We start from the raw sequence: 60948 nt of genomic DNA on the forward strand, positions 1-60948 counted from the left end.
ACCACGTGAGGGTGCTGGTTTGATCCTCTCCATAGCTGCTGAAATTCTCCATGGTTGACGCTGTGGTTGTCAGGACTGGGGCAATGATTGACATTATTTTAGTTGAAGTTTTTGTGGCTAAGACACAAACAGCACATGGTTCACTCCTGTGGACAGTCCAGCTCTGGGCATGGCCTAATCTTTCCCCACTAGGAACTAAGGGATTTGCTCTCCAGTCACCATCCAAACCTTCACATTAATTCTTTTCTAAAGGAAGATGATGTGGGGAGCAAAGCAGCCCCCCTTTAAAACCCGCTTCCTTCCTGGCTCACTCATTACTGCCTGGTGTGCAATGTGCAGAAAACTTCAGTTTTGCAGTTTCTCTCTATTTTTAAAAAATATTTATTTATGTGTCTATGAGTATTTGCTTGCACATATCTATGGGCACCATGTGTATGTGGGGCTTGTGGAGGCCAGGAGAGATCAGATGCCCTGGAACTGCAGTTGAAGATGGTTGTGAGCTGCTGTGTGGACCGGGATCCAAACCCAGTCCTCAGGAAAAGCAGCCAGTGCTCTTAATCACTGCGCCCTCTCTCCAGCCCCAATTTTCTCTACTGTCTTTATTGTAGTTTCAACAGACACAAATCTGATCCTTCTTACTCTATCTTATGTAGAATAGAGCTTCTGTGGCTTCATCTATTTTATGTAAAAGGGTGGTGTTGGGGGTGTCAGGATGGGAGTTTAGGTCAGTGGTAAGTGCGTGGCTAGCACACCTGAGGGTCTGAGTTCAGTCCTCAGATGTGCACAAGTGAAAATGTGCAAGACTCACATGTGGGGGCGGGAGGACAAGGCCTCCCCAGCTCACCTTTATCTCAGTAGAAAACAGGGCCAGCAGAGTCTACTGTGCTTTCTTTTTCCAGTAATTACTTTTTATAGTAATCAGTCCAGGGTCCCTGATTCCTCACCCCAGCCAGGATCTTCTGGAATTTTTCTTACCTGGGTCAATATTCACATTAACTTCAAAATGGGGATCATAGCCAGTTCTCTCAATTGCACACCAGTAAATGTCAGCATCACTTGTACTCAGCTCCTCCATGGTCACTGTGACGATGAAGTCTGTCTGGTCATCCCTGATGGACACACCGTCCTTCTTCACCAACTGCTCTGATGCATCGGTTTGAATGAGGATCTTACATGTACTCCAATCAGCTCCTTGGCACCAGTACTTCTTGTAATCCTTCCAGGATGAGTCATAAGGACACAGCACAGTCAAGGAGCCCTGCTCCTGACCGCTCACCGTGTCTGGACCTGTGATTGGATCCTGAGCAGTGGAGCAGCCTGGAAAATACAAACCCATGGACCACTGATCTCTCACTCTAAAATCAGGACGCACTACCCTGTGCCAAAAAGAGTTCACAACTGAGTAACAATCAGGGAAGAGCTAACCCTTTTCAAGACAGCTAATCATCATTATTTGGTTAAAGACTAAAAAAATGGCTGAAGGGCCCAGTTATAGGTCTCATAAGTTAAAATGGTGACACTGAGCAATCATGACTTCCCATCACCTACCCCTCTTCATACCACAATGGCCAATAAAAGTACATTTCAAAGAATCCCTTTGCACCATCTTTGCATTACCCTGGAGCAGAGGACATGTCAGAAGACCTTGTCCACACAACATGATCCTGCCTTCATTTCTGTGCCCATGACCCTCAGGAATCCATCTGAAGAAGCCACAGCCTATGGCCATGAAGCAGCCACTTCAGGCAGTTCCAACAGTTTCTAGGGGTTCTTTAGGGAACCACCCTGGATGAATGACTTGGAAGCTGACCAAAATGACGCCATCAATCTAGTCTCCCTGTGGTACAGAGTCCACAGTACACAGATCCTGTGCTGTCCTTCAGATGCTTGTAAATCTGACCCAAAGCTCCCAGTGAGGGCTGAGGGTGCAGCTCAGTAAGTGGGGTGCTTACATAGCAGGGACGAAACCAAATAATAATAAATATCTGCCTAGAAATGATAAAGAAGAGCAACAGGGTATTGACTTCAACAACAATAACACCAAAGTATGTTCCTAATGGCACGGGTAAGAAAACAAAAATTGCTAATTGTAATTATTTCTATCTAAAAGGATTCAACCAACCCAGCAAAGAGACAGCTTGCAGCATGGGAGAGCATCTTTTCAAACTATGCATCTGATAGGTGATCTGGAAGGTCACCTTCCAGACTATATGAGCAAGAATTCAACTCAAGAGTCCACCAGCAATCATAATCCATTAGAAAATGATCTACTGAGGCACTGTGGTGAAGGTTTAGTCAGCGAGACACCTGCTGTGTTAGCCTAAGCATGAAGACCTGAGTGTGTGTTCCCAGCAACCATGTAAATGTCAGGAGTGCTGGTGTGTCCCTGGAGCCCAGCACAGAGGTGGACAGTAGAGACAGGAGATGCTGAGAGCCTTGGCCATCCAAGCCAGCCTCAGTGTCAGTGTGGAACCCTGTCTCAAAACATAAGGGTGGGAGTAGGGCATGGTGGTGCATGCTTTAATGCCAGCACTCAGGAGGCAGAGGCAGTCAGATCTCTGTGAGTTCAAGGCCAGCCTGGTTTACAAAAAGATTGGAAGGCCATCTGGAGCTACATAGTAAGATTCTGGGTCAAAAATAAAATAAAATAAAGTGTGCATGCACACTTGCTCTCTCTCTCTCTCTCTCTCTCTCTCTCTCTCTCTCTCACACACACACACACACACACACACACACACACACACGAGCAGATGAACTGAGCACACAGTTTTTAAGGGAGATACAAATTTTCAATAAATATATGGAGAAATGCTCTATTTCACTAATTGTCAGGGAGATAGATGCAAATCAGAATCACAGAGAGCCGTCATCATCTCCCAGTCAGAATGGATATTACCAAAAAGACAAAATATAACAACTGTAGATGTGCATGTGGGACAGTGGAAGTCTCACACACTGTGGGTTGGAATGTAAATTAGACATTGTGGGAAACAGTATGGACGTTCCTCAGAAAAGCGTAGAACTGCCACATAATTCAGCAGCTACACTTGGGGATAAAGCCTGTGTTGGTGAGCTTTTTGTGAACTTGACACCACCTAGGGGCATGCAGAAAGAAAGAACATCAATCAAGAAGAAGCCTCCATCAGGATGGCCTGATGCAAGTCTGGGGGACATTTTCTTGATGCAGGAAGGTCTAGTGTATGGTGGGTGGCATCACTCCTGGGTAGTGAAAGAGAGCAGACTGAACAAGCCATGGGGAGCAAGCCAGTAAGCAGCACTCCTCCAGGATCTCTGTCTCAGTTCCTGCCTCCAGATTCCTGCCCTCCTTGAGCTCCAGCTCTGGTTTCTCTCCATGATGGACTGTGATCCAGACATGTAAGTAAACAAGCCTTCTCCTCCCCCAGCTGTTCTTGGCCATGGTCTGTATCATAGTGATAGAAAGCAAGCCCAGAGCCCAGAGAATGAAGAGTGTACTGCAGTGATCCTTCCCTGCGTTTCCTCCAGCTGATTCACAACAGCCATGGCACAGGATCAGCCTCGATGTGGATGGATGGATAAGAAAGTGTGATATATTCAGGCCCAGCTGCGGCCAACAGAGGTAGACAGGCCCGGCGGCAGAGACAAGCAGACGCAGGTAGGCCTGCGGCGGGGGCCCGTGGAGGTAGATGGGCCCAGCGGCGGCAGCCAACAGGGATATTCAGACCCGGCGGCAGCCAACAGGGACATTGAGGCCCGGCGGAAGCCGGCAGAGACATTCAGGCCCAGCGGCGATCCACAGAGGTAGACAGGCCCGGTGGTGGAGACAAGCAGACGCAGGTAGGCCTGTGGCGGCAGCCTGTAGAGGTAGACGGGCCCAGCGGCAGCCCGCTGAGGTAGACGTGCCCGGCGGCAGCGGCCGACAGGGACATTCAGGCCCGGTGGCGGCCCCCAGAGGCAGACAGACCCAGCGGCAGCTGACAGGGACATACAGGCCCGGCGGTGGACCGCAGAGGTAAACAGGCCCAGGGACGGAGACAAGCAGACGCAGCTTGGAACAGGGACGCCCCTAACCCCAACATCTGGGGAAGAAGCTATCTCCGTGGGTCAGAACCAGAACAAATCTGAACACTCCGTCTGAGGACAACCCAGGGCCCAGCTGCTGATCCTGTGAAACCCAACAACTTGGAGGTGTTGGTGAGACTACCCTGCTTAGCTGAAACCCATCTGGGAGAGGATTCAGATGCCTACAGTTTAAAGTCTGAAGAAACAAGATCAGCTGAGGAGTTGACAAATGAACAAAACGTGACCTGGGAACACAGAAGAAGGCGCTACCCAGACACCAAACCAGATCACCAGAATCATAAGTATATAATTCACCGATCGAAATCAGCTGCCCCTGAAGAAATAGCCCAATAGCACCAATTTAACCAAGAACCACTACTAAACCAAGACTAAAAATTAGAACAAGAGAGGCGCTCTCAGACACAGACACCACCTGCACCTCACAGAGGAAGAGATGAGTAGACGCCAGTGCAAAAATACAGGCAACAACATAAAGACCTATATGGCAACATCAGAACCTAGTGATTCTACACCTGCAAGACCTAAACATACCATGACAGAAGAAGCAGAAGAAATCAACCCTAAAAATGACATTAAGAAGATGATAGAGGCCCTTAAAGAAGAAATAAAACATTCCCTCAATGAGGAAATAAAAACTTTCCTTAAAGAGGAATTGAAAAACTACCTTAAAGAGGAAATAAAAACTTTCCTTAAAGAGGAAATAAAAAACTCCCTTAAAGAGGAAATAAAAACTTCCCTTAAAGAGGAAATGAAAAACTCCATTAAAGAGGAAATAAGAAACTCCCTTAAAGAAATGGAAGAAAAAACGAACAAAAAATGGGAAGAAATCAAAGAAAGCCAAGAAAAACCAATAAACAGATGAAAGAAACATTCCAAGATCTGAAAAATGAATTTGAGACAATAAAGAAAACACATGCTGAGGGAATGCTGGAAATAGAAATCCTGACAAAACGAACAGGAACTACAGAAACAAGCATAACCAACCGATTGCAAGAGATGGAACAGAGAATCTCTGACACTGAAGACACGATAGAGAAAATAGATTCTTCAGTCAAAGAAAACAATAAAGACAAAAAAGTCCTAACACAAAACGTCCAGGAAATTTGGGACACCATGAAAAGACCAAACCTAAGAATAATAGGGATAGAAGAAGGAGAAGAATACCAACTCAAAGGCACAGAAAATATATTCAACAAAATCATAGAAGAAAACTTTCCTAACCTAAAGAAAGAAATACCTATGAAGATACAAGAAGCTTACAGAACACCGAATAGGCTGGATCCAAAAAAAAAAGTCCCCTCGCCACATAATAATCAAAACACTAAACACACAGAATAAAGAAAAAATATTAAGAGCTGCAAAGGAAAAGGACCAAGTAACATATAAAGGCAAACCCATCAAAATAACACCAGACTACTCAATAGAGACTATGAAAGATAGAAGATCATGGACAAACCTCATGCAGACACTAAGAGACCATGGATGCCAACCCAGACTATTATACCCAGCAAAACTCTTAATCACCATAGGTGGAGTAAACAAAATATTCCAGGATAAAACCAGATTTAATCAATACCTGTCCACAAACCCAGCCCTACAGAAAGCACTAGAAGGGAAAATTCAACCCAAAGAAGCTAAACACATCCATGAAAAATCAAGCAATAGATAATCCTACACCAACATACACCACAGAAGGACAACACAACACAACCAAAAAAATAACAGGAATTAACAATCACTGGTCATTAATATCCATCAATATCAATGGTCTCAACTTACCTATAAAAAGACACAGGCTAACAGAATGGATTAGAAAACAGGACCCATCCATATGCTGCATACAAGAAACACACCTTAACTCCAAAGACAGACACTACCTCCGAGTAAAGGGCTGGGAAAAGGTTTTCCAAGCAAATGGACCTAAGAAACAAGCTGGTGTAGCTATCCTAATATCTAATAAAATAGACTTCAAACTAAAATCAATCAAAAGAGACCAGGATGGACATTACATATTCATCACAGGGAAAATCCACCAAGATGAAGTCTCGATTCTAAACATTTATGCTCCAAATACAAAAGCACCCACATTCATAAAAGAAACACTACTAAAGTTTAAAACGCACATCAAACCCCACACATTAGTAGTGGGAGACTTTAACACACCACTCTCACCAAAAGATAGATCTACCAGACTGAAACTTAACAAAGAAATAAAGGACCTAACAGATGTTATGACTCAAATGGACCTAACAGATATCTACAGAATATTCCATCCTAACACAAAAGAATATACCTTCTTCTCAGCACCCCATGGAACCTTCTCAAAAATTGACCACATGCTTGGACACAAAACAAATCTCAACAGATACAAAAAAATTGGAATAACCTCCTGTATTTTATCAGACCACCATGCCTTAAAGTTAGAACTCAATAACAACAAAAATTATAGAAAACCCACAAACTCATGGAAACTGAATAATACCCACCTGAAACATCAATGGGTCAAGGAAGAAATAAAGACAGAAATTAAAGAGTTCCTAGAATTCAATGAAAATGAAAGTACAACATACCCAAACTTATGGGACACTATGAAAGCAGTGCTAAGAGGAAAATTCATAGCTCTAAATGCACACATAAAGAAGATGGAGCAATCCCATACCAATGAATTAACAGCACAACTGAAAGCTCTAGAACAAAAAGAAACAAACTCACCCAGGAGAAATAGACGCCAGGAAATAATCAAATTGAGGGCTGAAATCAACGAAATAGAAAACAAGAGAACAATACAAAAAATCAATGAAACAAAGAGTTGGTTCTTTGAAAAAAATCAACAAGATAGACAAACCACTAGCCAAATTAACCAAAAAGCAAAGAGAGAACACCCAAATTCACAAAATCAGAAATGAAAAGGGAGACATAACAACAGACAATGAGGAAATCCAGAGAATCATCAGATCATACTTCAAAAACCTGTACTCCACAAAAATGGAAAACCAGGAAGAAATGGACAATTTTCTGGATAAATACCAAATACCAAAATTAAATCAAGACCAGATAAACCATTTAAATAGACCAATAACCCCTAAAGAAATAGAAACAGTCATCAAAAGTCTCCCAACTAAAAAAAGCCCAGGACCAGATGGTTTCAGTGCAGAATTCTACCAGACTTTCAAAGAAGAACTAATACCAATCCTCTTCAAAGTGTTCCACACAATAGAAACAGAAGGAACACTACCAAACTCTTTTTATGAGGCTACAATTACCCTGATACCCAAACCACACAAAGATGCAACAAAGAAAGAGAACTACAGACCAATCTCCCTCATGAACATTGATGCAAAAATACTCAACAAAATATTGGCAAACCGAATCCAAGAATACATCAAAACAATCATCCATCACGACCAAGTAGGATTCATCCCAGGGATGCAAGGATGGTTCAACATACGGAAATCAGTCAATGTAATACACCATATAAACAAACTGAAAGAAAAAAACCACATGATCATCTCCCTAGATGCTGAAAAAGCCTTTGACAAAATCCAACACCCCTTCATGATAAAGGTCTTAGAAAGAATAGGAATACAAGGAACATTTCTAAACATAATAAAAGCAATTTATAGCAAGCCAACAGCAAACATCAAATTAAATGGAGAGAAACTCAAAGCGATACCACTAAATTCAGGAACAAGACAAGGCTGTCCACTCTCCCCATATTTATTCAATATAGTACTAGAAGTTCTAGCTAGAGCAATAAGACAACAAAAGGAGATCAAAGGGATACAAATTGGCAAGGAAGAAGTCAAACTTTCACTATTTGCAGATGATATGATAGTATACATAAGTGACCCCAAAAACTCTACCAGGGAACTTCTACAGCTGATAAACTCCTTCAGTAAAGTGGCAGGATACAAGATCAACTCAAAAAAATCAGTAGCCCTCCTATACACAAATGATAAAAGGGCTGAGAAAGAAGTCAGAGAAACATCACCCTTTACAATAGCCACAAATAATATAAAATACCTTGGGATAACACTAACTAAACAAGTGAAAGACCTTTTTGATAAGAACTTTAAATCTCTAAAGAAAGAAATTGAAGAAGATATCAGAAAATGGAAGGATCTCCCATGCTCATGGATAGGTAGGATTAACATAGTAAAAATGGCAATCTTACCAAAAGCAATCTACAGATTCAATGCAATCCCCATCAAAATCCCAACACAATTCTTCACAGACTTGGAAAGAAAAATACTCAACTTTATATGGAAAAACAAAAGACCCAGGATAGCTAAAAGAATCCTATACGATAAAGCAATCCTTGGAGGCATCACCATCCCTGACCTCAAACTCTACTATAGAGCTATAGTAATAAAAACAGCTTGGTACTGGTATAAAAACCGACATACGGACCAATGGAATCGAATTGAAGACCCTGACATTAATCCATGCACATATGAACACCTGGTTTTTGACAAAGGAGCCAAAACTATACAATGGAACAAAGAAAGTATCTTCAACAAATGGTGCTGGCATAACTGGATGTCAATATGTAAAAGATTACAAATAGATCCATATCTGTCACCATGCACAAAACTCAAGTCCAAGTGGATCAAAGACCTAAACATAAATCCAGTTACACTAAACTTAATAGAAAAGAAGATAGGAAGCACTCTTGAACGCATTGGCACTGGAGACCATTTCCTAAATAAAACACCGACAGCACAGACCCTGAGCACAACCATTAATAAATGGGACCTCTCAAAACTGAGAAGCTTTTGCAGGGCAAAAGACACAGTCAATTGTTGCGGGCCGCAGGAATATATCATAAGAACTCAGCTGGTTATGGCAAAGTCACTACCTGGAGGGATCATGGAATTCCTCCAGAGGAAGCCAAATCCCAAGGAGTTTTTGGTGTTACTTGGCTTGTTATATATCAGCTGTATTCTGTTATGAAAATCATGTGTGCCTTCATAGCTTTCCCAATTGACTTTTCCCTAAGAAGGACTAACAGTGTAGACTGAGCACTCTCTGGACATACACATTCCAGGTAATTTGGAGAACAGCCTCAGAGAAAGGCTTTCTCTGGAATCAGATATCTCCCTTGGCCACTTTCAAGGACTACAGGATACACCACCCAGGTGGACGCCCAACTTCCAAGGACTAACAAGTGATAGCAGCCCACGTACAAGTCTCCTGACTTACAGTAAATTCACAAGAGGACGCCGCCTAGGCCAGGTGGACACTAAGTAATAGTTTTACACAATTTAGCTTAGGCCCTTCTTTCTTATAGCCTTACTAACTTTATAGACCTCTAACTACTTACCTAACTACTTCTAGGAATATTTAGATAAACTTCTGTGCTAACAGCTATGCTCAGCCAGAACTCCCAGTTCAAACCTCCCTGTATCACCAGAGGCATCTAGCTGTACACAGGTTGCCTAGAGACTGAGCACACTTTCCCCCACCCTGCAGAAAAACGGCAGACAGCTTGGACAGATAGGAGCCACAGGAAAAAAGAAGACAGTTTTATTTTCTCCCATTGACCTAGCAACTTATAGATTTTTAACATCCTTTACCAAACACACTTAAGGTTATAGTTGTGCACGTAAGACCCTTCTTAGATATTACCCATATTTAGCCTTTAGTTGATTCATTAGTCACTTCCCCTTTGGGTCACAAATGGTAATTAACAACTAGTGCCCTTCTTTGTAATTCTTATCAACCCTCCATTTGATCCTGATAGTGGACAATCACTGCCTGAGGAAGTTCAGGCTGAGTGTCCTGGGTGGAGGGGAGGATTGTGATTTTGGGGAGATATATAACTGTAAAGTAGAGGACAGAGGGAGAAAGAGAGAAGAGAATGGAAGAACGAGATGGGTAAGAACTTGAGAGGAACAAGCTGAGATGGGGAAGAAGTAGATTGAAGGGCTACAGGAGAGTACTAGAGGAACGAGATGGAAGATGAGGAAGAGCCAGATGAGAGAGAAGGAGACAGGAGAGGAGCTGATAGGGGAAAGAACTAGATAGATGAGAACCTAGAAGGGACAGAACTAGATGAAGGAATTAAGATAGAACATAGAGGGGACAGTAGATAAATATAGAGAGAAATCAGGCAAGAAAGGAGCTAGACATGAGAACAGAACTGAAGCTGTGTATAAAGGATGTTATGCCAGAGGAATTAAAGCGAATGGATCAAAGAACTCTGAGTGCGTAGACTGATTTACCGACCCTAAAGATTCTCTGCTGGTTGATAGAGCCTTCCGCGGACCCTGGGAGGGGACTATCGTGGGGCTGGACCCCCATAGTCCTCGTTAGTCAATAAGACAAAAAGACACCCAACAGATTGGGAAAAGATCTTCACCAACCCCACATCTGACAGAGGATTGATCTCCACAATATATAAAGAACTCAAGAAACTAGACATCAAAGCACTGAACAGTCCAATTAAAAAATGGGCTAAAGAGCTAAACAGAGAATTCACAAAACAAGAACTACAAATGGCTGAAAGACATTTAAAGAAATGCTCAACATCCTTAATCATCAGAGAAATGCAAATCAAAACGACTCTGAGATACCACCTTACACCTGTTAGAATGGCTAAGATCAAAAACACCAATGACAACCAATGTTGGAGAGGATGTGGAGCAAAGGGAACACTCCTCCACTGTTGGTGGGAATGTAAACTTGTACAACCACTGTGGAAATCAGTATGGCGGTTTCTCAGAAAATTAGGAATCGAACTACCTCAAGACCCAGCCATCCCACTCTTGGGCATATACCCAAAGAATGCTGATACATACCATAAAGATACATGCTCAGCTATGTTCATAGCAGCACTATTTGTAATAGCCAGAACCTGGAAACAACCTAGATGCCCATCAACGGAAGAATGGATGAAAAAAATGTGGTACATATACACAATGGAGTACTACTCAGCAGAGAAAAACAATGAAAGCATGAAATTTGCAGGCAAATGGATGGAACTAGAAAAAATCATCCTGAGTGAGGTAACCCAAACCCAGAAAGACAGTTATGGTATGTACTCACTCATTGGTGGATTCTAGATATAAAATGAACAATCAGACCACAACCCATAGAACCATAGAGGCTATATATATAGCATGGAGGTCCCTAGGACGACTGTGGCATATAATAAATTTCAGTTTTACTCAATTATTGAAAAAAAATAGCCAAATGAATGGAAACACATGAACTATGAACCAAAGGCTGAGGGGCTCCCAGCTGGATGAGGCCCTCTGAATAGGTGAGACAGTTGATTGGCTTGATCAGTTTGGGAGGCATCTAGGCAGTGGGACCAAGTCCTGTGCTCATTCCATGAGTTGGCTGTTTGAAACCAGGAACTTATGCAGGGACACTTGGCTTAGTCTGGGAGGAAGGGACTGGACCTCCCTGGACTGAGTCTACCAAGTTGATCACAGTCCTCGGGGGAGGACTTGTCCTGGAGGAGGTGGGAATGGAGGGTGGGCTGGGGGTAAGGGGAGGGCGTGGGAGGGGGGAGAATAGGGGAACCCATGGCTGATATGTAGAACTGAATGGTATTGTAAAATAAAAAATATATATCACAAAAAAAAAACAAGAAAGTAATAAAAAAAAAGAAAAAAAAAGTGTGATATAAAAATGCAGTGGAACAGCATTATAGAAGGATTGAATTCCATCATTTGCAGCCCAGGGATGGGATTGGAGAAAGTCAAATAAATCAGATGCAGAAAGACACTATTACATGTTTCTATTTATATGTGGAAGCTAAAAAGTTATCCCCTGGGGCTAGGGAGATGGGGAGATGGACAGGTCAGTAAAGTGTTGGCTGCAGAAGCAGGAGGACTTGAGTTCGGATCCCCATGGAAAAATTCAGATGAGGTGGGGTGTGTCTGTAGCCTAAGAGCTGGGGAGTCAGGGACAGGAGGATCCCTGGGGATCCATCACTGGCCACCTAGGCTGAGTCAGTGAGCTCCAGGTTCAGTGGGAGAGCCTGTCTCAACAAACAAGGTGGAGAGGGATAAAGGTACCCAGTGGTAATCTCTGGCTTCCACATATGTGTGCACACACATGTGTACCTGAGCACACACATACCAAACATTTACATGTGAATACACTTCGTGACACATTTTTTTTCAAATTAATAAAAGTTCACTTGAAAAAAGTAGTGAACAGAATAGCAGTTATCAGCCTAGGCAGGGTGCCAGGGAAGAGGTGGACAGAGAGAGTGCTGAGGATGTAGGGGTCATTTGGTGAGTTGACAACGTCTAGTGTTGTACAACACAGCTGAGAAATATGGTTGACGATTCAGTATTTCAAAATAGCTCATAGAGAAGATTTCCGATGCCTCTAGTACACAGAAATGACAGACTCCTGTGGTGGAATGTCAGCTCCCCGGATCTGACTGTCACATCCTATATACACACATGCAGATATGACATTGTACCTATCAGTTTCTTTTTTCTTTTTGAGATAGGTCTCCCAGTGTAGACCAGACTGGCCTTGAACTCACAGAGGTCCACCTACCTCTGCCTTCTCAGTGCTGGCATTAAAGGCGTGCACTACCACACCCCTAGAATTATGTTTAAATACTGTGTCAATTAAAAATCAGAATGTAACTCGAAATGGAGGTTCATTTCTAGAAATCCCAACACTCAGAGGGTGGAGGCCAGAGGATCACAAGTCAGAGTCACAAGTTCAGGATCATCCTCGGCTGCCAAATATCAAATTATAAACATATTTTTAAAAGAATAGTTTATCCATTCACTCATCTGCTTTTGTGGAGCACCCATGACTGAGAAACACACTCTGGATTTATTTATTTTATTTTTTTAAGTTTTGATTTTGTTTTTCCTGCAGCACCCACAGGATCCATCAGATGCCAAAGACTTTCCTTTTATTTAGGGAGTAAGCAGCTGGTGAATGAATTAGCCTTTCCTGTTTTCCCTAACCCAGGCAGACTCTGTGTCCTGTGCCACCACTGACTCTGTGATGTCTTAAAGCCCCAGCTACTTACCTGGGAGGAAGAGGAGCAGAGCAGGGAACAGCCACATGGTCCTGTCTCCTCTCCTGGCCGTGGAGGTGACTGATGCCAGCACCCGGCAAGAACTCAAAGCTCAGCCTGAATTTCCTTTAGGTCTCTCTTGTTTACGTCCTAGACAACTTCTCCCTTTTGCACATTTCCCGAAAGAGGATGCCAGTCTTTGAGAAGACCAAGTCATTCATGTGTGGTACAGGTGATAGATGCAATGCTAGTTCTGAACTTGAAAGATGGGTGGGACTCCCAAGGAGAGACACAGATAGACAGGACAGTAGAGACAGATGCAATACAGCCAATCCCTCTGCTCACCCGCGACATGAGTTATTTGCAGAGGATCATGGGAGAGGAGAGCATGTAACAGGCCTTCTGTGGACTGCCGGCTCCTGAATAATGACACAGAGAATTTTTATTAATTATGAAAACTTGGCCTTAGCTTAGGCTTGTTCCCACTTACTTCTTAATACTTAAATTAACTTGTTTATATTAATCTACATTCTGCACATGTCTTGTTCCCTCTCCTCAGTACCCTAGGCCGACTTCCTCCATGGCTGACTGGGGAATCTCCTGCACCTCTATTCTTTCCCAGAGTTCCTATCTCTGCCCGGAAGTCCCACCAATCCTCTCCTGTCTAGTTTGGTCATTCAGCTCTTTATTAAACTAAGCAGTGAGGATGGAGAGTGATAACTCCATGTATCGTACAAAAAGATTATCCCAACATTTCCCCCTTTTACAAATCCAGTAAAGTGCTCTTTCTCTAACATCAATAAACTATATACAATAAAAACAATTATCAGGTAAGAATTACATTCCCAATGTCCAGCCCATTTGTATTTAACAACTTTGGAGAAAGTACTCCATTATCTATCCTATCTTGATGAATCCAAAGTTTTGTACCTAAATCACTTTCTGTCATAACTTGTATTACTATGGAAAAATATGCTTTTAGACCTAGAAACACCTACGCACATTTTCAAGCATACTGTACCTGTTCACAGCTTTTCTCTGCCTGGACTTGGCTTTCTGCAGCCGGCAGCCTTTCTCTAACAGTGTAAGCCAAGCCTTAAAGGGCCAGGCCACCCACATGACACCCCAACAGGAAGGGGTGGTTGAAAGCAGCAAGCAGCCACAAGCCTGCCAGGGAGACTGTGGTTTTGAAACTTCTTTTCAGCTTTCTCAGGAGGGTGACTGCAGTGACAAGGGAGCAAAAGGCAGCCCAGGCTAGCCCAGTGGTGAGGGGCACTGCTAAAGGCTCAGCCTGGGGCAGCACTGCTATGAACTCAGAGCAGAGATTTCTCTGGCCAAAGACAACTGTCACAATGGCTACTGGGGTCACAGGTGTTTGCAGAGAAAGGGAGAGTTTGGGTTTGAGGCAAGGTCTCATGTCGCCCAATCTGCCTTGATCCTCCTTCCTGCAGCACCAAAGTGCTGGGATTCCAGGCGTTCATCAACACCATCAGTGTTATGAGAGACTGAAGACTGAACCCAAGGTTTCACGAATGCCAGCAAGCACTCTACCCACTGAACTGAATCCACAACCCCTTATTTTGTTTTTATAAGACAGAGTTTTGCTGTGTACCCCAAGTTGTCTTCAAACTCTCTGCAGTGTGAGCCTCCCAAGTGTTGGGAATCTGCAGTTGGTTTAAGTCCAGAGGACAAGTTGTAAGTGTCAATAGATACAGGTACAGGGGAAGACTGGTATCAAACTTTTGGGAGGAAAATTTAAGCACATATGCTTAAGATAGTTAATCTTCATTGCCACTTGCCTGGCTTTGAAATCACCTAGGAGAATACCCTGTAGGTGCATCGCTAGGGTGTGTACAGGGAAGTTTGAATGAGGATGTTGGCAGTTCTAAAAACTCTAGGCTGAGGTCTATATTCTGTCATACTCATAGACTGGCACTACCCCAGTTGTCATCAGAGAGCCGTTATCCAGTAACTGGTGGAAACAGATGCAGAGACCCACAGCCAAGCATTGGTCCCAGCTTGGAGAATCTTAAAGAAGAGAGGGAGGAAGGATTGTCCCAGGCAGGAGGGACAGGGACATCACAAGGGAATCCCCAGAAACAGCTAACCTGGGCCCATAAGAGCTCACAGAGTCTGAACCAACAGCAGGGAGCCTGCATGGGACCGACCTAGGCTTTCTACATATATGTAACAGTCATGTAGCTTGGTCTACTTGTGCGATTCATAGCAGTGGAAGTAGGAGCTATTTGCTGACTTTTGCAAAACTATTCCTCATACTTGGTTATCTTGCCCATCCTTAATACAAGGAGAGGCTTTGTTGCTATCTACAGGAGGCCTGCCCCTTTCTGAACAGAAACAGAGGAGGAGTGGATTGGGGGGTGGAAATAGAACCGAGATGGGGGAAGAGAATGGGAGGAGAGGAGGGAGGGGGAACTGTGGTCAGGATGTAAAATAAATAAATAATTTTTTTGAAAAAGATGCTGATTGAAGGTAAGACTAAGAACACACTGCCATCTATCGGCTGAAGCCACCTCAGAACATCCACCTCAAGATTTGAGCCTGACAGGTAATAGGAGTTTTAAAGAATCTGCAGCCAGGACATTAAACTGCTACAGAAAAGGGTCTTGATCTAGGACGGTCTCACTGCTTATTAGAAGGACAACAAGATCTGAAGGTGTGACACCACACACGCCCAGTCACAAGGCAGGCAGAAGAGCTGACCCCGCCCTGCTGACTGGTCCCCACCTCATCCCCACACGCCCATCTGTGCACCTTAGGTCAGTCCCCATGCCTGCTGGGAGCACCATATGGCCCCAGGCATACATCCACAGCTCTCAAGTCTCCATCCTCTGGTCAGTGGTCACAGACTAGCATCTGAGGTTCTGCACGGACTAACAGGCACGTTCTGGTTTGCCCACAATAATTCAAGGGAAATTTGTTGTCTGTGTAAGTTCCACTGTGGATGCTCTGTCCTTGGTCCAGAACCCATCCCTTGGTGGCTCCATCTCTCCCTGAGCTCTAGGAAATGTCACACATCTTCCACTGAAATGTGTTAGACTGGCTTTTGACAAAAACAAAAACAATGCTGAGAAGATGGAGAGTTTAACAAACACTGTTGAAACATTTGGATATCCACACCCTAGAAAACTAACTGCTCTCCCCAATGCAGAACAAGAAATCCCAAGTAAATCATGATGGGGGAGATTAAATGTTAAATAAAAAGCTACAAAACTCAGGCCTTTTGGCTACCAGCCTAGCCAAAAAGCAGTGAGCTCTGGTGTAGGGAGAGCCCCTGCCTCAGGGGAATAAGGTGGAGAGTGATAGAGTGAGACAGCTCACATCCTCCTATGACCTCTGCACGCTCATGTGAGTACACACACACACACACACACACACACACACACACACACACACACACGAGTTGGGGAGGAGTAAATAAATATAGTAAATAGATGCTTTTAAACTTTATAAAAGTTGGAACAAATAAAAGGCAATTATTGATTTTTTTATAGACAATACAAAACATAATCTTTAAAAGAAAATTTGAAGAATTGTGTGTCATCAAAGCTTTAAATGTGTAGTCAGGGAGATGGATAAAGTGCTTGTCATGTAGTCATGGGGAACTGAACTCATAAAATCTACATAAAAGCTGGGCACAGTGGCACACATCTGTAACTTCAGCACTAAAAGTGGGGGAAACAGAGCCAGGGGACTCCCAACGTGGACTTTTCAGCAACATTTCTTTCCTTTTTAAAGTTTTATTTTTTATACATGTATGAGTTTTCTGCCTGCCGGTATGTATGTGCAAATGCAGTGCCCACAGAGGCCAGAAGGAGGCGATGGATCCTTTGAGCTGGGTTCTGAGACAACCAGGATGGCTACTAAGAGCTGAACTTAGCTCCTCTGCAAGAGCAGCCACTTCTCCTAACCATTGAGCCATTTCTCTAGCTCAGATGGGGTTTTCTTTTTAGAAACTGTCCAAAGGTGTGCACAGAAGAGGACCCGACCATTGTATACAGACCTCCTGACATCCGCAAGAGTGACATCAAGACTTGAGACTAAAGCTCTAGCAATGAAACAGCAGTGGACCTGTTCAGAGCTGAGAAATTAGACAAACCACACAAACCACAGAAGCCAGGAAAAAAACCCAAACATATTCAGAATCAGTGTCTTCCTCAAAGTGGCCGGCATTGCAGGGCACTGGGAAGATGTGAGCGGACTTAAATTAATTGAAAGGACAAAAATTGATTATTAGTCCAGCCTTCATGGAAAAAATCAATAAATAGCAGAAATGGTGGTTCACACCTTTAATCTCAGCACTTAGGAGGCAAAGGCAGTAGAGTATCTGTGAGTTCCAGGCTAGGCTAGCCTGGTCTACATAGAGGATTCCAGGCCATCTTGAGTTACATAGCTAGGTCTTGTCTGTAAAACATCAGTTAAAAATTGGTCAAGACCCGGGCAGCAGTGGAGGCATCCACCTTTAATCCCAGCACTCAGGAGGCAGAGCCAGGTGGATCTCTGTGAGTTCGAGGCCAGCCTCGAACAGAGCAAGATCCAGGACAGGTACCAAAAACTACACAGAGAAACCCTGTCTGGAAAAACAAACAAACAAAAATTGGTCGAGGACTTACTTATTCATAAAAGGAAAAAAAAATAAATCCTTCAAAAGGACGGGGAGGATAGCTTAGTAGTTGAAGATGCCTTGTGAGCCTGGGGCCCTAAATCCAGTTCTTAGAATCCTGTGGAAGTGGAAGGAGAGACCTGATTCCACAAACATGTTCACTGACTGCCAAATGTGTGCAGTGACATGCACATGTGTGATACACATACCACAAACATACTAAATAGTAATAAATAAAAATGTAAGGTATAAAAATAAAAATGTTTACAAGAAATAGGAAAAAAATTAATTTTCAGGATATCTCTGTTCTTTAGTTCTGTTGTTGTTTCTATTCGTCCCTCTTACCTCCTCTTCTTGTTATTCAAATTCTCTGAGGTTTTTGTTTGTTTAAAAATTCCCTTATTTGTTTTTATGTGCATGGATGTCTGTGCATCTGTGCATGTCTTTGCACCATGACAGTGCTCACAGAGGCCAGGGAAGGGTGTTGGATCCTCTGGAGTTGTAGACAGTTGTGAGCTGCCATATGGGTGCTGGGTATCAAACCTGGGTCCTCTGGAAGTGCAGCCAGTGCTCCTAACTGCTGAGCCTTCTCGCCAGGCCCTGCTTGTTTTTGGAGACAGTGCCTTATGGAGCTCAAGCTGAACTGGAACTGACAATGTAGCTGAGGATGACTAAACTCCAGAACTCAAGCCTCTACCTCCCAAGTGCTGGGATTACAAACATGTGCTTGGCTTGGTATTAATAATTTCTTAAATGAGAGGGAAAAAGTATAATTAGTAGACTAATTTGGTTCATTATAATTAAAAGCCATTTATCAAAAGATATATAAAAAAAAAAAAGGTGACTGGGGCGGTAGGTCAGTCAATGAAATGTTTGCCGTGTGAACATAAGGACTTGAATTGAATCTATGGAACCCACATAGAAAGCAGGCCTTCAGGACACATGCTTATGACCAAGTCGTCCATCTGTGTTCTGTTTCATAACAAACACAGGATGGGGGAGGGTGGGAAGAGGAGGAGGAGGGAAGGAGGCAGAAGAAAAGGAAAAGGATGCTCTAAAGTGTTTAACCGCAGAGGAAAACGATGTAATAGTGTGCTAACCCAGCCAGCCAGAGCAACACAAACAAGATGCACGTCACAGTGTCAACATATCAGTGTGCATGGACCTCCAAGACACAACGATGTCGAATGATAAAACCAAAGACTTAGAAATGAGGCCTGTGAACTGGGCATGGTAGCACATGCCTGTAATCCCAGAACTCAGGAGGCTGAGGCAGGAGGATGAGGAGCTGGAAACTAGCCTGGGCTACACAGTGAGACCCTGCTAATGAAAGAAAGGGAAGAGGGAAGGAAAGAAAGAAGGAGAAAGGGAGAGAGAGATATACAGACAGAAACACAGACAGACACACAGACACACAGAGAGATAAATAGTTAGACAGAGGAAGAGGGCTGGGGTGCAGCTCTGTGACAAAGTGCTTGTTTTGCATGTCAGGTTTGGATTTACTCATGAACACTGAGGGAAAGAGTAGACACTGGTACAGGCAGCTGGTTCGGGTGGGTGAATCTCTGTGAGTTGAAGGCCAGCTTGGTCTACATAGCGAGTTTTAGACCAGGGCTCCATAGTGAGACCCTGTCTCTAGAAAAGAAAGTATAACTCTGTCTATATAAAAACCCCAAGCAGAGACACTACACAATACACCCTGGGCAAACCCATGTGCATGTATGTGACAAAACCTTAAGGCCTGGAGAAAAAAACATGTTGAGGTTGTCACCGAGGAGGGTAGAAAGCAGGAATGTGACATCAGAGAGAAGGATCGTCAGTATGGACCACATTCTATTACTGCACCTGGAGGAGGGCACATTGCCAAGTGTCTTTCCGTGTGAGGTGTATCTATTTATTGGACATATTGTCAAACTGCCCTCTAGATATCTATGTCCATAAACTCTGATTAGCGCTGTGCTCAGCCTGGGTAGGAGAAGCTTCCCTCTGCTGTGGTCTCAGTGCTGAGAAAATGTGACAATTGAGTGCTCAGCCATAAACGGGACATCTATATCAAACCCTACCCTACGCCACCCCAAGGCATATCGTCGGTACCAGAAGGTGCCTTCATCATACCCCATGCAACCCCATTCTAATCCAAGGCTCAGGAACATTATGGAAGGAAGAAGGAGAGGAATGCATTCGACAGCCAGAGGTAAGGAGGAGAGTGCTGTGAGATGCTGGGATCTGGCTGAGGCATGGTCACTGCACTCATGACACTGTGGCTGTGGTCACCTGTCCACACCAAGACAGTAAGATCGGTTAACATTCTGATGGGCGGCACTATGGACTCAGTGGGTTAGGAAAAGAAAGAAGAATGGAAGGAGGGAAGACCATGAAGGGGAGGAGGGAACACATGAGGGAGTGGGAGGGTGGGGTTGGAGGTGGATATGAGAGAGAGATGTTGTACATGTGTGAAGTTATCAAGGCATAAGTAAAGATATTCTATTAAAATTTGTATGTGTATGTATTTATTGGGCACATTCTTTTATGTGTTTGACACAGCAAAAAGAGTCTTCTAAAACTTTGAGAGTATTCTCAGAATCACAGTTTTATTTGTTGTCCTCTGCCACCAGAAGAGCTGTGTCCAGGGACATGAACAGAGCTTTGATGTCAACAGACCTCACTGATTCTCATAATCAGGACAATGCTGCTTCTTCCCAGAGCGCCTCTGAGGCCTGTTCACCCAGAGGACCGCACTGAGCATGCTCAGGAGCAGGGGCACCTCCAGAAAGACCAGGAGCTGGAAGTAGATGCTGCTCAGCACTGGCCTGTGGGGACAAGGTCACAATAAGCTCCATGTCCAGAAGGTGATCTTGGTGTCCTACACTGTGGGCCTGTCTCTTTATCCAGGTGTGTGTCCAAGGTGTTCTTTTCAGGGACAAGGACAAGGAACCCTGCCTGATTGAACAGTGTGACTGATAGCCCAAGAATTAGCCTGGAACTGTGAATCTGGCTCAGGCTCTCCATGGACCTCCACTCCTAAGGCCTCTATCCAGGCAGGTGCTGCTCCTGCACCCAGACCCCAACTTTCTTCTAAACTCAGTTCTCCTATTTCCTCCTGGTGGCTCTTATTTGTTATTGATTTATTTGTTTGTTTGTTTGTTTGTTTGTTTAGTAGTTGGTTTTTTTTGTGGTGCAGGCAGGGTCTCTCTTTTATGTAGCCCAGGTTGTCCTAGAACTCACTATGTAGACCAGGATGGCCTTCAACTCACAGAGATCCACCTGCCTTTATCTCCCCAGTACTGGTGTTAAAGGCTTGTGCAACCACAATCCAGTGACTGTATTTATTTTCATTAGTTAATTAATTAATTTACTGTTGTGAGTGTGTGTGTGTGTGTCTGTGTGTCTGTGTGTCTGTGTGTGTTCATGTGAGTGTATCCAGGTGCACATATGTGTGTATGAATGTGCAACCCAGATGATAACCTTGGATGTCATTCCTCAAGAATCATCACCTTGTTGTGTTTATTGTGAGACAGGTTCCACTTTGCAGCTCTGGCTAGAATGAAATTTGTTGTGTACTCTAGACTGGCCTTAAACTCACAGATACTGGCCTGCCTTTGCTTCCCAAGTGCTGGATTAAAGGCATGAGTCACCACAACTGATCCATCTATCTTCTTATATGACAGGATCTCACATTGGCCTGGAGTTTGCCAAGTAGTCTAGGCTGGCTGCCCAGTGAGTCTCCATCTCTATAGCTCAGGTAATTCAATTGTATGCCACCATGCCCAACATGTGGGTGCCGAGGCTCGAACTCAGATCCTTTACCAGCAAAGCCATCTCTTCAGGCTCTGGGTCTATTTGTGTAGTAACCTCTTGACAGGAAACTAACTCCATCTCAGCAGGTCTGGGTGTCATTGCTGTGTCCCAATCTGTAGATGAGCAACTGTTGCTCACAGGACGCTCCCCCAGGTCAGTGTGGGACTGGAAGATGCAGGAGACGCCCAAGGAGGGAGATCTAAACCCTTCTACCTCCACCCTCTCAGCATTACCCCCACCCACAGTCCAGAGCCCTCAGGTTCCTCACCAGAATTGTAGGCCGGGACCAGGAGTTGTGTCCTCTGTGGTCACGCTGGGCTGAGTGTGCACTGGTGAGGATGTGGGGGACCCCAGGGTATGTGCTCTGTTCTCGGGGCTAGTGCCTGTGACAGGAGCAAAGGATGGAAACACAGACTGTCCCAGTGACCTCCACTCCATGTCCTCCCCACAGAAACCTCTGCAGGTCTGCTGCACACAGGTCCCTAGGGACACGGAGGACTGCTGTGTGACAACCTACAAGCCCCATGGCCCCACCAAGTCCTGGTCAGGGCTTCCCTCCCCAGGCCTTCCCATGGTGCATTGGGGCTGGTTGGCACTTTCAAACTTGAGACCAGTCTTCCTGCAGAGGAGAGTTTAAGGGTCAGTGACAAGACACTTGGTGCCAGGTCCCTTCCGGCCTCAGTGACACCTTTTGCCTCCTTGTCTTCCATCCTTCTGGGGACAGACACAGAGTGGTGGGACTCTGTCTGCCTGGCCCCTCATTCCCACACTGTCACCTAGACAGGCCACTGGACAGTCTTCTCTGAGGAATGGCCAGGTGGAAAGTTCTAGAAAGAGAGATGCTTGAAGGACCCTGCAGAAAGTGGCCTCTGCTGAGGGGAACTAGAGACACCAGTGGGATTTGGTTCCACACTCCTCACTATGAACCAACAGAGGATGTTGGAGAGAAGCTTTTATGAGGGGGCAACAAAATTGAGAACCAGAACAGGAAGCTGGGTGTGGGGATGGGAGCCTGTAATCCCAGTGCTGGAGAGGCAGAGTCAGGCAGATCAGTCATTCAAGATGAATCTCAACTACACACTACAGTTTTTGGCTACACAAAAACTGGGCTACACAAGACCCTCTCTCAGAATAGAAAAATACCGGGAACAACAGAGCAGTTCATCGCCTTCAGTCCCCACCACCACCCGGCCCTTAAAGGGAGGCACTAATTCGGTTCTGTAAACAATGGAGGCTCCATTAGGGGAGAATGACTGCAGACATGGAGAACATTGGGACCAGAGGAGCTGAGAGGCTGTCTTCATCCAGCTTCACCCTCTGCCTGCGAAGGGGCACTTTTGGGGGATTCTCTGAGTTTCTTCCTGCAGTAAATGGTTCCTGGAAAAGGGGAATGTAGGGTAACTTGGAGTTTTTGAATGGATTCCTCAGGGATCAAGTACCCCAAAATACAATCTACCCTGCTTCTTGTGTCCCTAGTTCCACTCAGAAGCCCCAGAACCACTGTGATGAGGCTGGCACCTCGGGACCTCCATGGAAGGGAAGTGTCCACTTGGGCCCAGGCCAGAGCAGCATTTGAGAGAGGGAAGCAGATGCGCTGGGTACTGTTCCCACATGGAGTTGGGGACAGGACCAAGTGAGACCTGGGAGAGAGGACTTGTCTGCTATCAGGGCAGGAAGTCACAAAGAGCTAGTGGTTCAGGGCTTGTCTCTAGGTCTGAGACTGTCACATGGGACACACAGAGAGTCTCCTACAGGGGCTGGTGATAGAGGTCAGTGGGAAAAGTCTCTGCTTGCCAAGCCTGAAGACCTGAGTTTGAGCCCCAGGACCACACTGTGGAGGGAGAACTAAGTGCCAGTTCTCTGATTGACAAACACCAGGTCTAGTCCAAGTAACTAACTAGATAGATAGATAGATAGATAGATAGATAGATAGATAGATAGATAGATAAATGTGATAGAAAGTGAGTTTCTAAAGAAGTCAGGTTTCACATTGGGACTGTGTGTACATGCACACACATGTATTGGTGTACATACACTATCACACATACCAAACATGCTCTCACAAAGGCACATGTGGACTCACACTCCCTGTGGCCTGAGTCACTGATTCACCAAGCTCACCATGCTATTGTATCTGCTTCCTTCTTTCATGAGGGAATGACTGGCCTGGACTCAGGATGCCCTGACATGAAGAGGGCTTATCTGGGACCACGGACACCACAACCTTGAAGAAGTCATCCATCCCCAAGGAAGGATGGATCTCCCTCAAGGAGTCATCAAAAAGCAGTATATCCACTCCACATATGCAGGTGCCTGCATCCTCCAGGGTGAGGTTCTCCAAGGTCACTGTGAAGGTGAGGGTGGATGGATGGTCCCTGATGGACACTCGGCCTTTCCCAGCTTCTTTTGAGGCTCTGGTCCTGACAATCTCTTTACATGCTGGTAGCAGCGACACTCTGCACCAGTATTTCTTATTCTTGTGTTCCTCCTTGACTGTGCCTGTCACCTTGCTGGGGTCATGCAGAGGGACACAGCCTGGAAAACACAGCCCCCATTCTGCACCCTCACAGCTGGATGGGGATCAGGCCCCCTTGGTCAGCTCTTAGAGAACTTTTGGTCTGGAGGAAGCATTGAGAAAGAAGACAGGCCTTGTTAGACCCAGGAGTCAGGACTGAGGTGAGCGACTGTGTTGTCCTGAAGAGGGGGCGGGCAGGGGGCTTATCCCTGGAGAAAGAAAGGGCCCAGGAGGAAACAACACGTGTGTGTGTGTGTGTGTGTGTGTGTGTGTGTGTGTGTGTGAGAGAGAGAGAGAGAGAGAGAGAGAGAGAGAGAGAGAGAGAGAGAGAGAGAGAGAGAGAGAGAGAAAACAAAGAGAGGGAATGAGGGAGTCTTTACCTATGTACATATCATGTGTATGTCTCTGTGGGTGTGACATGTTTATATGCAGGAGTCAGTGCTTGTGTGTGTGTGGTATGCACACACATATGCATGCAAATACATGCGTCTACACAATAGAGATTGTGTGGTGTTATGACAATGCCTGTCTCAGCTAACCCTCTCGGCAGGTCCTGACTGTCTCAGGTGTGGTAGTCATGACTGTACTGTGCACTGCATCCTGACAGCACCTGTGAGGTGATGCTGGCCACTCCTGCCTACCCCCACTCCTTGTCTTCACTCTGGGCCCATCTTCCTCTGCTGGCTGCTCTCTCCCACCTCCCATCCCCCATCCTGCCCTCTCACTTACTCCAGGAGATCCCCTTTCAGAGTTGTAACCCCACCCCACCCCCATCCCCTTGCTCACCTGGGACCTGCAAGAGGAGCAGAGCTGAAGGCAGCCACACTCCCGTCACTCCTGGGGTCATTTCTTCAGCTCTGATGTCTCCTGCCCACACCAAGACAAAGAGGAGGAGGGGCAGTGTTCTTCTAGAAAGCCCAGTGTTCATATGTCAAGTTCTCCTTTCTGTCCTCTGCTTCCTGCTCCCCTGGGAGGCTCCAGATGAACTGGTACAGGAAGTGCCCTGAAGAAGGTCCAGGACTCAGGGGCACAGGTTCCCATCACTCCCAGTGAGAGACACATCCCTGGCCATGGATTGAGGATGTCACCTGTCCCCCAGCCTTCAGCTAAGGGCTTCACAACCTTGCCACCTATGGCCAGCCTTTGAGAGCATTTCCTTTTTTGTTCATGCTGTCCCTCCTCTGTGATAAGCCACTTCCTGAGCTGACTTGAGATCTGTCCATCTTATCTTGCTCCATCTCCATGAGGAGAGGAACCACCTCCTTCACTCTTGTGAATCCCACACCATATGTGCCTGTGTTGCTCCAGTGAAACCCTCTTGAGTTCATTGGGAGTGGGAGGTTCATGGGACAACCGTGATGGATGCTTGGCAGGTCTCCTCTTTGCATCTTGGGACTTGTTAACCCCCCAGGTGGTGAACATGGATGGTAAACACATTGTCATGTCCTGTATTCCTCTTCTCATTTATTCCCCATGGGGACTTGTGCAGTGCTGGGACCAAGCAGAATGAAGGTATTGGGGGCCTTCTGGAGAGCCTACTCCAAGGCCACCTCCAGGGTAATGCAAGAGAATCCACTAAGGCAGCAACGGCCAGACTGTTTCTATCTGAGTGTATTTAGAAATAAGTTTTAATCATCTCTTACTGGTGAAATAAGGAAACACACATGCTCTCTGATGTTAACTTTCTCTTTTACTTAATCTTAATAACCAATTAATGGCCTCTGACTCTTCCTGTCTCCACACAGCTACATATCTCCACACTGCTGCATACAGCTGCAGATCTTTACAGACACACATCTTTTCACATGGCTACACCATTTCTTAGACATACATTTCTCTTCTCCATCTCTTTTCTAGGCAGCTTCATCTTCCTGTCTGCACACAGCCACAGCTAAACATCATTTAAACAGCCCTCTCTCCACACAGCACCGTACACAGCTCCTAGGCACAGCTCCTCCAAGTAGCAGCAGCTCTTGCACACAGCTCTCTCTCTCTCTCTCTCTCTCTCTCTCTCTCTCTCTCTCTCTCTCTCTCTCTCTCTCTCTCTCTCTCTCACACACACACACACACACACACTCACACTCACACACATTTCTACATGATTTCCTCGCTCTTTATTTACTCTTTCACATGTTCAGGTCCTCACACTTCTCTCATACTTCTTTTTCTCCATCTCTCAGCACGTGCGTGCACACACACACACACACACTCACACTCACACTTCCACATGATTTCCTCACTCTTTACTCACTCACTCACTCTTTCACCCATTTATTTCCTTACACGTCTGTCATGCTTCTTCATCTCTCACTCAGCACACACACACACACACACACACACACACACACACACACACACACACACACACACACACATTCTGCAGCAGCTCTCACATAGCTCTACACAGCTTTCTCTCTTCACACCAATGCTGCTGCTCCCTCTCGGCCAAACTCTGGACAATTAAGTCACATTTTCAGCGTGCTACCCATTCTCAAAACACAAGATAAGCCACTTAGTTTCTCCTAGGCTGGTAATGACACATTGACCCAGGCACGTAGCTCTAAGTTGGTGAGGGTCCCAGACATGAAACATTGGCTGAACCTTGAGCTGTTAGGGTACTGTATGCACCAGCAGCAGAGAGGGAACTACTGCAAGGACTGAGTCTTGATGGAAACAGCCTGGCCTTGATTCAGCAAAGAACAACATCTGGGAATTAGTCTGTGTACATTCTGTAGGGGCAGCTTAGTCTGCTTTGGACTAATTCTAAGGTCTTTGCAAGATATGTAAAAGGTTGTATTTGCGACTGAGAATACTGTTACTTTCCTATGTCAGTAAGGAAGAATATTCTGGTAATATTTATGTTCATCAGAATTAAACTGCTTAAACAGAAATCCACAGCTAAGTAATGATGGTCTATTAAAATATGTATGTATATGTGTTTATTGGGCACATTCTTTTATGTGTTTGACACAGCACAAAGAGTCTTCTAAAAAAAATCTCAGAGTATTCTCAGGAACACAGTTTTATTTGTTGTCCTCTGCCACCAGAAGAGCTGTGTCCAGGGACATGAACAGAGCTTTGATGTCAACAGACCTCACTGATTCTCCTAATGGGACAATGCTGCTTCTCCCCAGAGCACCTCTGAGGCCTGTTCACCCAGAGGACCGCACTGAGCATGCTCAGGAGCAGGGGCACCTCCAGAAAGACCAGGAGCTGGAAGTAGATGCTGCTCAGCACTGGCCTGTGGGGACAAGGTCACAATAAGCTCCCTTCCCTGAAGGTGTTGATGATGCCCTGCACTGTGTGTTGGTCTCTTTACCCAGGTGTGTGTCAAGGTGCTCTTTTCAGGGACAAGGACAACGAACCCTGCCTGATTGAGCTGTGTGACTGAGCCCAAGAAGTAGCCTGGAACTGTGGGTCTGGCTCAGTCTCTCCATGGACCTCCACTCCTAAGGCCTCTATCCAGGCAGGGGCTGCCTCCTCCACCCAGACCCCAACTCTCTTCTAATTGAGTTCCCCTATTTCCTCCTGGTGGCTCTTATTTGTTATTTTGCTATTTACTTATGATTTTTGGGGGTGAGGGGCACAGGGTTTCTCTATTATGTAGCCCAGGCTGTCCTGTAACTCACTATGTTGACCAGGATGGCCTTGAACTCACAGAGATCCACATTTCTCTACCTTCCAAGTACTGAGGTTAAATGCTTGTGCCGCTACAGACCAGTGGCTGTATTTATTTTCAATAATTAATTATGAATTAAATAAAATTAATTAATTTGCTGGTGTTTTGTGTCTGTGTATGTATGTATGTGTGTGTGAATGTGTGTTTATGTAGGTGCACATATATGTGCATGAAAGTGGAGACCAGAGGAATGCCTTGGGTGTCATTACTCAAGAATCATCACCTTGTTATGTTGGTGTTGGGACTGGTCTCACTATGCAGCTCTGGCTAGAATGAAATTTGGTATAAAGTCCAGGCTGATTTTCAGCTCATAGACTGGCCTGTCTTTGCCTCCCAAGTGCTGGATTAAAGACATGAGTCACCACACCTGATCCATCTATCTTGTTAATTGACAAGATCTCACATTGGCCTAGAGCTTGTCAAGTAGGCTAGGCTGGCTGGCCAGTGAGTCTCAGGGATCCCCCTGTCACTACCTCCACAGCTCAGGTATTTCAAGTATATGCCACCCTGCCCGACATGCGGGTGCTGAGGCTCAAAATTATGCTCTTGTACCAGTAAAGCCATCTCTTCAGGCTCTGGGTGTGTTTATGTAGTAGGCAGGAAACTAACTCCATCTCAGCAGGTCTGTGTCTGGGTGTCATTGCTGTGCCCCAATCTATAGATGAGCAACTGTTGTTCACAAGACACTCCCCCAGGTCAGTGTGGGACTGGAAGATGCAGGAGATGCCCAAGGAGGGAGATCCAAACCCTTCTACCTCCACCCTCTCAGCATTACCCCCACCCACAATACAGAGCCCTCAGGGTCCTCACCGGGGTTGTAGGCTGGGACCAGGAGTTGTGTCCTCTGTGGTCACGCTGGGCTGAGTGTGCACTGGTGAGGATGTGGGGTACCCCGGGGTATTTGCTCTGTTCTCGGGGCTAGAGCCTGTGACAGGAGCAAAGGATGGAAACACAGACTGTCCCAGTGACCTCCACTCCATATCCTCCCCACTGAAACCTCTACAGCTCTGCTCTACACGGGTCCCATGGGACACAGAGGACCACTGTGTGACAGCCTACAAGCCCCATGGCCCCACCAAGTCCTGGTCAGGACTTCCCTCCCCAGGCCTTCCCATGGTGCGCTGGGGCTGGTTGGCACTTTCAAACTTGAGGCCAGTCTTCCTGCAGAGGGGAGTTAAGTGTCAGTGACAAGACACTTGGTGGCAGGTCCCTTCTGGCCTCAGTGACACCTTTTGCCTCCTTGTCTTCCATCCTTCTGGGGACAGACACAGAGTGGTGGGACTCTGTCTGCCTGGCCCAGTCATTCCCACACTGTCACACAGACAGGCCACTGGACAGTCTTCTCTGAGGAATGGCCAGGTGGAAAGTTCTAGAAAGACAGATGCTTGGAGGACTCTATGGAGAGTGGCCTCTGCTGAGGGGAACTAGAGACACCAGTGGGTTTTGGTTCCACACTCCTCACTATGAACCCACAGAGGATGTTGGAAGGAATCTTATATGAGGGGGAAACAAAACTGAGAACAAAAACAGGAAGCTGGGTGTGGGGTTGGAGCTCGTAATCCCAATGCTAGAGAGGCAGAGTCAGGAAGTTAAGTCATTCAAGATGAATCCCAACTACACACTACAGTTTGTAGCCAGCCTGGGCTACACAAGACCCTCTCTCAGAAAAGATAAATACTGGGAACAACAGAGCAGTTCATCGCCTTCAGTCCCCACCCCCACCCGGCCCTTAAAGAGATGCACTAATTCGGGTTCTGTAAACAAGGGAGGCTCCATTAGGGGAGAATGACTGCAGACATGGAGAACATTGGGACCAGAGGAGCTGAGAGACTGTCTTCCATCCAGCTTCACCCTTTGCTGGGAAGGGGCACTTTTGGGGGAATCTCTGAGTTTTTTTTCCTGCAGTAAATGGTTCCTGGGAAAGGTGGATAAAGGGGAACTTGGAGTGGTTGAATGGATTTCTCAGGGATCAAGAACCCCAATATACAATCTACCCTCCTTCTTGTGTCTCTGGTTCCTCTCAGAAGCCCCAGAAACACTTTGATGAAGCTGTTACCTCAGGACCTCCATGGAAGGGAAGTGTCCACTCAGTCCCAGTTCAGAGCAGGGTTGGAGAGAGGGGAGCAGATACTCTGGGTAATGTTCCCACATGAGATGGTGACAGGACCAAATGAATCCTGGGAGAGAGGACTTGTCTGCTATCAGGACAGGAATTCACAAAGAGCCAGTGGTTCAGGGCTTGTCTCTGGCCTGAGACTGTCACATGGGACACACAGGTCAGCTGATGTGATAGCTCAGTGGATAAAGATTCTGCTTGTCAAACCTGAAGACCTGAGTTTGAGCCCCAGGACCACACAGTGGAGGGAGAACTAAGTGCCAGTTCTCAGACTGAAACACACCATGGGCTAGTTCAACTAAGTAATTAACTAACTAACTCACTATCTACCTACCTACCTAACTAACTAACTAAATAAATAAATAAATGTAATAAAAAGAGAGATTCTAAGAACTAAGTTTCCACATTGTGCCTGTGTGTACTGGCACACACATGTATTGGTGTACATACACTATCACACTTACCACACATACTCTCACAATGGCACATGTGGACTCACACTCCCTGTGTCCTGAGTCACTGATTCACCAAGCTCACCATGCTATTGTATCTGGCTTCCTTCCTTCATGAGGGAATGACTGACCTGGACTCAGGATGCCCTGACATGAAGGGAGCTTACCTGGGACCACGGATACCACAACCTTGAAGGAGTCATCGATCATGAAGGAGGGATCAGTTTCCCAGAAGGAGCCATTGATAAATGGTACGTCCACCGCACACTTGTAGGTGCCTGCATCCTCCAGGGTGAGGTTCTCCAAGGTCACTGTGAAGGTGAGGGTGGCTGGATGGTCCCTGATGGAAACTCGGCCATTCCCAGCTTCTTTTGAGGCTCTGGTCCTGACAATCTCTTTACATGATGGTAGCAGCGACACTCTGCACCAGTATTTGTTGTTCGTCTTGTATTTCTCCTCGTACTGACACCGCACACTCAGGGATTCCCCCACTGTGCCTGTCACCTTGCTGGGGCCACGCAGAGGGACACAGCCTGAAAAACACAAGCCCCAATTCTGCACCCTCACAGCTGGATGGGGGTCAGGCCCCCCTTGGTCAGCTCTTAGAGAGCTGTCTGCTCTGGAGAAAGCATCGAGAAAGGAGACAGGCTTTGTTAGACCCAGGAGTCAGGACTGAGGTGAGCGCCTGTGTTGTCCTGAAGAAGGGGCGGGCAGGGGGCTTGTCCCTGGAGAAAGAAAGAAACAACACGTGTGTGTGTGTGTGTGTGTGTGTGTGTGTGTGTGTGTGTGTGTGTGTGTATGTGTGTGTGAGAGAGAGAGAGAGAGAGATTTTATCTATGTAAATATTGAGTGTATGTCTCTGTGAGAATCAGTGCTTGTGTGTATGTTTGGTATGCACACACACATGTATGCAATACATGTGTGTACACAATAGAGATTGTGTGTATTATGGCAATGTCTGTCTCAGCTAACCCTCTCAGCAGGTCCTGACTGTCTCAGGTGTGGTAGTCATGACTGTACTGTGCACTGATTCATGACAGCACCTGTGAGTTGACACTGGCCACTCCTGCCCACCCCCACTCCTTGTCTTCACTCTGGGCCCATCTTCCTCTGCTGGCAGCTCTCTCCCACCTCCCATCCCCCATCCTGCCCTCTCACTTTCTCCAGGAGTTCCCCTTTCAGAGCTGTAACCCCCCACACACCCCCATCCCCGTGCTCACCTGGGACCTGCAAGAGGAGCAGAGCTGAAGGCAGCCACACTCCCATCACTCCTGGGGTCATTTCTTCAGCTCTGATGTCTCCTGCCCACACCAAGCCCAAGAGGAGGAGGCGTGGTCTCCTTCTAGAATGTCCAGTGTTCACATGCCCAGTTCTGCTTTCTGTCCTCTGCTTCCTGCTCCCCTGGGAGGCTTCAGATGAACTGGTATAGGAAGTGCTCTGAAGATGGTCCAGGACTCAGGGGTGCAGGTTCCTATCACTCCCAGTGAGGGACACATCCATGATCAAGGATTGAGGATGTCACCTGTCCCCCAGCCTTCAGCTAAGGGCTTCACAATCTTCCCACCTATGGCCAGCCTTTGAGAGCATTTCCTTTTTTGTCCTAGCTGTCCATCCTCTGTGATAAGCCACTTCCTGTGTGGATTTGAGGGCTGTCAATCTTATCTTGCTCCATCTCCGTGAGGAGAGGAACCACCTCCTTCACTTTTGTGAATCCATACCATATGTGCCTGTGTCACTCCAGTGAAAGCCTCTTTGAGTTTGTTGCAAATGTGAGGTTCTCGAACAATTCTGATGGATGCTTGGCCAGTCTCCTCTTTGCATCTTGGATCTTGTTAATCCTCCAGGGTGGTTGTAGCGATCACATACCCCGGTTACAGGAGAGGAATAATCACTCTTGATTCAGACTTGGTATAACACTCATTTATTCACACAGTAAGATTACAAGCACTATTCATCCTGTCTTCCAAATCGAAGCAGGAGTTCCTCTCCAGGTGTACAGGTCCAGACTCGCCACGTCTGTTCCTCTGGATCTTGGTCATCCTTCCTCAGGTCAGCCACGTCTGCACTGGGGACAGGATCTCACGTCTCTGGCGGAGGAGAGTTGTCTCGAGTGAGGGCCTGACGAGCTCTGTTGGTCGGGTCTGAGGCTTCATCTTTTATATTCTTTCCTGGCTGGGTTTCTAGTCTTATTCCTACTTCCACACATAGCTTATAGCTTATCACTACTCCATTCGTGGTTTGCTTACATCATTCTATTGCTTGTCACTCCTGACCAGGGTTGTTCACCCTAGGCCTTACATGTGTTCCTTACATTCCATCCCCTGATGCCTGAAATGTCTTCAACATAAAAGGCATCACATGAAGTCGCAGCCTGGGAATTTACAATATATTATCCTAACTTGTTAATCCTAGCATTCTTATCCTTCTCATTCTGGGTGGTTTATTTTTATGCTTTTTCTATATATATGTTTATATAACTTCAACCAAGTGCTATAAGCTGCAAATTCTTTTAACATATATATAACAAAATCTCTACACAATATTCTAGTACATATGCTTTGTAAATACATTGGTTCTCCTGTTTCCCACTGTGGGTCATTCAGGAAATTTTATCAATGCTTATTATTGCTTCATCAGGATTATGTTTTAGCCATGCTCTATATGTTTCATATATTCTGTGATTACCATGGCCCACATATGCTGCAGCTAAAGCGGTGCTTATAGGTAGGGCTGCATCCATGTTATTTCTGTGAATTTTATACATTCCATTCACTCTATATATACTAGATTGCATGGTTCCATAATATCTCATGTACACTAAAGCGGTACTTATATGTAGGGCTGCATCCATGTTATTTCTGTGAATTTTATACATTCCATTCACTCTATATATACTAGATTGCATGGTTCCATAATATCTCATGTACCCATCTCCAATTAATCTCATATCATGTGTACCTCTATCTATTGGCAAGTGGAACATTAAGTGCATCAAGAGCATTGGGAGGTTGTCTACCTCACCCAGTTCTGATAGATAGAACATTGCATATTTATGGGCGCAGTATTTGCACCCCTGCATCGTTCCTGCCATAGATAATATACCTATTCTATAGAAAATATCAGACAATGGTTCCATATATTTTTGGTATGTGGTATATAGTAAATTACACATTCCATTTTTACTAAGTAAATCGAAGCGTCTGCCTGACGGATTCCAAAGTGGGTTTCCTGTTACTTGATTCCTGTAAGACATCTTAAGCATGGAGTTATTATCAAGCATTTGATTTTTTCAGACAAACATAAAGCAATACTTATCCCTAAAATTACTAAAAACCAAAGGTTGCTACCTTTATCCATGTGTAAATTGGTGTACATATTAGATCTAATCTGACTAATCTGCCTAAATAATCCCAAAAGCTGCATTTCTGCATCTGTTTTGCCCAGTCCTTGTGTATGTATGTATTTGTTCTTAACAGATTCACTAGATTATGCATTTGTGCTTGTGATGGATGTATGGCTGCATCTTGTTCCTTAATTTTGTTATGTATGGATTCTAGTTGTTTCTGATTGAAATCTGCAATGTGTTGTAACTCCATTGCTTGTTTTACAAATGTTTGGTGATGTTCTAATTCTGTTGGATCATTAAATAAGTGTGAGCCATCAAAATAATGTTTCTCTTCTAGTGTTAAGGTGGTCACTCATTGTTTGGTTATGTTTTTACCATCATAATTAGTGAAATTCATTTGTAGGATGCTACAGGTGTACCATATAGCATCCTGATTCTGTAATATTGAATGTTGTGATATCATCATTCATTGTGGTTTCATTAAGATTTATGCAGCTAACTAAAGTAGGTAAATATTTAGCACATATTAAGAAAGTGTAATCTCCTGTATCTTCTAGTGACTGTGTGATGGTAGTTACTGCCAAGTGACCTTGGGGACCCCAGTAACAGCAGGGAGGTTAGGCTGAACTCAAGGGTATTTATGGAAAAGGTCTGCGGGTCATTTGCTGTGGGAGGTTAGCAGCATGGCCATCAAGCTGGCTCCTGGAGAAGGCATGTCTACCAGACAGATGCTGGAGCCTTGGACCACAGGAGTAGGATGGACCGTGGCTAGTGGGGGTGACAGATTCTACATGAAGTTGAGGGGACACTGTCCAAGTTAACTCAGTCACAGCTATTGGGGGCCATAGAGGTTTCCTAGTGAGATCTGAGCTTGCTTTACCCAGCAGGACTGCATAAGGGGATGAATGGACCACAGGCCTGGGTACCAGGTGTTTGGAAGGGTCTATACTTGGTTGTATTGAGCAAAGAGATGGTCTTTTTCCCCTCCCCTTGGCATTGTTATAAAAAGGCCTTTTGAATAAAGTTCTGGGCTAGTAGATAAGCATCCAGGCCCTCCTAAGGCTATCCTGTGTTTCTGTCTTTCTCTCTTCTGTCTATATTTGTATCTAAATCTCTTATCCCTCACTCCTCAAGAGTACCCAGGCAGAGGTGGGGGCACAGAGTCATCAACATCAGGGATCTTTTATTTCTTTGGACATTCTGACATCTTTCCAAAGAGAAAGCTTTGATTTTAACTGTAGAGGGTATTTGATTTTTGTTTTTAATTAAATTAATTTTTTTTTTTTTTTTTGGTTTTTCGAGACAGGGTTTCTCTGTGTAGCTTTGCGCCTTTCCTGGAACTCACTTGGTAGCCCAGGCTGGCCTCGAACTCACAGAGATCCACCTGGCTCTGCCTCCCGAGTGCTGGGATTAAAGGTGTGCGCCACCACCGCCCGGCAAATTAATTTATGTTTTGATACAGTCTTTCTGTATCTCAAGCTGGTTTCCAACCCTTGGTCCCTCTGTCACAGCCTCCAAAGTGCTGGGGTTATTGTAAGGATTCTGTATAGGAGCAGCTCGTCCAATGCCTTATTACGTCATCAGCAGGTGACTGCATCCCAGCCTAAAAGCCGGACGTGCACCCCACGCTCTCTCTTTGCACTCTCTCCATGCTCGCTCCATCTTCCAGTCTTTCTCTGTGTGTCTCTCTCTGCTCTCGGTCTCTCTCTTTCTCTGCATCTCTCTCTATCTCGGTCCTACCCCCTCTTCTCTCTAATAAAGCCCATTCTAACTCTGGTAACCATGGCTCGTGACTCTTCTGCTCGTGACTCTTCCACCATCGACCAAACCAGCGCCATATACCCTTTCAGTTATAGGTATATGCTGCTACATATGGCTATCATTTTTATCTTTGATTCTCTCAGACAAGTTATTACTATATAACTCAGAAAGACTGAAACACTCTATGTAGGTCAGGCTGGCCTTGTACTCATGGCCATTCTCCTGTTCAACCTCCTGAGTGTGGGATTAGATACATGTGTTACCATGTTTGGCTAGTTAGTTTACTTCACAGGTTAATTTCTGGGACTGGGAAGACAGGTAAAGAGCTCAAAAGTATGTGAGGCCCTGGCCAATCAGCCATGAGAGACCCTAAGTCTCAAAAAAAAAAAAATCCCAAAGTGGACAGTACCCTAGGAACAACACCCAGGCTCTCCACACTCAGGTGCACTCATGCACACTCACACACACACCCACACCACAAGTGCATTCACATATGATGTGCATTTGCCCCCACCCCATATGAACACACACTAGCACACAACATTTCTGCTTTCTAGACCCTCCTTCACCACTACTACAGCATTTACTCAAGGACATCGCCTTGAAGGATTTATAAATGTTACTGAGTCAAAAGTACTGGTCAGAGGAGGGATCTTTGGTATAGACATCAGCCACAAGGAAGTTAGTTAGCCTTTAGAAAGAAGTAAATGGGCAAATCTGTGAGAAAGAACTGGTTTTGACAGGAAAGATGGAGCCACAGAGATTTGGCAAAACAAAGAAGGAGAATGGCAGAAGGAAAAATTGTTTTGCTTTCTCCCCTTCCTCCTCCTCCTCTTCTCCTCCTCCTCCCCACCCCTCCTCGGTGTCATCTTCCTGGTCTCCTAGAGACAGGGTCTAGCTATGTATCCCTGGCTGACCTGAAATCAGCTGTAGTCTGTCTGGTCTCAAACTTGGCCCAAGGTCAGGATCACCCTGCTAGGTTTTTCTGCATTCTTCAATTTTAGGAAAGAGGGTGTTGACCTGGTCAGAATGTCTAAGAGGAAGTAGAAAACAAAGAAGGAGGTCATGAAGGTCAAGGCTAGGCTAACAAACGACCTCCAGCTGCTGGGCTGCTGCTGGCTGCTGCTCAGTTTGGAATCTGATGAGGCATGAAGCCAAACACTCAGGTTGGACCATTGCCACACTTAGACACTGCTGCCTGGAAGGAGATCCCAGAAATCAGGATCTTGAAACAGGATGAAGCAGGTGGTGACTGACACTCTGGGAAGGAGATTTGAGGAAGGTGGCTTGTGGCAAATGTTCCCCTCTTCCCAGAGTGAGCAGAAAACAGAGCTGGAAGCAGAGCAGTCGTGTCCACTAACCCGTGATCTCTTAAAATCAGGGCTCACACTTGCTGTGTTCTTAGTGCCTTGCCCATGGTAGCTATAGGAAATAAAACTATACATTTGACAGCCACCTTCAGAGACTAGAGAAATTAGTGACTTACTTTTGTGTCCCGCAAAAGTCTGGTGAGGTACAGAATCCACACAGCCAGGGTTCCAGGCTTCTGCTGTCATCCTGTTCTGTGAACTCTCAAGAGTTGACTTCATCTGCACATTGAAGATGGTCATTAGTGCAAGAGTCACATTAGTGCAAGGGTAGAAAGGTGATGGTGAGAGCTTTCCCCAGGGGTGGGGCAGATTCACACTCCCCCACACCTTTCTGAACAACAGAGCCACGGAAGCACATAGAGTTGCTATGGAGAAAAGAGGAAATGGAGAAGACAAAGGATGGGCTTCTCTTGCCTCTTGCCAAACTCCACCCTACAGTGAGAAGCAAGAAATCTCACTGAGAAGAGGAACAACCTACATACAGATACTGAAAGAGGAAGTGTGTATGTAGACACATCATGTGCTCATCACTGCAATCCACAGCCATGGACACATGCAATGCACCTAGCAGGCCATCTCTGGACCTGTGGCACCCTCCCTGTGTCTCTTCAGGGTCTTCCATTGTGATCTAGGCCTTCCAAGGAGCAGGATGCAGGCAGGTCCCTCTCAGGCAATAGAGGCAGGTGCGGCAAGCAAATGCCTACTGTGGGCTGCATGACAGACTGAATAAACAGCAAAGGAAAGAAGGAGGTGGAGCACCAACATCATGTCTCTGCTTTCCACTCGTGGATGCAGCGTCACCAGCCACCTGACACCCACCACTGTGCATTTTCCATCATGGTGGCTAATTCCTCCAAACCATGAGCTCAAATAACCCTGCCCTCCTCAAGCTGCTTTTGGCCCATTATTTGGTCACAGTAAGGAGAAAAACAGCTAACACAAGGCCTTTGGGAAGGAAGGGAAGAAGAGAAAGAAGAGAAAGATAACAGACAGAGAGATTGATGACAGTGTCTAGTAAATTTTTGTCAACTTGATACAAACTAGAGACTCCTGGAAGAAAGAACCTCTATTGAGCAATAGTCTCCATCAGACTGGACCAGTGAGCTCGTCGATAGGGATATTTTCTTGATTGCTAATTGATATGGAAGGGTTCAGCATCTTGTGCCCAGATTGTAACCCCCAGAGAGACCACCGAGGGCGAACATACCAGAATGCAAAAGCAAGGTTTATTTCCATTACAAGTCACTGCGACAGGGAACTCTATCTCAAGCACTCACTGGTCACAGCCCAGTGAGGCAGGGAGGAGTTACTCTTTCTTGGGGAAGTTAGTTTTTATAAGCAAAACCCACAAAATCTCTTAGAGGAGAGGGGGTTAGTACAGGTCTATCCTTGATTGGTCCAGTTTTTCCTGGGCCTGGACTTTGTCTTATTTCAGCTTCTCTGTTTGCCCTGTTAGGAGTTTTACAACCCATCTCTGGGGTCTGGTCATGTTATCTCTGGAGAGGGGCATCTCATGGTTAATCAGTCACCACCAGACATCCTGACTTTGTTCTTTTGAAAACACCTGACTTCACCCTCTCCAGGAAGGGGGAACTGACTCAGTTCTGTTTATTTTTAAGATATCTCTCCCCTCAGCTCTTTTGAGTTTCTGGGGGAACTGTGTCTGGGTCTTTGGTGGGGGTCTTTCACAGCACACCATGTGTGATGCCACCCCTGGGCAGATGGTCCTGAGTTCTATAAGAAAGCAGGCTGGGCAAGCCATGTAGAGCAAGCCAGTAAGCAGCTTTCCCCGAGGCCTCTGCTTCAGTTCCTGCCTCCAGGTTCCTGCTGAGTGCCTGCATGCTTCCTTCAAAATGTACTTGACATGGAAGACAAATAAAGCCTTTCCTCCCAGCAAGTCGGTCTTGGTCAGTGTTTTATCACAGCCACAAAGCTCAGACTAGAACAGATAGGTAGATGGATGAATAGATCAGAGAGACAGAGAGATCTGTTTACCTCACCACTTGACTGACACCCAGGGTGGCTTTTTCCTATTTGTAAGTGACATAAACTCTCTCCCTCATGATCGAGCTTCTGCCTCCATCTTGATCCCCTTTTCTCAATCATTCTCTTTTATATTTATTTATTTTCTCAGGACTGGGTATCTCTGTGTAGCCCTGGCTATCCTGTAACTCGCTCTGCAGACCAGACTGGCCTCAAATTCACTGATAGCCACCTGCCCCTGACTCCCATGTGTGGAGATTAAAGGCATGAACCACCACCACTGGACGCTCAAGATCCTCTTTATTGGTCACTATATTCAGCCTCATAAAAGATAGATCCTATGGAAAAAAATCTGTAAACAGGTTACAGTGTGTTTAAAAATGTACAAAGGCTTGGGAGAGAAAAGAAAAGGGATATAGACAGTCACACACACACACACACACACACACACACACACACACACACACAGGTATATATCCAAAAAAGAAACCATTAATCTCAAAATATCTTACATTGGTATGGATTTTTGTTTATTGACACAAATTTAAAGTTAATTTTGTTATACTGCATTTATGTTTCTACTCTTTTGTGGGGAATTGTGTTTATACAGCTCATTTAAAAATGCAATGTGTAATTATGAAATACAGAGTAATAGTTAGCTACCTATTACAATCAGTCTTATAGGTCATGTTAGGTATGTTTACAAGGTCATCCATAGATATACGTAGATAGACAGATGGTCCTTGAACACATCAAAGACCTACAGAATATGGCATTTAATGTGTTTAATAGCCTAAAACTTTTCATAACACTGAGACATTTCTGTTCCTGGCAGCACTAATCTACTTCACAAAAGATGATGGGCATAGAAGAAACTCCATAAGCAGTTAGCATTCTTCGTGTCAAAAGCTAACCACTGGGCAAAGGAAATCCCCTCCTCAATTGCTAACAGTATACAGTCCAAACTGGATTAGCAGGACACACACAAAAAAGCAACTGCCAAACTTTGCCAAGAGAAAATTCTCTGCTTCTGAAAAATGTCTATTAGGTATGCTAGGCCTGTAGGCCCAAGTTAGATGCTCCAGCATTACAGAAGTTGACTGTCCAGATAGTCAAATGTCCCTGTTGCTAGGTAACATTTCATTCTTCTGTGTTCTTGGATGGAGTTTGTCTTAGTTTGTGTTTCTGTTGCTGTGAGGAGACACCATGACCACGGCAACTCTTCTAAAGACAACATTCAATTGAGGTGTCTTGCTTAGTTCCAGAGCTTCAATCAATGGTCGTCATGGCAGGGATCATGGTGGTGGGCGGGGAGATGTGGTGCTGGAGCTGAGAGTCCTTCATCTTGACTCAGAGGCCAGAGGAAGTCGACTGACTGCCACACTGAGTGAAGCTCGAGAAAAGGACCTGCAAGCCGCCCCACAGTGACACACACTCCAACAGAAGGTGGTGTTGGTTTTATTATTATGCGGCGCTGTTCACCATGAGAGAAAAGCTACGAGGCACAACAAACCCCACTTTGAGAGTTTATTAGAAGGGAGGGACAGGAAAGAGTGTGCTCAGGCCTGTTTGGGAGACATGTGCGGAGAGAAAGGAAGAAGAAGAATGGGGAAGAAGAAAAGGAACGAGTCTGTAACCCGCTTTTTATGGACTCCCCTGCACATGCACTTAGGGCTCCCATAGCTAGGCCACACATGGGCATAGATTTCATGGTCACACTGCATGCAAATTAGGTGGCCACACAGCACACGGATAATGTAGGATGTAAGGCCCCTTGCTTGGCTACTGAACAATATATGTGCGGTCATGTAGCAACAGGTGTGGCCCAGATTAAAGGTGTGCCATTCAGCCTTCCCCAACAAGACCATGCCTCCTCCAACAAGGCCACACATCCTAATAGTACAACTCCCTATGAGCTTATAGGGGCAAAATACAATCAAACTACCACATTGCACTTTCTGGCCCCCATAAACCTTTAACAGTATCATAATGTGAAATGCATTTAGTCCAATTTCAAACGTTCCATAGTCTATCAAAGTCTCAACAATGTTTAAAAGTCCAAAGTATCTTCTGAGATTCATGTAATTACTTAACTAAAATTCCCTGTAAAGCCAAAGCAAAAAGCAGGTCACAGACTTCCAATGTATAACGGCGTAGAATATACATTACCATTCCAAAACGTAGGGAAGGGAGCATAGTGAGGAAACACTGCACAAAGCCATGTGGCAGAATGTAGATGAACATAAAAGGGTTAATTTAAGTTATAAGAGTTAGCTAGTAACAAGCCTTAGCTATTGGCTGAGCATTTATGATTCATGTTAATCCTCTTTGTAGTTATTGGGGAGTGGGATAATGGGACAGAAAAGTTCTCCTAAATGTGTGTGCACACCATTACACACATACACACAAATACATACTCATACACACAATGATTTTTTAAAGGATACTACTCAAGGAGAATCAGATAGGACATGGATGATTTTTGCTGAGATCTAGAGATACTGCTGTTTGTAGATCAAGGAGGCTGTGAGATGGGAAGCAGGACTCTGTAGCTTCCACCAATTTTTCTCCTTTTCAGCTCCCCCCAGGGGCCCCCCCACCCGTTCTGGGTTAGTTGTTCTGTGACCTTGGAGACCTGGAACCATAGGGCTTACTTGTGAGTCAGAGAAAGTCTGTTCTAGATTCCAGGGAGAACAAACATGCCAGAATAAATGACCGACTCCTGTCTCACAAGATCTCTCCCCAAGTGTCCAGAATGATGGTGGGGCTGACTCTTCTGGGTCCCTAACCAGATTCTATGAGTGCAGACAGTGCTGAAGGAATTTTGACGTAGTGTGGGGTCTGTGCTACATTGGTTATTTTTGGAGCTTTGATGGTGTCCTTATAGAATGGGCAATAACTGGTTAAAAACACAAGGTTATTGGACAGAATCTGCTTGTACAGCCTGTGGGACAGAGGACACAGCTAGACTTGGGATCACAGACCTCAGCTACTATTATCTATGTAGCAACAGCAAGTTACTTCGAGTTGCCCTTGATGTGGGAGGAAGAAGGAGATGAATTAGTGGGTGGTGTGGTTTCTTCATGATCTGTTTTTGCCAGATCAGGGGTGTTTGAGGCAGATGGGAGTATGTTTGCCTGATATTTCTGCTCAGGGACATCCATCGCAGAAGAAGTGAGAAAAAAAAAATCTATCTTCATATCGTGAGCAAATGACAGAGAGTTCTGGCAATCTCCATGGAAGATTTTGTTTCTTTCTCTCTATTATTAATTAATGTATGTATGTATGTATGTATGTATTTGTGACAGGGTTTGTTTGTGGAGCCCTGGATGTCATGGAACTCATTCTGTAGATCAGGCTGGCCTTGAACTCACAGAGATCATTCTGACTCTGCTTCTTGAGTGCTGGAATTAAAGAAGTGGTCAGCCACAGCCTGGCTTCTTTCTTCCTCCCATCCTTCCTCCCTCCCTTCCTTCATTCGTTTGTTTGTTCGTTCGTTCCTTCCTTCCATTTTTTTTCTTTTTTTGAGACAGTGTCTCTGTATAGCCTTGTCTTTCCTGAAACAGTCTGTAGACCAGGCTGGACTCAAGCTCAGAGATTCACCTGCCTCTGCTCCCCTTCTTCTGAAATTAAAGGTGTGCACCACCACCACCACCCAGCCCACTTCTTTCTAATGCAGCCCTCTCCTACTTACGTGACATCTCTCTCTCTCTCTCTCTCTCTCTCTCTCTCTCTCTCTCTCTCTCTCTCTCTCTCTCTCTGTGTGTGTGTGTGTGTGTGTGTGTGTGTGTGTGTACATACCACTGAGTTTAATTAGGAAGCCGTATTTCTCAGATATATGGTTAAACATCTGTATGGTGGCCCACAGACTTTGTCCTCCAGGGAACTGGGGCCCTAAAAAGAAACATGACTTATCTTGTATTTTCTCCTCCACTGGAGGCCATCAGAGGAAGAAAGGCCTAGGAAGCACTGTAGAATGTTCTGAGAAAGGGAGAACCTGAGTGGGTTCCAGATTCTCAGCTGTCCCTGCTATAAGAGGTGGCTGACCCCACAGTACCCCAGAGTCATGGTAAGGCTGACCACATTCATTTCCTCATAGAAATATTCTTTTCTAGTCTGGTGAGACGGATCAGTTGGTAAAGAGCTTGCCTTCCTTGTAAGTGCAAGCACATGAGTGTATCACCACAGCCCATGGGTTTTATTATTTTGTTTTGACGTGTGTGTGTGTGTGTGTGTGTGTGTGTGTGTGTGTGTGTGTGTGTTGTAAACCTCGAGCAGTTTTGTGTGCTTGTAATGCCCAGATAGGAGGTAGATTCAGGTAGATACTTAGAATTCCCCACCAGCTGGCCTGGTCTACTTAGCAAAGGTCCAGGGCAATGAGAAATCCTGTCTCAGACAACAGTACAATGACACCTGAATTTGTCCTCTACATACACATATGCACCCACAATGTGTAAACACACAGACACACACACATACACACACACACACACACACACACACACACACACACCAGGGAGAGAAATAGTATTTTGTGTCTTTTGGAAGGTGTTTCTCCCTTACTGGGCATCAGAACGCTGGGCCTTCACCAGGCCAACTTCACCTCCTCCAGAGCACCTCTGAGGCCTGTTCACCCAGAGGACCGCACTGAGCATGCCCAGGAGCAGGGGCACCTCCAGAAAGACCAGGAGCTTGAAGTAGATGCTGCTCAGCAGGGGCCTGCAGGAAATGAAGGAGACAGAAAGTAAGCTGTCACCAGGCATAGAGGTCTCAGGCTTCCTCGTGTCCATGTCCTACCTTCAGTGACCAGATAAGGACAAACCTGGATGCAAGCAGGATGGCCTCCCTGCAGGTCCTTGGCTGGTCAAGCTGCCTGCAGGCTAAGCTCCAGCCTGGGGAAGCTTCGCCTGATTCCCACCTCTCTTCTTGAACCACTCCCTTCTCTATTTGGCTGACTGTGTGAGTCCACAAAGATTTCAACTTTGGGTTTGTCTCAAGGTTAGAGGGTCAGAGTTGATGTTGACTCCAAGGCTGCATAATAGGGTGCAAAGGCATGGTCACCGGTGTCTTACACTTCAAGGCCTAATCACAAGATGCTTTGCCATGGGCCATGGGTTACCAGGTGTTTGGAAGGGTCTACACTTGGTTGTACCCTGTGCTTTGATCTTGAATGGGGGAGGTCTTTTGCCTCTCCCCTTGCTAGTGTATAAAAAGCCCATTAGAAACAAATTCAAGGCTGCTGGGTATTGACCCAGAGCCCTCCTAAACCTATCCTGTGTTTCATTCTTCTTCGTCTACTTCTATATTTCCTGTCTAGCATTTCTCAAATTCCTCACTCCCTCCTTCAAGGTTCACTGCAATAGGTCAGGTTGGAACCCCAACCCTGGTCTGCTGACAGCTGGTCTCCCAGAAGTCCTTCTCATCTGGTCTGCATTCCAGTCAGGCTGCAGGCTTCCCTGTTCCCTGACCTTTGGACCTTGGCTTCTGCTACATTCTTCACCCAGATTGCCCTGCCCAACCTCCTCACTGCCTATGTGGAAGCTGATATACATTTTAGGAGGCTTGGACACACTACATCGAGAAATGGTTGGTGGCTGCTCCTGCTCTGTCACATGAATTCATACTCATGTTGTAGTTTTTTTTGTGTGTGTTCCTTTATTATACCGCATGGACCATGAGGCTCTGAACAGTATTTATCCCCTATTCCCACCTCTCTGTCATTCTCATCCCTTCCCAGGACTCCATTTCCTTTCTTGACCATCCTTGATTTCTCTTTTGGCCCAACACAAGGCCATCCTGATCTCATCAAAGGATCTACAACTGCAGATACTCTGTGAGTCACAGGTTGGCATGAACATGTTCCTGGAAGAGAGAAGAGCTGCCACTTGTCAGACCATGCATCAGATATCCTGACATGTTTCCCAGGACTGAGCTCTGTCCATGCTCTACAATCTCTTGAACTCTATACATTTCCTCTTACCCTCTGTGTCTCCATAACTAACACCCATTCCACTTACAAAACAATTTAACAAGAACGCTTCCAAAGCACTAGGAGAAAGAGAAAATTTAAAAAGTAATCCTCAAGCTCGCTTACAAGGTGGCAGTGTTTTGAGACATATTTGTCTACCTTAAGATTTAGTGGAAAGAAAGAACACAATAGAGGTCGGAGGGGAGCGGGACTAGATAAGACTTGAGGGACAATTCTCAGGGAGGGTTAGTGAGGTGACCTCTGCCTTTGCTATAGGGGGATGTGGGGGCTTGTGTTTTAGCTGTGTCCTTGACCTGGAGAATTAACCTCAGCAGGCTGGGAAGGAAATTATGCCAAAGCAGCTATAAGGTGCTGGGAATTCCTCTGGACACCTTCCAGAGTGACGAGCATAATACTGGCACAGCACCGCCCTCAGTTTCCCATGTCCTCCTCTGCACGGTGTGGACCCCACACTGGTTCCTGGCAGAGTTGCATTGGAACAAGGTTTGTTTATGAAGTTGGAGCAGGAGATGATGGGAGAAGAATCTCTTCTAACTCAGAGGAGATCCAACCATGGCCCTCTGGGGGACACATAGGGGAGACCCCAAAGACCAGGCTCAGTCTCTTTTGACACTCAGATAAAGATACTGCCTTCCTGTAGCTGAGTCTTAGAAGGGAAGTCTTGGTATACTAAAAGGTAAAAGGTTGGGGAGCCCACATCAAACTTTGACATGAGAATACAGCAGCCCCAGTGTCCCTCCAAGATACTTACTGAGTTTAGAAATAAAATTACAAGATGGCCAGGCCAATTTGATATTCAGATAAGTGACTTTTTCAAATTTATAAGTATAGCCATGTAATGCTTGAAATATACATAAGCTAGAATGAAAGGTTTTCATGTATCTTGGGACTCCTGGGCATCTTGTGTTTTATTCAGAGGAGAGGCCACAGGGACAGCCCAGTGATGGAAGAGCTGCTGGGGTCCAGCTCTGCTTACCAGGTGTGGGTGTTGGTTTGAGTCCCTCCATAGTTGCCAGTGTTCTCCATGGTTGACGCTGTGGTTGTCAGGACTGGGGCCATGATTGACACTATTTTAGTTGAAGTTTCTGGGGCTAAAGACACAAACAGCACATGGTTCACTCCTGTGGACAGTCCAGCTCTGGGTATGGCCTAATCTTTCCCCACTAGGAACTAAGGGATTTGCTCTCCAGTCACCATCCAAACCTTCACATTAATTCTTTTCTAAAGGAAGATGATGTGGGGAGCAAAGCAGCCCCCCTTGAAAACCCGCTTCCTTCCTGGCTCACTCATTACTGCCTGGTGTGCAATGTGCAGAAAAACTTCAGTTTTGCAGTTTCTCTCTATTTTTAAAAAATATTTATTTATGTGTCTATGAGTATTTGCTTGCACATATCTATGGGCACCATGTGTATGTGGGGCTTGTGGAGGCCAGGAGAGATCAGATCCCCTGGAACTGGAGTTGAAGATGGTTGTATGCTGCTGTGTAGACTGGGATCCAAACCCAGTCCTCTGGAGAAGCAGTCAGTGCTCTTAATCACTGCGCCCTCTCTCCAGCCCCAATTTTCTCTATTGTCTTTATTGTAGTTGTTTAAACAGACATAAATCTGATCCTTATTCCTCTATCTTATGCAGAAACAGAGCTTCTATGGCTTCATCTATTTTATGTAAAAGGGTGGTGTTGGGGGTGTCAGGATGGGAGTTTAGTTCAGTGGTAAGTGTATGGCTATCACACCTGAGGTTCTGAGTTCAGCCCCCAGATCTGCACAAGTGAGAATATCTAAGACTCACATGTGGGGGTGGGAAGACAAGGCCTCCCCAGCTCACCTTTATCTCAGTAGAAAACAGGACCAGCAAAGTCGGCTGTGGTTATCTTTCCCAGTAAGACTGTTACAGTAATGAGTTCAGGGTCCCTGATTCCTCACCCAAGCCAGAAGCTTCTAGAATTTTTTCCTACCTGGGTCAATGTTCACATTAACTTTAAACGTGATATCAGGTCCAGTTTTCTCAATCCCACACCAGTAAATGCCAGCATCGCTTATCCTCAGGTCCTCCATGGTCACTGTGACGATGAAGTCTGTCTGGTCATCCCTGATGGACACACGGTCCTTCTTCACCAACTGCTCTGATGCATCGGTTTGAATGAGGATCTTACATGTTCTCCAAACTGCTCCTCGGCACCAGAATTTCTTGTAATTCTTCCAGGATGAGTCATAATGGAACTGCACAGTCAAGGATCCTTGTGCCTGACCACTCACCATGTTTGGCCCTGTGATTGGATCCTGAGCAGTGGAGCAGCCTGGAAAATACAAAACCACAGACAATTGATCTCCTACTCCAAGAATGGGACACAATATCCTGTGCTGAAAAGAGTTCACAACTTATCATCAATTAAGAGCAACCCCTTTCTCAAGACAGATCATCGCCATTCTATTGGTCAAAGACTCAAGAAAAAATGCTGAAGGGCCCAGTTACAGGTCTCAGAAGGTAAATGGTGACAATGAGGAATCATTTTTTCTGTCATCCACACCTCTTCACTCCGCAGTGGACAATAAAATTACATTTCTAAAGATCCTTTTGCAACCACCTTTATGTTACCCTGAAGGAGAGGATGTGTCAGAAGGGATTGTGCACAGGACGCAATCCTGAGTTCATTTCAGTACCCGTGACTCTCAAAAGGTCCATCAGAAGACATCACATTCTGTGGCCATGCAGAGGCCACTTCGGGAAGTCCAGCAGTCTCAAGGGGTTGTTTGTGTGTGTGTGTGTGTGTGTGGTACTTACAAAGGAAGCACAAAATAAACAAAATAAATACCTGCTTTAAAAACAGTAAAGGAAGCCCTTCAGGGGATTAGATTCAACAATAACAAATGGCACAGGTAAGAAACAAAGTCACTAAATGTAATTATTTCAAACTAAAATGACTCAAACCACAGAGTGGAGACCCAGATTGCAGCCTGGGAGAGCATCTTTTCAGACTATGCATCTGACAAGGAGTTAATTTCTAGACTATGTGAGCAAGAATTCAACTCAAGACTCCACCAGCAGTCATAATCCAGTAGAAAATGATCTACTGAAGCGCTGTGGTGAAGGTTTAGTCACGAGACACCTGCTGTGTTGGCCTAAGCACGAAGACCCGAGTGTGTGTTCCCAGCAACCATGTAAATGTCAGGAGTGCTGGTGTGTCCCTGGAGCCCAGCACAGAGGTGTGCAGTAGACACAGGGGATCCTGGAATTCCTTGGCCATCCAAGCCAGCCTCAGTGTCAGTGTAGAACCCTGTCTCAAAAAATAAAGGAAGGAGTAGGGCAAGGTGGTCCATGCTTTAATGCCAGCACTCAGGAGGCAAAGGTAGGCAGATCTCTGTGAGTTCAAGGCCAGCCTGGTTTACAAAAAAGTTGCAGGCCAGCTGGATCTACATAGTGAGACCATGTACCAAAAATAAAATAAAGCGATAAAGTTGGGCATGCACACTTGCTCAGACCAACACACACATGAGCAGATGAACAGTAAACAGTTCTCAAAGGACATAGAAATGGTCAATAAATAGATGGAAAAATGCTCCATTTCACTAATTGTCAGGAGGATTGATGCAAATCAGAATCACAGAGAGCCGTCATCATCCCCCAGTCAGAATGGATATTACCAAAAAGACAAAATATAACAACTGTAGATGTGCGTGTGGGACAGTGGAAGTCTCACACACTGTGGGTTGGAATGTAAATTAGACATTGTGGGAAACAGTAGGGACGTTCCTCAGAAAAGCACAGAACTGCCACATAATTCAGCAGCTACACTCAGAGATAAAGCTTGTGTTAGTGAGCTTTTTGTCAACTTGACACCACCTGGGGGTATGCAAAGAAAGAACATCACCTGAGAAGATGCCTCCATCAGGCAGGCCTGTAGGCAAGTCTGGGGGACATTTTCTTGATATGGGGAGGTCTAGTCCACTGTGGGTGGTGTCATTCCTGGGTAATGAAAGAGAGCAGGCTGAACAAGCCTTGGGGAGCAAGCCAGTAAGCAGCACTCCTCCAGGATCTCTGTCTCAGTTCCTGCCTCCAGATTCCTGCCCATATTGAGCTCCAGCTCTGGATTCTCTCCATGATAGACTGTGATCCAGACATGTATGTAAACAAGCCTTCTCCTCCCCAAGCTGTTCTTGGCCATGGTCTGTATCACAGTGATAGAAAGCAAGCCCAGAGTCCAGAGAATTAGTGAGTTACTGCAGTGATCCTTCCCCTGTGTTTCCTGCAGCTGATTCACAAAAGCCATGGCACAGGATCAGCCTCGATGTGGATGGATAGATAATAAAGTGTGGTACATAAATGCAGTGGAATAGCATTGTAGCTCTATTGAATTTCATCATTTGCAGCCCAGGGATGGGATTGGAGGAAGTGAAATAAACCAGACACAGAAAGACACTACCACAGATTTCTATCTATATGTGGAAGCTAAAAACTTATCCTCTGGGTCTAGCGGATGGGGAGATGAACAGGTCAGTGAAGTGTTGGCTGCAGCAGCAGGAGAACCTGAGTTTGGATCTTCAGAACACATAGAAAAATTCAGATGAGGTGGGGTGTGTCTGTAGCCCTAAGAGCTGGGGAGTCAGGGACAGGAGGATCCCTGGGGATCCATCACTGGCCACTTAGGCTGAGTCAGTGAGCTCCAGGTTCAGTGGGAGAGCCTGTCTCAACAATCAAGGTGGGGAGGGATAAAGGTACCCAGTGGTAATCTCTGGCTTCCACATATGTGTGTGCACACACATATGTACTTGAGCACACATATAAACACACTAAACATTTACATATGCATACACCTCGCAGACAGATTTTTTTTTTTCAAAAAGCATGGAAGTTAACTTCAAAGAAATAGTGAACAGAATAGCCGTTATCAGCCTGGGCAGGGTGCCAGGGAAGAGGTGGACAGAGAGAGTGCTGAGGATGTAGGGGTCGTTTGATGAGTTGACGACGTCTAGTGTTGTACAACACAGCTGAGAAATATGTTTGACGATTCAGTATTTCAAATTACTTCATAGAGAAGATTTCCGATGCCTCTAGTACACAGAAATGACAGACTCCTGTGGTGGAATGTCAGCTACGGGGATCTGACCGTCACATCCTATATACACACATGCAGATATGACATTGTATCTATCAGTTTCTTTTCTCTTTTTGAGACAAATCTCCCTATATGGATCAGATGGGCCTTGAACTCACAGAGGTCCACCTACCTCTGCCTTCTGAGTGCTGACATTAAAGGTGTGCACTACCACACCCAGCCCCTATAAGTATGTTTAAATACTGTGTCAATGAAAAATCAGAATGCAACTCGAAATTGAGATGCATGCTAGAAATCCCAACAATCAGAATGGACACCAGAGTATCACAAATTCAGGATCATCCTAGGCTGCATGAGAGCCTATCTCAAAGTGCCAAATATAAAGTATAAACATATTTTTAAAATAATTCATTTATCCATTCACTCAACTGCTTTTGTGGAGCAACAGGATTGAGAAACACACTCTGGACGATTTTTGAAAATTTGTTTTTTATTTTGGCTTTTCTGAAGCACCCATAGGATCCATCAGATGCCAAAGACTTGCCTTTTATTTAGGGAGTAAGCAGCTGGTGAATGAATTAGCCTTTCCTGTTTTCCCTAACCCAGGGCAGACTCTGTGTCCTGTGCCACCACTGACTCTGTGATGTCTTAAAGCCCCAGCTACTTACCTGGGAGGAAGAGGAGCAGAGCAGGGAACAGCCACATGGTCCTGTCTCCTCTCCTGGCCATGGTGGTGACTGATTCCAACACCCAGCAAGGACTTGCAGTTCAGCCTGAATTTCCTTTAGGTCTCTCTCATTCACTGCCTTGACAACTTCTCACTTTTGCATATTTCCTGAAAGAGGAAGTCAGTCTTTGAGAAGACCAAGCCATTGCATGTGTGGTACAGGTGATAGATGCAATGCTAGATCTGAACTTGAAAGATGGGTGGGACTGCCAAGGAGGGACACAGATAGACAGAACAGTAGAGACAGATGCAATACAGCCAATCCTTCTGCTCACCCGGGACATGAGTGAGCTTCAGCGGATCATGGGAAATGAGAGCATGCAATGAGCTTTTCTGTAGACTGCCGGCTCCTAAATAATGACACAGAAACCTTTTATGAATTATGAAAGCTTGGCCTTAGCCTAGGCTTGTTCCCAACTAGCTCTTTTTTCTTTAATTTTTATGTCTTTTTATTTTATGTATGAGTGCTCTGCATATATACCTGTATGCCAGAAGAGGACATCAAATCCTATAATAGATGGTTGTGAGCCACTGTGTGGTTGCTGGGAATTGAACTCAGAACCTTTGGAAGAACAGCCAATACTCATAACCTCTGTGCCTTCTCTCCACCCCCCTCAACTAGCTCTTAATACTTAAATTAACTTGTTTATATTAATCTAAATTCTGCCACATAGCTCATTACCTCTCCTCAGTACCCTAAGTCCAACTTCCTCCATGTCTGTCTGGGGAATATCCTATTCCTCAAAATCTTTCCCTGAGTTCCTAACTCTGCCCGGAAGTCCTGCCTATCCTCTCCTCTCTAGCTATTTGCTGTTCAGCTCTTTATTAAACCAATCAATAAGGGAGGAGAAAGATACATCTTTATACTTTGTACAAAAAGATTATTCCAACATTTGCCCCTTTTAGAAATCCAATAAAATACTCTTTCTCTAACATCAATAAACTATATACAATAAAAACAATTATCAGGTAAGAATTACATTCCCAATGTCCAGCCCATTTGGGATTTCCAACTGTGGAGAAATTACTCTATCATCTATTCTACTTGATGAGTCTGTTGTTTTGTACCTAAACACTTTCTATCATAACTTATATTACTAGGCAAAGATATCCTTTTAGAGATTAAAACAATTTCAGATAAACAACTTAAGATTATATGTTTCTCAACCTTTATAAACTTTAAATCTCTTTCTGAGTTTCTTTTTTAAATTTGGTAGCAATGAAAACTATAAAACCATAACTATCTAGTCTTTAATACCATCAGAGACCTGAGAAGGATAAACTATTACCTGAGTAAACAGAAAGTACAGAGCAAGCAACTTCCAAAACTAAGAAATGACAGAGATGGCTGACTGCCTGGACAGTCACTCAAGATTCCTCTGCAATGTTGGAGCATCCATCTTCAGCCTTCAGGCCCAGAGTATCTGACAGACTTTTCCTGGAGCAGAAACTTTGAAGGACTGGCCTTCCTTGTTTTTGCAAAGTTTAACAGTCAACTTCTTTTGTCTCCTGCTTGTGCAATGTGAACAGCATACTGTTGCAGTCAAGGCAAGAACAGTTTCTTGCTCAATGGTCAGCTTTGCCACATTTGAAGCAAACTTCATGTGGAGATTCTTCAGTGCCTGTCATCTGCTTCAAATTAGATTGGTGCTGAGAAGACAGTGTCACTGTCATGAAAGCTTTATGTTATTAAAACATCTTAAATGTCATATTCTATAAATCTCTGAAGTGTTTAAAGACCACCTATCTATCTAAAATGTATCTCTGTTTAACTTTGAAAACGTACCTAATATGATGACAAGCTTGATTGTTATAGATGACTATTAACCTGCATTTCTTAATTATCCTAAACAGTTTATAATAGTAGCTTTCAGGGCTAGAACACTACATTACATTTTTAAAGGAGTTGCATAGGTACAATACCTTAAACAGGAGCAGAAACATCTATACAATATGTTGTAACAAAAATAAACTTAAATTCATATCAATGCACAAAAATCCACGCAGTGTAAAATATTGAGACTAGTAGTTGCTTTTTAGTTTCAAAGTAGATTCAAAAATCTACCCTTTTATCCTATCATTCCTATATCCCCCATTTTTTCATCCCATATGCCCCTTTCTTTCCCAAACCTTAGATAAAAGAGGAAGGAGGATAGAGGAAAGAAAAAGGAAGAAATCCCTTAATTTAACTCTTTGTTTAGTTTCCTCCCTGATCATGAACAATAATAACTTGTACTCAACCCCCCTAAATGACAACAAACATCTGTAACCCACCAAATGACAAAAAACAACCTTCCATACCTCTCAGGAATGTGAGTGTCGTGTTCTTAAAATTGCTTCTTGTTGTCTGGGGGTGATGGCATCTTCAGGTGACCCAGAGAAAATTGGGACAATGGTCATGAATTGGGAGAGCTAGTTGTATCATTGGTTGTCCAGTTTCTCTGTGATGGAAAAGTGCAGGGCTTAACTGAAGTCCTGGCTAGCACTCTGTGAGGATGGATCATCTTAGCTAGCAGCTTTGAAGTTGTCCTGTATGTATGCAGATTTCTGAGGAAACAGCAACACAGGCATTCTGTGAGTCTGGATCACCCGGGCTACTTGTCTTGTCTTCATTAAAGTCTGGTCCTTTTGTTCTGAAAACATACAAACTTTTAAAAGTAACATACATATCTTCATTAACACAAGTATGGAATGTGTGGTATGCACAAATCATCTAAAGATGATTCTCTGTTCTATATTTGAGCAGGTAAAAGTCTGTTTGGACTACATAACCAAACTGTCAGGAGCACATTGTAGGCAACAAGATTTATCATGGCTCATCCAGTTTCAGAGCTGTTCCCATGTAGAGGGACCAGCATATAATGTTACCTGTCTTATAGTTTTCTTGGTTCCTTCCTCATCTGCAGCCATGATTTCAGGAGATCTCCCCTGATCAAATATGATCTTTATTAATTTTGAAGGAGTCCATAGCTTTTTCTTTCCTGTGGAAACAAAGGTATAACCTCTCCCCCAATGTAACACATTTCCTGAATTTCATTCTGAAGTTAAGACATCCTTAAAATATATATGATGCCATTGTGTATATGTGCCACAATTTATTTATCCATTCTTCAGTTGAATGGCATCTAGGTTGTTTCCAGGTTTTGGCTATTACAAACAATGCTGAGAAAAACAATGACATCATACGGTTTGCAGGCAAATGGATGGATATAGAAAAAATGATCCTGAGTGAGATAACCCAGACTCAGAAAGACAAATATGGTATATATTCACTCATTGGAAGATACTAGATGTGGAACAAGGATAACTGGACTGCTACTCACATCACCAGTGAGGCTACCTGGAAAACGGGACCCCAAAAAAAGACACGGAGAAATGGACGAGATCTACATGAACAGCCTGGTCATGAGTGGGAACAATGAAGGGCGACAGTCGAGGAAAAGAGAGTGGGAGATCCTAGCTGGATCAAGAAAAGAGAGGGAGAACAAGGAATAGGAGACCATGGTAAATGAAGACCACATGAGAAGGAGAGGAAGCAGAGAGCTAGGGAGGCCCACGGAGATCCACAAAGATACCCCCGCAAAAGACTGCTGGCAATGGTCGAGAGACGGCAGGAACTGACCTACTCTGGTGATGGGATGGCCAGACACCCTGATAGTTGTGCCATAAACCCCATCCAAGGACTGAGAAATCTGGATGCAGACAGCCATGGCTGGGCCCCTGGTGGAGCACTGGGAGTCTAATTAGTGAGAAAGAAGAGGGTTTATATGAGCGAGAATTGTTGAAGCCAAGGTTGGATAAAGCACAGGGACAAATAACCAAATGAATGGAAGCACAGGATCTATGAACCAAAGGCTGAGGGGCCCCCAACTGAATCAGGCCCCTTGAATGGGTGAGACAGTCATTTGGCTTGATCTGTTTGGGAGGCAGCTGTGCATTGGTGCCGGGTACTGGGCTCATTGCATGAGTTGGCTATTTGAATCCTGGGACTTATGCAGGGACACTTGGCTCGGTCTGGGAGCGGGGGAATGGACCTGCCTGGACTGAGTCTACCAGGTCGATCCCGGTCCTCGGGGGAGACCTTGATCCGGAGGAGGTGGGAATGGGGGGTGGGCTGGGGGGAGTGGGAGGGGGCGAGAGGGGGAGAACAGGGGAATCTGTGGCTATTATGTTGAACTGAATGGTGTTGTAATATATATATATATATATATATATATATATATATATATATATGATTTAATTCAGCAGGTTTTTTTTTACTATTCATTGTTTCTCCACAGTAGCTGTTTTTTGTTCATTAACATTTAAAATATTTGAAGTAAATAAAGCACTACATAATGTCTAAATGCCCTGTGTATGGCATTTCCCATTCTTACACGGCTTATTCTGTTTATATTACTTTACTCTCTCTTTGAAGACTTACTTTATTATTTTCTAAGTATTTAATTTTTTCCCTATGGCTGTCTACACCCATTTAATTTTCCTTCTTCAGCACCTAAGAACATTTTCAACATCTTGTACCTGTTCAGAGATTTTCTGTCTGGCCTTGGTTTTCTGCTTGCCTGCAGCATTTCTCTGACAGCGTGAGCTAAGCCTTAAAGGGCGCCTGTCATGACAGACTAGACAGGAAGGGGTGATTGTATTCAACAAGCACCCACAAGTCTGCTGGGGAGACTGTGGTTTTGAAAGGTCTTTTCAGCTTTCTTAGGAGGGTGACTGCAATAGCAAGACAGCATAAGACAGCCCAGGCTAGCCCAGTGGTGAGGGCCACTGCAGAAGGCTCAGCCTGGGGCAGCACTGCTATGAACTCAGAGCAGAGATTTCTCTGCCAGGGACACCTGTCACAATGGCCACTAGGGCCACAGGTGTTCCCTCAGAGACAGGGAGAGTTTGGGTTTGAGACAAGGTCTCATGTAGCTCAGTCTGCCTTGATCCTCCATCCTCTGGCACCAAACTGCTGGGATTCCAGGCATTCACCACCATGCTCACTGTTATGAGGGGCTGAGGACTGAACCCAAGGTTTCATGAATGCCAGCAAGCACTCTACCTGCTGAACTGAATCCACACCCCTTGTGTTGTTTGTATAAGACAGAGTTTTACTGTGTACCCCAAGTTGTCTTCAAACTCTCTCCAGTGTGAGTCTCCCAAGTGGTGGGAATCTGAAGTTGGTTTAAATCCAGAGGACAAGTTGTAAGTGTCCATAGGTACAGGTATAGAGTAAGCCTGGTATCAAACTTTTGGGAGGAAAATTTAAGCATACGCACACACACACACACACACACACACACACACACACACACACACACACACACACACATTTAATCTTCATTGCCCACTTGCCTGGCTTTGAAATCACCTAGGAGAATACCCTGTAGGTACATCACTAGGGTGTGTACTGGGAAGTTTCAATGAGGATGTTGGCAGTTCTAAGAACTCTAGGCTGAGGTCTGTATTCTGTCATATTCATAGACTGGCACTGCCCCAGTTGTCATCAGCGAGCTGTTATCCAGTAACTGATGGAAACAGATGCAGAGACCCACAGCCAAGCATTGGTCTAAACTTGGGGAATCCTGCTGAAGAGAGGGAGGAAGGATTGTGCCGGCCAGGGGGACAAGGACATCACAAGGGAATCCCCAGAAACAACTAACCTGGGCTCATAGGAGCTCAGAGTCTGGACTAACATCCAGGGAGCCTGCATGGGACCAACCTAGGCGACTTACACATGTGTGACAGTTGTAGCTTGGTCTACTTGTGGGACTCATAGCAGTGGGATCAGGGGCTGTGCCTAGTGCTTTGGATGTCTTTTGGGAAACTCTTCCTCATACTCGGTTGCCTTGCCCAGTCTTAGTACAAGGAGAGGAACTTAGTCCTACCTGAACTGGATATGCCATGCTTTGTTGGGATCCATGGGGAGCCTGCCAAACAGAGGAGGAGTGGGTGGGGTGGATAGAAGTGAGGAGGGCGGGAGAATAGGAGGAGTGGAGGGAGGGGAACTGTGGTCAGGATGTAAAATAAACAAATAAAGTTAATTTAATAAATGATGCTGATTGAAGGAAAGATTAAGAAGACACTGCCATCTACTGGCCTAAGCCACCTCAGAACAGACACCACAAGGGGAAGGAAGATTGAGCCTGATAGGTAGGTAATAGGAGTTTTAAAGAATCTGCAGCCAGGACATTAAACTGCTACAGAAAAGGGTCTTGATCTAGAACGGTCTCATGGCTTATTAGAAGGACAACAAGATCTGAAGGTGTGACACCACACTCGCCCAGTCACAAGGCAGGCAGAAGAGCTGACTCCGCCCTGATGACTGGTCCCCAACTCATCCCCACATGCCCATCTGTGCACCTTAGGTCAGTCCCCATGCCTGCTGGGAGCACCATATGGCCCAGGCATACACCCACAGCTCTGAAGTCTCCATCCTCTGGTCAGTGGTCACAGACTAGCATCTGAGGTTCTTCACGGACTAACAGGCACATTCTGGTTTACTCACAATATTTCAAGGGAAATTTGTCTGTGTAAGTTGAACTGTGGGTGCTCTGTCCTTGGTTGAGAATCCATATTTTAGTGACCTCATCTTTCCCTGGGCTATAGGTAATGTCACATGTCTTCCACTCAAATGGGTCTGACTGGTTTTTGACAAAAACAAAAGCAGTGTGGAAGATGGTGTGCTTAACACACACTGCTGAAACATTTGGATATCCACACCCCAGAAAACTAAATGCCTAGACCTGCCCCCCCATTCAGAACAAGAAATCCCAATTAAATCATGATTCATGAGCTCAAAGGTTGACAAACATCTACAAAACTCAGGCCTTTTGGCTACCAGCCTAGCCAAAAAAGCAGTGAGCTCCACTTCAGTGAGATACCCTGCCTCAAGGAATGAGGTGGAGAGTGATATAGCAAGGCAACTCACACCCTCCTATGACCTCTGCAAGCTCATGTGAGTGTGCGCACACACACACGAGGTGTGGAGGAGTCAATAAATATAGTAGATAGATGCTTTAAAACTTTATAAAAGTGCAACAAATACAAGGTTGCTATTGATTTTTTATAGACAATACCAAACATAACCTTTAAACAAAATTTGAAGAATTGTGTGTCATCAAAGCTTTAAATGTGTAGTCCAGGGAGATGGGTAATGTGCTTGTCATGTAATCATGAGGACCTGAGTTCAGGTCCCCAGCACCTACGTAAAACCTGGGTACAGTGGCACACATCGGTAACTTCAGCACTGAAGGTGGGGGAAGCAGAGCCAGGGGACTCCCAACACGGACTTTCAGCAACATTTCTTTCGTTTTTAAAGTTTTACTTTCTTTATTTTATATTTGTGAGTGTTCTGCCCGCCCATATGTATGTGTAAATGCAGTGCCCACAGAGGCCAGAAGGAGGCATCGGATTCCCTGAGCCAAGTTCTGAGACAACAAATGTGGCTGGCTACAAAGAGTTGAACTTAGCTCCTCTGCAAGAGCAGCCACTTCTCCTAACCGTTGGGCCATCTCTCTAGCTCAGATGAGGTTTTCTTTTTAGGAATGATTGGCTAGTCTGAAGGTGTGCATAGAAGAGGACCTGACCATTGTTTACAGACTTTCTGACATCCACAAGGGTGACATGACATCAAGACTTGAGACTAAAGTTCTAGCAATGAAACAGCAGTGGACCTGTTCAGAGCTGAGAAATTAGACAAACCACACAAACCACAGAAGTCAGGAAAAAACCAAACTTATTCAGAATCAGTGTCTTCCTCAAAGTGGCTGGCATTGCAGGGCACTGGGAAGATGTGATAAGTGTTAAATTAATTGAGAGGAAACAATTGATTATTAGTTCAGCCTTGATGGAAAAACCAGTAAAGAGCAGACACGGTGGTTCAAACCTTTAATCCCAGCACTCAGGAGTTGCAGACAGATGGGTCCCTGTGAGTTCGGGGCTAGCCTGGTCTACATAGAGAGTTCCAGGCCTTCCAGAGTTACAGAGCAAGGCCCTGTCTGAAAAATATCAGTTAAAAATTGGTCAAGGACATACTTACTCATAAAAGGAAAAAATTTTAAATCCTTCACAAGGACTAGGAGGATGGCTCAGTGGTTGAAGATGCTGTGTGAGCCTGGGGCCCTAAATCCAGTTCTTAGAATCATGTGGAAGTGGAAGGAGAGACCTGATTCCACAAAGATGTTCATGGACTGCCAAATGTGTGCTGTGACACGCAGATGTGTGACACACACCACAAACATAATAAATAATAATAAATAAAAATGTAAGATATAAAATAAAAATGCTTACAAGAAACATGAAAGCAATTTTCAGGATATCACCTCCATTTATCTCTGTTGCTGTTACTACCCCCCCTTACTCCTCCTCCTCTTCTTCATCCTCTCTGAGGCTTTGGATTGTTTGTTTAAAAATGCCCTTATTTATTTTTATGTGCATGGATGTCTGTGCCTCTGTGCATGTCTTTGCACCATGACAGTGCTCACAGAGGCCAGGAAAGGGCATTGGATCCTCTGGAGTTGTAGACAGTTGTGAGCTGCCATATGGGTGCTGGGTATCAAACCTGTGTCCTCTGGAAGTGCAGCCAGTGCTCCTAACTGCTGAGCCATCCCTCCAGGCCCTGCTTGTTTTTGGAGACAGAGTCCTATGGAGCCCAAGCTGAACTAGAACTGACAATGTAGCTGAGGATGACTGAACTCCAGAACTCAGGCCTCTATCTCCCAAGTGCTGGGATTACAGACATGTGCTTGGCTTGGTATTAATAATTTCTTAAATGAGAGGAAAAAAGTATAATTAGTAGACTAATTTGGTACATTGTAATTAAAAGTCATTTATCAAAAGATATTTTAAAAAAGGTGACTGGGGCGGTAGGTCAGTCAATGAAATGTTTGCTATGTGAACATAAGGACTTGAATTGGATCTGCGGAACCCACATAGAAAGCAGGCCTTCAGGACACATGCTTATGACCAAGTCATCCATCTGTGTTCTGTTTCATCACAAACACAGGAAGGGGGAGGGGGGAGAGGAAGAGGAGGGAAGGAGGCAGAAGAAAAGGAAAAGGATGCTCTAAAGTGTTTAACCGCAGAGGAAAACGATGTAATAGTGTGCTAACCCAGCCAGCCAGAGCAACACAAACAAGATGCACATCACAGTGTCAACACATCAGTGTGCATGGACCTCCAAGACACAACGATGTCGAATGATAAAACCAAAGACTTAGAAATGAGGCCTGCCAACTGGGCATGTTAGCACATGCCTATAATCCCAGAACTAGGGAGGCTGAGGCAGGAGGATGAGGAGCTGGAAACTAGCCTGGGCTATACAGTGAGACCCTGCTAATGAAAGAAAAGGAAGAAGGAAGGAAAGAAAGAAGGAGAAAGGGAGAGAGAGATATACGGACAGACACAGTCAGACAGACACCCAGACACACAGGTAGATATTTAAACAGAGGAAGAGGGCTCGGATGCAGCTCTGTGACAAAGTGCTTGTTCTGCATGTCAGGCTTTGGATTTACTCCTGAACACTGAGGGAAAGAGTGGAACACTGGTACAGGCAGCTGGTGCGGGTGGGTAAATCTCTGTGAGTTGAGGGCCAGCTTGGTCTGTATAGCGAGTTCAAGACCAAGGCTCCATAGTGAGACCCTGTCTCTAGAAAAGAAAGTATAACTCTGTCTATAGAAAAACCCCAAACAGAGACACTGAACAATACACCCTGTGCAAACCCATGTGCATGTATGTGACAAGACCTTAAGGCCAGCAGAAAAAAATACCACGTTGAGGTTGTCACCGAGGAGGGTAGAAAGCAGGAATGTGACATCAGAGAGAAGGATCGTCAGTATAAACTGCATTCTATTACAGTACCTGGAGGAGGGCACAGCACCAAGAGTATTTGCATGTGAGCTCTATCTATTTATTGGACATTTTGTCAAACTGCCCTCTAAATATCTATGTCCAAAAACTCTGATTAGCGCCTCCTCAGCCTGGGTTTGAGAAGCTTCCCTCTGCTGTGGTCTCAGTGCTGAGAAAATGTGACAATTGAGTGCTCAGCCATAAATGGGACATCTATATCAAACCCTACCCTACGCCACCCCAAGGCACCTCCGCGCTACCAGAAGGTGACTTCACCATACCCCACGCAACCCCATTCTATCCCAAGGCTCAGGAACATTATGGAAGGAAGAAGGAGAAGAAAGAATTCAACAGCCATAGGTGAGGAGGAGAGTGCTGTGAGAAGCTGGGATGTGGCTGAGGCATGGTCACTGCACTCATGACACTGTGGCTGTGGTCACCTGTCCAAGACCAAGACAGCAAGATCGGTTAACATTCTGGCGGGCGGCACTATGGACTCAGTGGTTTAGGAAAAGAAAGAAGAATGGAAGGAGGGAAGACCATGAAGGGGAGGAGGGAACACATGAGGGAGTGGGAGGGTGGGGTTGGAGGTGGATATGATAGAGAGATGTTGTACATGTGTGAAGTTATCAAAGCATAAG

The 60948-nt window shown here is 45.1% G+C and overlaps 3 protein-coding genes and 1 long non-coding RNA gene across 4 annotated transcripts in view; all 4 read right to left on the reverse strand.

The window, feature by feature from the left end:
- LOC143267091 (CMRF35-like molecule 3) overlaps positions 1–13471 on the reverse strand; it is a 15844-nt gene extending 2373 nt beyond the window's left edge. The window contains exons 1-3 of the mRNA XM_076544013.1: positions 13076–13471; positions 976–1317; positions 3–75 (exon numbers count right to left, since the gene is read on the reverse strand). Of these exons, the coding sequence (XP_076400128.1) occupies positions 3–75; positions 976–1317; positions 13076–13112 (452 nt within the window). The 5' untranslated portion in view covers positions 13113–13471. The remainder of the gene's footprint in view (positions 1–2; positions 76–975; positions 1318–13075) is intronic.
- A 6875-nt stretch (positions 13472–20346) lies between these two features.
- LOC143267092 (CMRF-35-like molecule 4) lies at positions 20347–24844 on the reverse strand. The gene is made up of 4 exons (XM_076544014.1): positions 24784–24844; positions 23670–24017; positions 21751–21865; positions 20347–20494 (listed from the first exon to the last, which is right to left on the reverse strand). The coding sequence occupies exons 1-4, from the start codon at positions 24842–24844 to the stop codon at positions 20347–20349; spliced, it is 672 nt and encodes a 223-aa protein (XP_076400129.1).
- A 2159-nt stretch (positions 24845–27003) lies between these two features.
- LOC102909849 (polymeric immunoglobulin receptor-like) lies at positions 27004–50789 on the reverse strand. The gene is made up of 9 exons (XM_076544015.1): positions 50415–50789; positions 46648–46989; positions 45670–45784; positions 43268–43423; positions 32242–32309; positions 31465–31698; positions 30412–30777; positions 28487–28601; positions 27004–27238 (listed from the first exon to the last, which is right to left on the reverse strand). The coding sequence occupies exons 1-9, from the start codon at positions 50473–50475 to the stop codon at positions 27082–27084; spliced, it is 1614 nt and encodes a 537-aa protein (XP_076400130.1). The 5' UTR covers positions 50476–50789; the 3' UTR covers positions 27004–27081.
- A 977-nt stretch (positions 50790–51766) lies between these two features.
- On the reverse strand, positions 51767–55248 carry LOC143267036 (uncharacterized). The gene is made up of 3 exons (XR_013041964.1): positions 54995–55248; positions 52775–53020; positions 51767–52140 (listed from the first exon to the last, which is right to left on the reverse strand). It is a non-coding gene; the product is annotated as an uncharacterized LOC143267036 (long non-coding RNA).
- Between the last annotated feature and the right edge of the window lie 5700 nt (positions 55249–60948).

This window comes from Peromyscus maniculatus, chromosome 8 (genome assembly GCF_049852395.1).
Source record: "Peromyscus maniculatus bairdii isolate BWxNUB_F1_BW_parent chromosome 8, HU_Pman_BW_mat_3.1, whole genome shotgun sequence".
Classification (NCBI taxonomy): Eukaryota; Metazoa; Chordata; class Mammalia; order Rodentia; family Cricetidae; genus Peromyscus; species Peromyscus maniculatus.

Coding starts and splice junctions, on each gene's coding strand:
- LOC143267092 (XM_076544014.1), bottom strand. CDS start 24,844: ATGACCCCAGGAGTGACGGGAGTGTGGCTGCCTTCAGCTCTGCTCCTC. Junction 24,018..24,783: donor GCTCCTCTTGCAGGTCCCAG/GTGAGCAAGGGG, acceptor TGTGTTTTCCAG/GCTGTGTCCCTCTGCATGAC. Junction 20,495..21,750: donor GGTCCCGGCCTACAATTCTG/GTGAGGAACCTG, acceptor TTGTCCCCACAG/GCCAGTGCTGAGCAGCATCT.
- LOC102909849 (XM_076544015.1), bottom strand. CDS start 50,475: ATGGCCAGGAGAGGAGACAGGACCATGTGGCTGTTCCCTGCTCTGCTC. Junction 32,310..43,267: donor GCCCAGCGTTCTGATGCCCA/GTAAGGGAGAAA, acceptor TCCTGTCCCCAG/TGCAGACGTGGCTGACCTGA. Junction 31,699..32,241: donor GACGTGGCGAGTCTGGACCT/GTACACCTGGAG, acceptor TGCACCCCTGAG/TCCTGGACCATCTTCAGAGC.